Genomic DNA, 68,765 nt, shown 5'->3' with positions numbered 1-68,765 from the left:
GTTACGTCGACTGAAGAGTGGTGGCATGGTAAACCCAACCTAATGAATACCTTAAACACTACATGTAGTCATTCATTTTTCATGGCTATTATCATTAATAATATTTTGAACCCCAGTAGATTGTGATTCTTGAAAAGTGTTATTATTTGCTAAACACCCATGACTGTAGAAGTTATGAATTGTTTGACATTAAGCGGTCAAAGATGTTACACAAATCTTAAAACAGATTTCACTGTAATGAGGCAGTTAGAAATTATGTGCAAAATGATCCCCCCTCTTTTTTTGTAATTTCTAGGATGGTGGAGTTCAAGATAGCCGTCATGTCGCACAGCACCTAAAATGCTCCAAACCAGACGCCGTCAAAATTTTTTTACATTGTTTGACATGTATAATTCCGGACTTTATAATCCAGCCTTTTGCTTCACCGTGGAGAAATTTTTCAAGTTCGCAATTTGTTATTTATAGCTTTCCATACACTTTAAAATGTCTATTGTATTCCACAAGTAAGTTATTTTCGCACTACAATTTTTAGTAACACGAAAATCCACCATCTCCTTGGTATCTTTTCCTTTGACAGGTCATCAATCTTAAGATACGAGAATTTTCCAGAATATGGTAGAAGCACCCTTAGGAAATTATAAAATTGGGAACTCCAATCTATCCCTAGCAAGATTTCTAAAATGACAGAGGTAGTTAAAAAATATACTGGGAGATATCGTTCAGTGGCAAACCTATTATGACCTGAATTCTACCTGCAAAGTGCATTAGTTTGATTTTAATAACTAGTTTTTCTTTCATTAAATACATGTTTTAGTATTGTGCATGGGGTTAACACCACATCATGGTGATTAATGACTTATGCATTTCACAACGTTTTAGTATGATTTTTTTTATTTTAACCTAAATTGTAGTTATATGTTAGGTTGGTCATCCAGCTGAAGAAGAGATCAGATTATAGATCGTGAAACGCAGTGTTACTGGATTTTTATCACTAAACTATAGTAAATGTCCTGAAAATTATGGGTCAAATATTAAATAAATAAGTCAATAAAACATAGATACAATTTATTAATACAATTTACAAATTTTACAAGTAAATGTACAAATTAAAACTCTAATGTTACATTGGCTTGAATATTACGTATAAGCATTACACTAACGATTTATAAACATATTTACAAACGTATGTACAGCACCGTGTTCAATTACATAAACTACGATTTTCGCAATATTCTCAATCGACTTTTAGATCGATTAGAATATTGCTTCATCAGAATATTTGTCTTAGAACTGCTAATGTACTTCAAGTGCACAGTTGAGAAGGCCTGATCAGGAGTAGATAGGCTATATCCATTTCCGAGAATGCGAGAATTTCCCATTTTATACATTTAAACGTAATAAATGAAGAGTCTTTGTCGCGAAACCTCAAAATTAAACGTTAATTATGTTCAATTATAAGCTTCCACTCATAATTGGGTAGTGTAATTATCGAATTTGAAAACTGCATTGAAATAGGATCAAGTGGCGAATTTAGTACATTTTTTCGGAGGGAGCTGAGATACTGGGGGGTTTACTACGTTTAACTTATACTCTAAAAGCACGGGCTGGGGAATCTTTCCCCGGTAAATTATTAAGCTTACGACCTTATAAATGTGTTTTAGCTTAAAACAAACTACTGGCTGCAATATTAATGTTTATCTTTCAAAATTTCGGAGGCCTAAGCCCGCTGCACCCCTCCCTTCACCCATGTATCTTTTACACCCAGGATATTTTAAGGATCGAAATACTCGTGGGTGACCTATCTTGTGCACGAATAAATGATAAGTCACATTTCTAGGAATCTTCATTTTTCAATCAACTCCCTATTAGTGTTGTATCTAAAGTTCAGACTTGAGATATTGGTCGTGTATATGGCAACATTAATGTGCTTGTTAATTTGGTGATGAGGAATCATGAGGGTCAGGATAATCTGATGAAAAAGTCTCGAATATTTACCTTAATACAGTTACAAAATAAGTACTTCAATCCCGATTGTTATATGAAAAGAAACTGTTATTCCTTCTAAAATCTTCTTTAGGTTTGTTTTACTTATTGATCATACAAACTTCAATGCAGCTTCATACATACCGTTAGTAATCACGAGCAGCACCAGCAAGTTGCCATCGTTCAGTGATACAAAAAAAATCAGTAACTCTACGTTACGAGATCTGCAATCTAATCTCTTCTTCAGGTAAATGACTAACCTAACACATAACATCTGCAGTCTGATTTCGAAACGTAGTATTAGTGATTTTTTGTATCACTGAACGATGGCAAATGTCCAGATAATCATGTTTCTTTCACAATCCTTCCATCGTCAAAAAAAAACTTTAAACAAAGACCATCAATATCTTTTTGCTTTCATCTTTTTCATTACTGTCGCGGGGACCTCTACCAATAGAATTGCGTGAAATGTACGAATCCAACGAACCAGAACTGGAGTCTCCAGAACTATGTTACTGTACTATGTTATTGTACACTGTTCCCTACTATCTCGAAACCATTGTTCCTATGAGGACGGTTAATATTAGAGACGCGAAAGACTTCTGGTGGCAACTGGTCTGTCCCGAGATGGCTGAAGATCCTAGGAAGTGGCTGAAGAGTGGAAGCTCGCCCGAGCACTGGACCAAGGGCGGCTGGAAGGCAGTAGGGCGCTCGCGAGGTCCCCATGGGGCGCTGCTGGCGTCCGATTGTCCCAGGAATAGCAGAGGTGTTCCCCGTGGGGATATCTCCACTCGGGCCAGCTCGTACTGTACGGATGGCACAAGGAGACCCAAGGGGGAACAGCCATGCCAGGGGGTCACGTCTCTTGGCACACCAACCTACGGCAGAGGAACTTGGTGTATTTTGAGAGAAAAACACAAAGAGAAAGATAACACGTAATGATAGTAACTAAAAAAGTAAATTAATTAAATAATATAACAGTCAGTAACAATAACTATTTTATCAGATATTTATTAAAGAAGCCCTCTCTAACACTTAACCTGGGGACCAACGGCTTAAAGGTGACTTCCGAACCACCACCATTGGTCGGGCAGGCGGGCTGCTTGCAAGGACAGGTTCGCTCAGCGGTCACCCATCCAAGCAGCAGCCACGCTCGACGTTTCTTGATCCGGTTATCTTCCCATTACCGTTGTACCCACTACACTGCGCCATAATATTAAAAATACTATTTTAATACTGAGTACCTTAATTCATTTTTACTTTCGATTTCATTGATTAAAATGTATTTTTAGACACATTGAATTATATGTTTCAATATATATATATATATATATATATACATATAATTTATTTCAATAAACATTGAATCGCAAAAAAGTACTTGCTCCGCGTATATATATATATATATATATATATATATATATATATATATATATATATATATGTTTTTCTTTGCTGTATTTAACTAGTTTAATATTTGTATTAATACGCTCCAAAGTAATATACGAAATTCGAATTTCGAACTTATCAATAACAATCAATTTATTTTAGAACACTTCTTAATTTTTCTTACAAGTTAAATTTAGAAACAGTGTTAAGAAATCATCTTATCCATATTCATTACAGCTTTGAAATAAATTGTATGTTGCCTGGACACTGAATTGTAAATATGCAATGGAAGTGGTTTAAAATTTCACTTTACGATGGGAATTTACCTGTCCTTTTTAAATTACTCTCATAACTTAATGGTATTATTATTAGACATGAAAAGTTGCAAATAAATTTCCTAATTTTTAAAATTTGTTCTCTCTTTTCTCTGGTCCTACAATTCATTTTAAACTTGGTATGTATGTGTGTTACAATTGAATTGTGTATACGATAGTTTAGCGTACACGCTAGTTCTGAGCTTGTTTACATTACACAATTCTGATTCTAACAAACCTTCCACTCCTCCTCCGTTCCACAACCTCCACTCCGCTGGAGGCTGTCCCTTAGCCCTTGATCCAGCAGGATAACCGAGGCTCCTTCCACGTGGAAGTCGAAGTCGGCGGCCCCATGGACCCTGGAGGGGCCCGGTGTCTGGGAAAAGTGACCCCTTACAGAAGCGGTGAGAGTAGCCTGCGTGCATTTGGGGTCACTGAAAAACCTGCAGACAAGACCTGGAGTCAAGAATCTGAAAGTTTCGCTAAGACCCATAGCTTAAGTTGAAAAAGATGCTTTAAAGCAGGAAAGATTGTTAATTTGGACTTAGGAAGGAAAATTACTTCAACTAGGAATGATTTACATTGAAGTTGTGCTTTAATATTAAAACATATAAATACCAATCTTATATTTTTACAAAATGTCGTAGGGAAAAAGAATTGAAACTAAATTAAGGCCTGACAGTAAAATATATAATATTTGCAATTACGGAATAGTTTGCAGAAAATATGGACTAAGGCAAAAGTTTCTTGAAATTTCGATGTAATTTTGAACGAGGTCAAGGCTACAGCTGATACAGGGATCTAATATACTCTTTGATCCATGAACCACGATTGGGAGTTTAAATGTCAAATAAAACTTGAAAATCCTTTATGTTTCCATCTTACCTCTTTCGATACTTTTATGTATTTGTTGCTATTGCTTATTTTTCTCAGGCTCGTAGTGTACTAGGGCTTTAGTATTTTGGCAAGTACCACTATACCAATTCTTTTAAAAATCATTAGATGTAGGCTTATAGTAAAGTATTGTAAGTGTGACTTAAGAAACGTCATTTAAGAATTAAACTTTTATCAAATTTGCCATTGAATAAATTTTAAGCCACGTCAGCCGAGATACAGTTTTAACAAATATTATGAGTCTTTAAGGATCACGGGTTTTTTTAAACATTTATTGCGAAAGCTTCAAGAATTAAGTCAATGGGTTTATTTTGCAGTACGAGTTTTTAATTCAATATCGGTGTGTTTACTCGGTTATCCTATAACAAACCTGTAGGTGGCACTCCACTGATGGCCGATCACCAGAAGTCTGCGGCTGAGGAAGATGCCCAAAGGTCGGCTCTCACAGCGTGCGGAAGTCCATTCCCCAGCGAGCAGAGGGGGCAATCGGGGTTGCGACAGAAGCTGGGGTGGCGCCCTCTCCCACCCCTTGGACACGGCATGGCATACGTCACATCCACCTATCTGGAGAAGGTCAACATCGTCAGTTTTTGGAAGAAACTTTATCAAAATTCTGGCTAATAACGATTAAAATTTTACAAGTCCAACAAGGACGTTGCTCTTTCCCACAAATTTCCAAAAGTCCACGTCTATGATGTTAGTGAAATCAAGGGGATGCTAATTTAGTTTAGGAAGGCAAACGAAAAATTAGTTTATGTGGATGCAAGTATGTTTCCAGACAGTAGCGTAAGTTGGGTGGATGAAGGGGATAGATCCACCCTCTCCAAAACCCCCAATTTAAGAATTATACACATAACAACAATCCAACTTATTTTAAATACAGTAATTAATGATTTAACTTCAAAGTCGACCTTCCTAAAAGATAAAAATTTCGATTTAATCCATAACCCCCTCCAGTGTGATGCGCTCTTCAATCAGATTTATGCTCCCCCAAATCCAAGTCTTTCTTACGCCACTGGATCTATAACATTGCTTTAAATAACAACCTTATCTAAATGTTTTCGTTATTTGAAGACCATAAAATAATAATGATGTAAATCAGAACGATAGTGTAGACATTTTAACTTCGTAGCAAAATTTGAGAGTCAAGTCGCGTTTGAGAAGAAAATCTTTAATAAGTGGGTAACTAAGTGAAGATTATAAAAGAAGGCCCTCACACGCAATATTTAGATGTAATTCCTGAAACATTTTTTAAATTTTAATGCTCCAAGAATGTTTAATTTTATTTCCATTAAAATATATCATCTAGCACCATTAAATTGTTTAGAAAGTTGTTATTTTATTGTATAATTGAAATGAAATGAAATGAAATGAAATGAAAAATGCCTTTATTTACAGAGGCGAAGTTAGGACTTAAAAGTCCTCTCTACCACTTAACCTCCAAATTGCGAGTGCGTTCGAAAACTTTTTGAAATTAATAACATCGTATGGTGAACCTTTTAGTTCGTTTTTATACCTTTTAAAGTTATTTCAAATTAGTCTCTTTTATTCTATATTCATGAATTGTTTTATACTATTTGTATGGACTATTAATATAGCGGTTCAATCCTTCTTCGGGTTTTCTTGTACTGTGTTAGTTTGATGTAATGTGCATCCTTCATCTGGCTTTTGCCTATTGAATGTTCCAATTTACTGACAATTTTATTGTGTTTTATTGTGGTCTTAAGTTCTTTTCTATTATTAAGTTTTCATTTGGTTGTTTGAAGATTATATTATTATTTATTTATTTTTAAGCAAATATTGTATGGTTGATGGTTTTGTACTTATGTTTGATTTTTTGTATCAATTTCCTGTAAACGTTGTTAATATTGAGAAATAAAATCTTTTTAAAATTAAATGAAAATGATTAAATGCTCTACCCTGCATGGTATTTCTCAAAAGCTTCATTTTAACAAAACCCATAATTTTAATAGCAATGATGAAGCGAGGTGTCAGGAAGATGTAACTCCGATTTCTGAGGATTCATAATTAAATGAGTTTCATCGATAGAATAGTGCGAAATAGTAAGTTGATTTCCAGGTTCATCCAGTAAAGACAATCAGAATTTATAGATAAGTTGTTGATGATGTAATGCTGTGATTATATTAGTTACAAAAGTCCCAACATACAGTAGTCCAGCCGTTGTCAACATTAGCAGAATTAAACTTGAAAATGAACTTTTTATTGCATGTATTAAAAGTGTGACCTCCCATCGATGTTCTAGATCCTCTCTGCTCTGTGACATTGTAGTCTTCTCTCTGCACAGGGGTATGCTCGAGTCCAGACGAGAAAAAGGAAGGTCTCCCAGACAGACAAGACGAACACGGCTCCTGATCCGCCGTACCTCATTACCTCCGACAAGACGAGGTACAGCTGAAGGATGGACAAACGGAACGGCGGACTAGCCGAAATTGATGGGCGCGGCATCTGCTCTGGAGTTCCAAATTCGGAATCGAGGACCTTCTGACTATTTATAAGACATGTCAGACATTCACTACCCGCTTTTCGGAAACTGTTCCCTTATTGAATGGCCTTTTAGAGATTCAACAAGCATCCTCCGACTCGTTATCTATCAGTTGGTCACTACTTCTGCGATCCACCTAATGATTTAAATTGGAAAACAATAATGCTTCCGTACATTGTTCCATTTTAGATGAAATATATTTCGGTTTATAACAAGTGAAATGGTAATAGTTCCGAATAACTAAACCATTGATTATGTAAATCAGTATTTTAGATTATCTACCTCAAGTGGGTTACTCAGGACATTGAATATTGAATCGGATAGTTTTTAAATTGAAATTCTAGGTAGTAAACAAATTTACTTAAGTACAGAATATTGAAACAAATATAATTCATTCAGTAAAAAAGAAAGTGTTTTAAACAGAACATAGTATTTATTTTTTATTATTTCCCTCAATTCAGGAAAAATAAATAAAGTAATAAATTCACATAAAAGCATCTTCATTAATAATTTCAAAATTACTTTAAAGAGTTTATGAAGTACACGTTCTAAATTTTAGTTAAAAAAAAACTAAATTGTCACTAGTTTACCAACTCTATCTAACAAAAATAAGTTATTTCAGTATTGTTGTTATATCGCATGTATTTTAATATTGATATCTTTGCTAACAGTAACTGAAACGTTAAGTCTAAACTGCTTTGGTTATCAAAAGTAACTTCCGTAAAGAATGACTCCAGTGAGAAACAAAGATTCCAACTGACGACATGAAAAGCTAAAATAATCTATAGTTTAACGACAGCATTTAGGGAATCATAAAGACTGCATATGGATACATTAATAGCGCTGTTTTTCTAGTTTACTACTATATAAAATACAAAATAATCAATTATAGATGTTATATAATTTACTGTGAACGTCAGCCCAACCTCGCGTACCGCGATTTTAACACTTGGAAGTTACATGGTAAAACTAATGAGGAGTTAAATCCAAACGAAGTGCACATCATCCCAGACCGATCAGAGGTAAAGTAAAGTAAAAGTAAAGATGTATTATTTTACCAGGTGAAGTTAGGGCTGTCTCTAACACTTAACCTGGGGACCAACGGCATAAAGGTGACTTCCGAACCACCACCAATGGCCGGGCAGGCGGGCTGCTGGCAAGGACAGGATCTCTCAGCGGTCACCCATCCAAGCAGCAGCCACGCTCGACGTTGTTTGATCCGGTTATCCTGCGATAACCGTTGTACCCGCTACACTGCGCCATTGGCAAGAGATAATGGTCATAGCTGATTACTAAGATTTCAAAGATAAATAAAGATGCTAAATAATAAAAATACTTATTAGATTATAAAAAATATGTCCTTTTTTTATTCATAATTATTGTTATTCAGTTACAAAACAAGTTTTATATTTACGCTGTTTTTATATTTCATGAGTACAATACAAATATTTAGAGTTAGATTTAAAAATTATTTTAAAGTGTCTGGTACATGTAATAGATACACAACTCCGGATTTTCCATATGACAACTAGACACTATCATTAACAAGATCTTTTATGTTCACACAATTAATTAATCCAGGATTAAGCCTTAGACGGATTATTTAAACAGGTGTGGACGCTTTAGGCAGATGGAAATAGATGAGCATTCCGCAAGGTCAGAAAGAACAGTTAGTAGGGAGTTGGCAGCAAGGAGAATTCCAGAGGTGGCTTCGGAGTCAGCATATCTTGGATAGTATCCAAATAGTTCGTAACCACTTAGACGAAACGAAATCCAAAGGAAAATTTATGAGATAAACGGAGAACTTTGCAACTATCGGTTGGTCTGTTAATTGAATGTATAAAGCCTCCATTAATGTCTTTTTAAAGAAAACGATTTTCCTGACTTATTCATTCCAATTGATACCATGATCTTTTAAAAACTAGTATTTTGTTTTCATTAAGTGAATGTTTTAGTGTGCATGAAGGTTATACACGACATGGTTGTTGTGATACCTGACTTATGCGTGTCACAACGCTCTGGTGTGATTTTTCACTTAAACCTAGATCGTAGTTATGTGTTAGGTTAGTTATCAACATGAGGAAGAGATCAGATTGCAGGTCTCGAAACGTAGTGTTACTGATTTTTAGTATCACTGAACGATGGTAAATGTCCGGAACAAGAACGTAGCCAAGAAACAATTTGAGGGGGGTGGGGTCCAGACAACTGATATTTTCCTATAGTGGACAGAGAGTAAGGCCCAATTTTGTTCCTTAAAAGGTTCTTAACCCGTTTCTTTGTTGAGAACGATCTTTCATAAGTACATTTCAGTAATACTGAATTAATTAAATAATAATAATAATATTCGTTTACTATAAAGTAATTGAAAAAATGTAAAATTTGAAGGGGGTCTGGACCCCTTGGATCCCCTTGCTGCCTACGTCCTTGGTACGGAATGATTCCTTCACTAAATGTTTCCTCAATCACACCAAGTGATGATATTGACATTTTGTAGCACCTTAATGAAAGTACTTTTGGAATTCCAAATGAAATAATTATTTGTACAATAATAACAAGACGGGATCCTCCATACCTGGTCTGTACGCAAGAGAGGAGTCTGGAAGGAGGTGGGTCGATAGTTGGAGCTTTGGCCAGAGCTAGATTGAACATCCCCTAAGAGTAGCTCCAGCCAGGGGCGGCGCGAGAGAGGGCGGGGATCCGGAGGTCCATGGGGTCGCCGCTGAACCCTCACCAACTGAACTTCATAGAAAGTTGCGTGCAGAGCAGATAAACACTGCATTATCTCAGGCGGTATCAAATTCGCCTTGTGTTTCCCTAAACAGTGATCGTCAAATAAGAAAAGCTGTTGTGAAAATGTTAAATGTATTGTCAAATATAAACTGACGTTCGACAGCTTACCAAGAGAATTGATAGCCAAAGGGTTCCTTTTCCTGAAGGAGTTGAAGGCGACCAGAGGCGACAAATTGTCAGGACCCCAGTGCTCTGGTTGAGTGAGGATGACGTGCTCTCGGTAAGGACGCCATCTTCTCCGTACTTGGCCGGGACAAGTGGCGTTGATCCTGGATGCCAGGTTTTCTGCCATCTAACATATTATACGCTTTGAGATATTAGGTAGCCTACAATATTATTAGTATAACTTAAGCCATACAAGTGGATATTTGAAACCAACTTTTCAATACTACATTTTGAGGGTGATGATTATTTAATTCACAGTCGGGATTGATGATAACTTTTGTTTGAATAGTGATGCTTCTTTTTTTGTTCTCTTAGGACAAGAAGCGAATAAATTGCACTTAGTCCTGTAAGAACCTTAGCACTGCTTCCGGAGTGATAGGATATTGAGGATGAGTAAGGTTAGGGGGTAGAGGTCGCCTCTTATATAGGAAGAATTGGAGCACTAATCTTAAAGTCATGTTCCCCGTAAGAAGGGTTGGCCAGCTCTGAACCAGCCTTTCCAGTCAAAGCAGGCAGGAGGTGGCACACAATTGTTTAGGCTAGTAAGAACCTCTGATACTTGGAACAAACCCCTCCTAGGGAATTATGCTTGCACCCCCAAATCTCAACATTTGCGGTTAGTGATGTGGCGCTTCTGGGCATCCATAAAGTTACCCAGATTTAAGTGATACATCGGTTTTTGTTGTGCCCAGTGGTAGGTTCAACTGGAGGGTATAAACCAGCCAGAAGTGAACCTTGCGAGTTAAGTGATGCTTATTACTGTATTTTGAATAGTTAGTGGCTCTTGTTAATTGAATCATCACTCTAATATATATTCCTATATAGGTCTTCTAGAATTGTTGGATTTGAAAAGTGGCATTTGAACCACTGTAATAAACTCAAGGTGCAAGGAATTTATTCTCAAAACCTTATGACTCAGTGAATTCTTCAGTAGACGCTGAAATCATTCAAATATGTGTCCTTCACGGACTTACCTCGGTATTGTGGGCCGTGACGGTGACCCGGGCAAGGGCGTAGTCGACGTCGGTACCACCAGGCGCGAGCCAGGATCGTCCTCGCGGCCAGAACTGACCGTATCCTGACAACGAGTACAGTGGTTGGGAGCAGGACTCGTCGCCATAGTGGAACTCTATCAGATGGAAAGTTCCGTTGGGTAGGAACGTGTGACTACGCAGCAAGAACTCTGGTCCAGGTCTCACCTCACATCTGTTGGGGAAGAGTTGTTGGGTCTTCAATTCTTAGTTAGCTTAGAGTTAAAATCCCTCAAATTCAATTTCAACATAACCTACTCTACATCCTTGCCAGTTCCAGAGAGATTTAGAACACAATGTGGCAGCAGCATGAATGCAATATAGCGAGGTAGTAAGATGGAAATTATGTTAAAACTGGCTGTAGGGCACTGCTATCCACAATGCAAATCTTAATCAATGCTTCTCGTTATCTAAGGGGGATAAATCAACGTCACATTTCTCACGAATAGGTGAAGGTTACGTTTCTTATATTCGTTTAAGTACAATATAAAAAACTAATAAATCCATGTCACTACCACATCTAAAGGCAATAATTCAAACCAAGGCGAGATTAATAACTAGGAGCTGTCAACAGAGTTCGCTAGTGTCTCAACACTAGTTCCAACATTTGACCATAGGATGTGCTATGAATAGCAGTGATCCAGTGTGACTTCTGGTTCTATCCTTTCTGTTATGACATCTGTACATAATAATAATAGTGCAAAGGGAAAACGAGATATTTTTTATAATAAAAATGATACTATCAGATTGTATTGTCTTTGTTACTAATTTATCTCTTTTTTTATCCACTAAAATAATTTAAGTAGTTTCTATAACTTATGAACTCTTTTTAGTTTTCAGATGCATTACTTGATCGCTCCTCCCCCCACCACCCGTTAATCGGTATTTTACAAATAAAATCCCATTGTAATTATAAGCAATAAAATGTAAAGGAGGCATATTTTTACAAATCTACATATTATACATTTGTCAATTAAAAATATATATTCGGTACTTTTTTACGTTCATATTCTCAAAATCGTCACACCTCAGATTAAGTTATTCCTTGTGCCCCAATTACTGTATACTTTCTGGAGAGCAATTAAATCAATTTACATAATATCATTATAATCCTTCATTTATCTAACACTAGCTGACCCGGTGAACTTCGTTTCACTTACCTCTTAACCATATTAATTTAAACCTTAATTATGTATTGCAGAACCGGTAACTTTATAAAGGCATCATCATCATAGTATAGGCCATGCTATGGCATCTTAGAACTGTTCAAAATTCAATGAATACAGCGCCTTCTACACCGCAGCTGTTGAACAATGCCACAATAATTAATAAAAAAAAACATTGCAGTTGGGGCAATTGTTATATTTTTGTATGTTGGCCAAGAAGTGTTTAGAGTCATTTTCCATCCCATAAATTAATGAGTATAACGGATCAGGTGGTGGGACCAATTGTGGCAATTTTACTTTACCGCCAGCACAACATAAACCTGCAGATTCACCGCTGTATTTTTAATGCTTTACAATGTTGACAAATGATTGACATTTCCCCAATTGTTACAGATTTGTCGGCACTATAATCGATTTCTGGATCGTAGGAGAATGCTGCTCGTTCCAGGTTCACAGGAGCATTGCGTTTGCGGAATCGGTCAATTTCCTTTTCCCGGGCTCGCTGCTGTTGTGATCCATGTCCCCGAACTCGTTGCGTTCTTTGTTTATCCACTTCATTCTGATTTACTGTAGAACGCAAATGTGCCATACCAATACGGCTGTTATCATTATCAGTCTCTTGCTGGTCATCAGTGCGATTAGCGCGTGAGGTAGCTCGCCGCACATTCGATCTACTTCGACGGACGACCTATGTTAGTCGTTTTCTTCTCGGCATTGTAAGCAGTATCTGATATTAATGTTTTCTTGCACTAATAATGTTAACCTATAATGGCGACAGCTTTTTTACCCAAAATTGCATGCAGTAGTAAGTAAACATATGATACTGAGACACTTCGTCATTTGTATTTGTTACAGCTGTTAAATTAAATTAAGTTAAACTTGTATTATTTAAATTATTTATTTTTTACTTTAATGATCAAAAGGAATATTTTATAGATGATCTAGCTATAAAGTAGTTAATTTGGCAACACCGGGTCTGCAAATTTCAATGTATATTTCTGAACTCACCCAACACAGACTAATTATGGATACATGAACATTAATCAAACGTTTGACAGGTAAGAACACTTTGTATGGGAAAATCTAATTGTCGTTTTTAGTATTTTCCTTGGAATTCTGTTATATTTTCTCATCGTTTAAACCTTCCCTGGACTTCCACGAACATTTCAAGACCAAAATTAGCCAAATCGGTTCAGCCGTTCTCGAGTTTTAGCGAGACTAACGAACGGAAATTCATTTTTATTTATAAAGATTTGTCCTTAAGTATTAGATAAGGAACTTCAAACATACGCTCAGCTGTGCAATAACGATCAGCTGTTTATATTTCACATTAAAACTCTAAGTTTTATATATTTTGTTAAAAATCCTAATAATAATGTATTGTGTACCAATAACTTGTCCTCTTATGTGTAAACAAGACTACAGTACTGATATTTCCCACTTGTGTTATGTTTTATAAGCAAAGAAAAGTAACCTTTAGAGAACTGACACCTGCTCTCTTCTTCAAGTGAAAAATCCTAGATTAAGCATTAGGTTAAGCATGCAAAGATTAAACATTCAAACACATGTTGATTTTCAAAACAAAATCAAAGTTACCCTACAAACAAAGTTACCTAAGACACAACACCGCGTTAGTCGAGAAATAACAAGATGATTGATTAGCTGAAACACATGTTTAGTTGTTGGCACTTGAAGAAGTGGCAGATGCAAATCCTCGAAACGCCGTGTTTCAATTTTTGAAGAATCGTCACCAACATGTTACAAATTGGAAATGAATGAACCATAGCTACGTTAAAACCGATTGCTCCGCCTTGCTTGGAATTGTGTTTAAAACATCGCAGAGCTTATTGGGCACTTGATGAGACAATGAGAACATCTCTTCACCTAGATTACACTTGGTTTTATACTCTATGATTGTGATGACGAAACTTTTAGAGCTTCTTCTTCGCCGACCTTTTTATATCTGTACAGACAGCTGTGGAGTCTATGTCAGCGTCAGATTTCAGACGGTGTACTAATTGAAGGGTGAGCTGGAGCTGATCTCAACATTCTCATTGAATCACCCCTTTCCACCATAGCTGCATTAACTTATTTGTTACAGTACTTGGCTAACTACATTGAGATGCCCATACAATAAAACGACAATTTTTATTATTACAATATATAAATAAAGATGTGTGAAAACTTGATCCATAAAAAATATATTTTGTTCCAACAAGTCATAATCGCTGTCTAGGACATCCTCTCTCCTGATGAGAATGGTGTACATAGTGATGTCCCACAGATCTCATTTACACCAAGACTCTATTAATTGTCTATCAATCTCCATTAACTCTCTAAATAATCTCCACAGCGCACAGCCACATTAATACTGTCAGCAGCTGGTGTTTTAGCGCAGCAGGAGACAATGCTTGCAGGGCATCGCGATAGGCTACAATTTATTCCTAACAGACCCAGTTTCGAGGAAGCCATGAGAATGGACAATACACCAATGAAAAGTATTTATACCCACTGCATTATTTATACAAGGCACCTCACTGCCGGAATGTCGTCAGAGTGCAAGGTCCTATCCAAGGTCTAATCTTGCTGCTGAAGAGATACGAGACCTCTCCCTCTCGCACTCTTGATCTCTTTTTCTCTTTCAATCAGTATTTGGGCAAGTCTTCAGAGCAGGAAAGCATTTCATCATTTTTCAACTAACCCTACTACATGCTAATAATTTTCTTTACAAATCTTTAAACTAGATATCTCTTTCAATTTTCTGATAATGACCTCTCCTTTAATCTTATGATTTTCAATTTTTACGCTGGCAAGACCTACGGTGTTTGAGTATCGGTTATAAGGGACTAGGATTCTCTTTCCCCTGTAAAATAAAACGGTCAAAACTCGTGTTTCTTCATTTTTACTTTCTAAACTCAAATGAAACTCATCACTCACATCGCTCATCTTATAAAACTCTAAAACCAGTTTTGAATTTGGCTGAGATAGTTACAAAGGTTTCATTAGAATTTGTTTATTGAATATTCATGATCTTATGATATCAATTTGTAGAAATAAACTTTAAATTTATTTATACACATTATCTCCTTGGATAAAGTGCCTGCACGTCTAGGAAATTATATTATAACTATATAAATCAGATTTTGGAAGATGACCACGGTGTTTCTTATGCATATGAGCAGAGATATTAAATCAGGAATTGTTAAAATAAAAAAAATTCCAACATAGTACTCGTATATAGAAGTTTATGGTGGAAAACATTGATAAAGTAGGAAGTGAAGCGAGACATATTAACAAGAAGAATGCATTATTGAATTTAACCTACGAAACTATTTCTAGACGCTTTGATCCACATTTCCCGTCTTCTTTTACACCATATAGCTTTTACTCGAGGTTTTCTGTAGGAAAATCGAGAAGAACTTGTTCCACTATTCATCAACGATTAAGTATAATATTGTAGGATTGGGTGGCTCTGTATAAAATCCAGGATACAGTTGGCACGATCCAGTATCTTCCGCCCCATTTCTAACTATCCTCTAAATATACCCTGATTTTAAATATGTTTGCAAAGCTTAAACAGCAAAAGATACTACTGCAGAGTAGTCCTAGTGAGTAGCCTACGTTACTTTCTGCTGATGAAGATCTCGTTACTACAAATCGATTCAATTAGCATATGGAGTAAATGCTGAGATATGCTGGTTGAGGAACCTATGTACCAATTCCTTTTTCCAGAGTTTTCGCAAAGACGGACAGACGGACGGACCTCTCTTTGAATTCGACCTCAATATCAATGGGATTCTTCGTTGAACCAAGAGGAACCTATGTACCAATTCCTTTTTTCCAGGGTTTTCGCAAAGACGGACAGACAGGACGGACCTCTCTTTCAATTCGACCCCAATATCAATGGGATTCTTCGTTGAACCAAGAGGAACCTATTCACCAAGTCCTGTTCATCAAGAGTTATCGAACAGACGGTCGAACTTTCAGCTACATTGAATAACTTTCATCTCATATTCTTTTACCTTGTAAGACTTTAAACGGTTTGTTGAGAGATGTACGAGAGAGCTAATGTTTGGCCTTGGGACGGAATAATAAACAATGGCAACCCACTAGCATCACCACTGTTGAGTATAATTAGAGCAGACACAACAATTTACCGTAGCTGAAAATAACATTCGCAACGACTTCACGGATGTTTTAGGCTCAATAGATCTATTTGTTGTCAATATTTTTTCTTTCTTTTGAAGTTTAACTTAGGATATTTTTATCATTCTCTGTACGTCACAATATATATTTTCAATATGTAAGTACAGTTCGCTTATATTATTAATACGTGTATTATGGAAGATGTGTGTTAATTGGGCGAGCATCAGCCAGTCGAGGGATGGAAAAATATAATTTATGTCTGTCTGTCTGTCTGTCGCACGACATCTTGAGAACGATCTGCCCCATTGACTTCAAATTTTGCACAATGCTTTATTTCCATAAAGGCAACATTAAGTTCGATGATGGTGCATTTCACTGCTTGGAATTTGGCTGAGTATTAGTAAAAATGTTTACATTGTTCTTACCGGCAAAAATTATTGCAATGGGAAATCATAGAATAGCTACATTTGTAAACAAACTGTGTACGATCATACGACAATTTAACTTGTGACATAATTATGCATATAGACTAATGAAATTAGCAATAGACTTGAAATTCTGCATGCAACTTCAGCGAAGACTGTTACGCAACATGTAGTGTGGTGAATCTTGTATTTATAACGTTAGAACAGATCCATTCTTTTACCTACTTCCCAGAGAATAAAAGGACCTTCGAATATTTTTGATAAGGAATACGTAGCTTCTTACAAAGTAGGGAGGAAAGATTACTTGTATTGTCTACTAAATTTGCCAAACGGCTCATTGACGTAGCCAAGGAAAGAATAGTGAGCGGTCAAAAATTAGGGCCTCCCCCGGCAAAGTTCAAAATTTTTAAACTTTCAAATTTAAGAAGTACAATTTTGCACTAAGTTTTTACTTTTTTGAATAGGTTGTTTTTACGATTGATGTTCATAATTGTGGAGGCTCTGATTAGTAGGCTGTGTAGGATTAATAATTGAAATTTTATTGCCTTATGTAGTAAAGTAATTACAAACAAGATGCTTTTATTGTCTGCAAACACAGTACGTAGTATACAAATGTATATTGATAAATTATATTTTGTAAAAGAGTTTTTACAAAATTAAAATTTGTCTTGACTTCTGAGCCATGGTATCTAGTACTTGCTCTGGAGAAACTAATATTTTCCCGTAGTGGACAGAGAGTAAGATAAGTGCAGTCAACCGCTCATTCCAAATGTTGTTTCAATTTTGAGAAGGATCTTTTTCAGCAGTACATGTCGACACAGGAACTGTCTCTAACACTTTCAAAACCGAAATATATATAGAGAGAGACAAAACCGAGACACTTACTAATAGAGCTCGTAAAGACAGTCATATAAACATAAGTCGGGCTTTAAGAGGCTGCGAAGTAAAATGATTTTAAACTAATTTGGTAATAAAGTAAGAGCCATTATGGTTAATACTGAATTATTTAAATAATAATAATCGTTTTATAAAAAAATTTACAACATTTTAAATTTGGGGGGTTCGGACCCCCTTGGACACCCTCGCTAGCTACGTCCTTAACGGTGACGGTGAAGCTGTCTGCCGATCACAACGACATAAATCCGGGCAGGTAGGTTCTCCGCGGGGGAGCTCCCCACAAACCAAATTTGGACAGTAACGGGCCGGGGTCATGTTTATGGGACCAAGATGAGTCGCGATATGACCCCGCTGAGAAAGAATCTGTATTAATGAGTCCATAAACCTTGTATTCGACCTGGTTGGTGGACATCAGGGTCAGATTCCGTTATATGCCCCCAACGCTTAAACTTTTTTCAATGCACTTAGAATGTTATAAAACGATGTAGTTGAGTAACAGAACTAACATTATGCTCCCAACGCTAATTTTTCATTTATGGATGATTATAATGAATTACAATTCGTTACTAGCTAAGAAAAAAGGGTACTTACGTATTATATCGACCACACCCCTACATTTCTCCAAGCACAAAAACTTCAACAAAAACAAACATTACCTAACAAAAACTAAACTATTTATTGAAAAAAAACACACAAAACTTGTTTTTATTCTTGATCACACACCGCCACCCAAAATGCGACAAAGATACAGGTATATGCAAGGCTCCCCATTATTTTCACTTCAGCCTACTCATTCACTTTGCCTCTATGTTGTTTTTAGGAACATACCTCTGAGACACCCATTTTCCTGTGAGAGGTGGAGGATGAAGTATCTCAGTATTGAGATCTGCCAAGGACACTTCTCTCTCCAGGACACCGCAGGAATCACTAGCCACTGGTTCTTCTGCAACACCCATAGTGGTATGCCATATAAAGAAATTTTAGAATGAATAAAACAGTAGCTATGAGTAAGTATGTACAGTTATTTTGTTTGTAGTGTGTCAATTTTAATAACTAACAAAAGCTTGTCATCCATAATGTTCTAATTACTTTTTTATGAAAGGAATAATTGAAACACAATATTTAAATTCATGAAAAAGTCACCCAACAAAATAATTCTTCGAGTTTCTGCCAACGATTGAAGTTTTAACGAGAGTAAGTTTCAACAATTCAACCGTTTTTAACTTTGGCGTACTTGAATGCTAAGAATTCATTATATCACTTATTTTTTTATAATTACAAAGACGTGTTAAAAATGTCATTTTTTATTTTATAAATACACGAAATGTTCTGGTAGTCTACAGCAAATAATTAAAGGGCTTGTATTCCAAAGAATTTCAGAGTCGATCGTAATGGCTGCCATATTGATTTTCATCGCGTAAGAACTTACAATAAAAAAATGTAATCCTTATTTTTGGTCATACAGTTTTTCAATGATCTAAGTGGCTGAGCGTTAGTGAACCTTTATCACTCGAGGGGCTGGAAAAATTCTATGCATATACGTTTGCACGATATCTCGAAAACGAACTGACATGTTGGCTAAAAATGTTATATGAAGACTAAAAACAATGTACTACATAGACAGCAATGAGTTAGATGATGGTACATGTTATTCCATGAGATTTGGCTGAGCATTAGCGAATATTTTTATGTTGGCCTTATGAGTAACCATGACGGCAAAGAGAATAGCAGAATGAATAAATTTTAAACAAACTTATTACAATCATATGAGATTTAAAGTGAAAAATTTGTATTTATAGAGTAAAAATTATAATAATACTAAAGTGAAAATTCTATGTTATAAGTTGATGACAAGCTTTGATTTCAGCGCACTTATGTGTAGTACCCTCCCTACATCACCGAAACTGGTATTATTTGAGCCTGCTATGAAACCTAACTTGATAAAAGTTGTGAACGCATCACAAGATATCTCGAAAAAAGATTCATCAGTCGAATTGAATTTTGTTTTAAAACTTCATTTTTACATAGACAAGAATGAGTTCTATGATGGTGCATGTCGAACCATGGAATTTGGCTGAGTCCCGGCGTTGAAGCCGTGATACAATTTCTTTTTTTCTGCGGGGAGGATGACAAAATTTCTTTTCTGTGTACGATTTTCTGTCTATCTGTCCACAGGACATCTCGAGAATGGAATGAGCATACATTTTAAAATTGATTTTAAACTTTCCAAACGAAGTCTGTTACGTGTCACGTGGTATGGTGTACTCATACCTTGTTTAAAAGATACGCATCAAAATGTCTTTTATTTTTACAACATTACTACTAATTATTCAAGGGAAAAAGTCTCAACGCTTAATATATTTAATTATAAATACCAAATATAGTTTACATTAAAGTCCCAAATGCCTTAGGGTGTATATAAATAGTATCTTTAAAATGATATATCTCGTATAGCAAAAAGTGAACCAGAAAATAGTTAAGATTAACATTTTCTCATTTTATTTAAAGCTCATTAGAGTAAGAACCTTGATGTAATTGCACTGATATGAATTTATACGAACAACGAGATAAATTCATTTACATTTATTCATTCATAATACAAGAATTCATTGAATATATTCTACTGTACTGATTAAAGGGTGTTTTGTCTAGGCCTATATAACCATCAAATTAAGTAGTTACACATATAAATTGAGTAATGAAGACTAAATTAAGCTGTGAAGACTTCAAATTAAGTAGTCTAGACTAAACTCAGTAGTGAAGACTCTAAATTAGGTAGTGAAGATTCTAAATTAAGTAGTGAAGATTGTAAATTAGGTAGTGAAGATTCTAAATTAAGAAGTGAAGGCTTTAAATTAATTAGTAAAGACCAAATTAAGTAATGAAAACTTCAAAATGTTAAGGAATTTAAATCGTGGAGTTAAGACTGTAAATTAAGTATAGGTAGTGGTGACATTACAACGTTTGAAAAGTTTACCTAAATATTACGTGGAATCAACAAATTTTAACTAAATATTAATTAATTTTTTTAGGTAAAGTGGTGGCCACGCAGGTTTTGGAGTACGATATGTACAGTTCAAAATCTTATCTGCACCGAAGCTTTTTTCCCAGCGCTATCCTACTCGTTCATCACCGAATCCTCTAGTAGCACTGGGTGAAAAGATGCGAATTGACTGGTGAAGATACATTTTTCTTCTTAAAGTTTGTATGGCTAAAACACTTCAGATAGATCTACAAGAAGGTGTAGGGGAATTTTCAACCTTACTTGTTCCCAAAACTTGGAGAATTTTGTTTTTAAAAGTGGCTCAGTTTATTATAACGTTAAAGTTCCAAAACCTTTTCTGTTACAGTCTTACCCATTGTTACAGTGAGCTACACAGATTTATTTTAAAACATTCAAATAAATTCAAATTAGAACGCCTCCTTGTCTGATATAATTGAGCAAATGAGGCTTCGGTAACCGAAAACATGCTCTTGGCAGCGAGGGAGGTAAGGGAGGCTTCTGTTTTTAATTGGGAGGAAGGGAGTGTGATCGATGGGAGGGTCCAGACAGATAGACAGACGGACAGACAGACATTTGTCACTCAAGTAACCAACTCCCGTAGAACAGCTGGGGACAATGTCTGAACTATATGAAGAGTGTTAAATACTTCTAGCTGGTTTCTCCCTCTTACATGTACATGGCGACCATAGGCATAATACCCCAAACAACACCATGCCCAGTATTCAACTGTGGGTGTCGGAAACCCATAATTTCAAATTTTAAGGGAAATGGAATAGATTGAACTCTTCTTTTTAATTATTTAAACACAAAATTATGTAGTGACTTTACAGGTTGTTTAGAATTTGGATTAACAATTTGAGGAATTTTAACAAAAAAGCTAATGATTAAATACTCTTAAAAGCCGTTCATAAAATGTATAAGTTAAGTTAAACTCAGTAATGCTCTATTGATTTTTTTTAATAATACGGCTTTTAAATGTCAGAATTATAGTCTACACTGTTTCAGAATGTTATTGTTTTCTCAGATATATTGGATGACGGTTTTTGAATTCTAAGCATGAATTCTTTTCCTAATCAATCCTAAAAGGCGATGATTAAAAAAAAAATTAAAAAATTGACCATTTGCTTTGATTAAATTTGGTTGAATACAAATATACCTTTGTTGAAGCGATGTTATTTGCAACTGAGATACTGCAAAATTGCTTACAGGCGAATGAATTTATTAGTTCAATTTCATATGTTCATGGAACATGACAACACAAGCAGTCAATGAGTGTACGTTATACAGTGCTAGTATTAGGAGAGTTAACCTAACATAAATGCATAAAAGTTACAAGCTTTACAAAAATATGATATTTGAACTGTTAATATTTTACTTTCTTGATCTGATTTAATACACTCTTTGATTAAAGTTTGTTTTGCGGATGGAAGATTTATGAAGGTACCAACATTTTTGGGGCATTTTCAATCATTAAGTAAAACAAAAAAAACAGTAAAACAACGTTTCGAGATCTGCAATCTGATTTCTTCATCAGGTGGATAAATAACCTAACATTTAGATTACGAGATTTAACCTATATTAAACGTTGTGTTGTGGGTTTTCACCTAATAATAGCTCATACATTTATAAATAAAGGACCAGATTTCATTAAATTATTAAAGTTATATTTATGTTTAACAAAGTTGTAACAGTACATTTACAAAATATATATTTGTTCATACTACTTTTATGTAATAAACAAATTAATGATTATGTTGACAATTTTTTGTGATTTCTCAATTCTACAATATCTACGACTGTCAGTTTTATTTATTTACCTAAATAATTATACTCGTACTAATTTTAATATAATGTGGACGTAAGCATTACAATTCCGATGCATAAATGTACTTTAGGATTATAATTTTGTTTGCAATTGACTTTAAGTGCGTAGAAAAATACAAAGACCAAAAGTACCCATTCGTTTGAATATTTAGTACTGTCAGTATGAACTTGTGCATTAAAATGTTTATGTTTTATAATGGTCATAAAATTACTGAAAAAACTAATATGTTTTATATCTAAAGTACGCTTACTCATACATTAAATTTATTGAGTTAAACAGCCGAATTTGTATTCATAATTTATTTTGTACCGTAATTATTATACGTTGAATTATTACGTAATTATTACGTTAAATATACAAATTTTAGTTACGACTTCACAAAGTTATATTTGTATTACAAGTCATAAAGAGCACCAATCAATTTTAAGGGAACTAATAAACATCCGCTACTTCATATTTTATTGAATTCATACTTGCTCAAAGTAAATTCAAATGACTTGACACAAGCCATTGGTACATTGTTATATTGCTGTTACGTTTATGTTTTTTGGATATTTATTTTGAGATTATTTATAGAATATTATTGATTTCGGATTAATGCATTGTGCCATTATTGAAGATTCGAGTTGTAATTTCCTAGTAAATTAATATGTATGAAAAACAATTTCTATTTCACTTTGTAAATTGCCATTTGCCAATGGCTTTAATGAGGAAACTTGGTTTAAGAATGAGTAATATACACTTACCCCTAGATTGCGAACACGATACGAGCACCGATAAAAGGAGGGTCGCGAACTTACACATTGTAACAGAGTTGGCGCGTTTGTATAACATATAACAGGCCGATCCAGACTTGGTCAGCGACCGCACCAGTCTGCTCTTGCCGCGACCAGACACTGGTCCACAGTTCCTTTTCGGTCTTCATTTCCCCTCCCCCTCTCCCCGCGGCCCCTTCGGAAAAAACAACCATGACCATCTCAAGCTGAAATGTCCGTGGAAAGATTCCTGAGGTTTTTGCATCATTTGACACCAGTCCTTTCAATTTCATCTATCGCTCAATCAGAGACTTGTGGCTCGATCGGTTTGCTAAACGAATCTATCGTTAAAATGAAACTGGAGGAATATTTTTTCGTCTCTTATTGTACACATTGGTTCAGTGAACTTAATTTTTCCGATAGGGAGCTTTTTGCGTCAGGTTCACTTCAGGTAAAACAGCTTTTGAATTTTCATTAGACTTACACATAATTTGTTTTGTCATGCTATTTGTTCAATAGGTCAACAAAACACGTAAGGCAATGTTTGCTCATATTTTTATAAATATGTTGATCGGCTGGTATGATTACCTTTTATACATGGAAAGTTCAAAAGTCGTAAACCTCGTTTATTGTTTGAGGTCATTAAAAGCATGCTATATTTCGTTTCGTTTAGCGTATAAGAAAAAATGGACAATTTAATAAAGGTTTAAAATGTAAAAAGATGCGTTTCCACAGAAAATTGTTTTATTAGGGACAAGACATGTCCTATTTGAAGTCTTGCCATTTTTTGTCCTGCCGTCTCGTCTGTGCGATAATGACATGAAGGTCCACCATACTTGAACGTTGGCACATAAGTTCCACGTGGTCTAAGGTGACTTCTCTTGATTTTGGGACTAAAAGGACACATCTGTTCCGAAGTATAGCACAGCATTGTAATGATGGACTAAACAATTTTATAGATACATATGTTGTGCCTGCATATAACATTAACGATGGTAGTAAAACAGTATCACTATTGAATTTAGCTGGCGACGAGTGCCATATATATTTGATAGTTTTTTTTCTTTCGAGATGGGGGAAAAACCTTACATAGGCACCACCTAGCCCGTAGTAGGTGGTAGTGTGAGATTCTTACTCACTAAAAAAACCCCTTTCTCCGCTTCACTTTGGGATCACCTTGTTGGTATTGCTTCAAAATGAAGGGACTGTTTCTTCTACTCCTCTGTATCAATCGGGCATCTCATCATACTATATTTCTCTTTTTCCTTACATTATTTTTCTTGTGTAGTTGTTAATCTCCTCCCATTTTTCTTTAGAGTCTAAAATTATAGGCACTAATGTATCCACGGTCAGCACACCATGTATCACTCCCTCTACCTCCCTTTTTTCTGCAGTCCATCTCTGGCAAGCAAAAAGTGTATGCTCCGGTGTGTCAATCTCAGTGCAGTAATCACACAACTCATCATCTGCCAAGTGAAACCTCTTTAGGTACGACTTAAAGCAACCGTGTCCGCTCAAAGCTTGCGTGAGGTAATAGTTGCATTCTCCATGTTCTCTATCGACCCATGCTCTAAGGTCGGGAATTAGGCGTTTGGTCCATCCAGCTTTCCCTGTGTCCTGGCTCCATTCCATTTGCCATTTGGCCATGTATTCTTCTGTCCTACAACTTCCTTCCCGGTATGTTTCGGTTCTTGCCTCAGCCTGCAGATCTATTGGAAGTGTCCCCGCCAGAACCAAAACTGCTTCCGTAGAAACTGTACGATAGGCGCTGCAGACGCGCAAAGCCATTCTCCTTTGAGCTCTTTTCAGTTCTTCTTTGTATTTCTTGTACTGAAGCGCTCTTTGTCATATAGATGCTGCGTACAGCAGTACTGAACTCACTACTGAACTAAGCACCTTGCGCTTGCTCGCCCTTGCTCCTCCATCATTTGGCATAATCCTTAAAAGTGCTCCAGCCATTTTTTGCGCTTTTTCTGAGACTTCTTTTATGTGCTCTGTCATCCTACAATTCCTCTCGAAAGTAACACCCAGATATTTGACCCTGTCTTTAGTTTGCAGCTTTACACCGTCCAACTCAATTGTAACATTCCTGATTTTCCTTCCTGCATATATCAGCACGGCTTCCGTCTGTTCCGAGGCCAGCACAAGTCCCTTACTTGCTATTGCTCTTGAAATCATAAAAAGGACATAGTTTGCATTTCATACTAACTGCTCCTCATCCCTTCATCTCACAATTAAAGCCGTATCATCAGCATATCCTACGACTGTTACTTTCTCTGGAATCCCAATCCTCAGGACACCATCATAGAAAATATTCCACAGATGTGGCCCAAGAACAGACCCTTGTGGAACGCCGCAGGTTATCTCCAAGCAATCAATTTCACCTACCAAGATCTTTCTCTTTGACAAATAGTCTGCGATGATTCTTTGGAGATATCTTGGTAGTCTTCTCCTCATCAATTCTTCTTTGATTCCCTTTCATGAAGCGCTATTGAAAGCGTTATTTATGTCTAGCAAAATCAACAAGCACAAGTCACGATACTTGTACGCCTTTCGTTTAATATTATCAACAGTATTGATAACCTGCTGCAGAGCATCAATTGTTCATCTACCTTTTCGGAAGCCATATTAGTTATCTCCTAATCCATCTTCACCTATTTCAGATAGCAATCGTCTAGTCTAGCTATAAGGTGCTCAAAGAGCTTACCAAAAACATCTATCATTCATAATGGTCTGTACTTCTTTTCCCCATCTAAACCTCATTTTTTCTTAATAAGGACTAGTCTAGCAACTATCTGAAAATTTCCCGGCCATAAGTTGACTATTGATTGCCTGGAGTAGTACTTCCTTCGGGTAGCGTTGTGCAATAATCTTAACCAGGTCTGGAGGTATCATGTCTGGTCCAGGAGCTTTCCCTGTCTTAATACTTTTTACAATAGTTTGGAGATCCTCTTCACTAAATGGTATGCAATCATTTCGTTCCTGTTCTCCGTATTCTTCGATTTGTAAGTCATATCCTGGATCTCCCATTGGGAATAACTCTTTGGCAATCTTTATCTACTCTTCATCACTAGGTTTACTCGTCACGGGTCTAATTTTACCCATTACAATCCGATACCCTAGGCCCCATATGTCTCTATCTACTTCCTCACACACTTCTTTCCATGCCCTGTTCTTAGCTTCAAAAATTGCCTTTTTTAAATTATTCCTCTTCTCTCTATAAACAACCAGCCGTGTCTCTCTATCATGGAGATCAAGATTCAAGCGGTTTCCTCGGGTAACTTGTCGTTGATAGTTAGCCGTTATAAATTATAGTAGGCTATACTGTGCAGGAAACAATAAATTGTTAACTGATTATCCTTCAATCCTTCAAAGAATTTACTTTCTGAAATGATTAATTTCAGGAAATGTAAACCGACAGAAGTAGAGTCCTTGAACTCGTTCTATTCCCGACCTAGCACATATCCAGCGAGGGGTCAAGCGAATCCCCTCCAAAAAAAGAAACGGGCCAAGAACTTTTTAAGAAACAAAATGGGGCCTTACTCTCTGTCCACTACGGAAAAATATCAATTGTCTGGACCTCCCCCTGGCATTAAATTTTTTCCTGCTACGTTCTTGTTCCCGACTAAATACGTTAGCCACAGAATTTTGAATAGTGAATTCAAAAATTTTGATAATAAGTCTTAATGCAAATTTTGGTTATCAGTAACAGTGACAAATTTCACAAGACACGAATATTAAACTTCAATTCGTTCTATTCCCACCTAAGTAAGTTAGCCACAAATAGTGAATTGTAGGATTTGGAAAGGGAAGTCTTAATGCAAATTCTCATTGGCACCAACAGTGACAAATTTCACAAGACCCTTACATTAAACTACAACTCGTTCTATTGCCGGCTAAGTAAGTTTAGTCTCTAGTAATGAATTCAAAGATTTTCTACGTGGATCTCTTAATGCAAATTCTGATAGGCACTAACAGTGACAAATTTCACAAGACCCTAACATTAAACTTCAACTCGTTCTATTGCCGGCTAAATAAGTTTAGTTTCTAGTAATGAATTCAAAGATTTCTACGTGGATCTCTTAATGCAAAATTCTGATAGGCACTAACAGTGACAAATTTCACAAGACCCTAACATTAAACTTCAACTCTTTCTATTGCCGGCTAAGTAGGTTAGTCTCTAGTAGCGAATTCAAAGATTTTCTACAGGGATCTCTTAATGCAAATTCTGATTGGTACTAAAAGTTTAAAACGTCAAAAGGCCCTAACATTAAACTTCAAGGTTGTCAAACAACTGTTCAGCTGGTGTTGTTTAGATGTTGTCATGAAGCTTATGGAAAGTCAAATGTGCTTTTTCTAGAACAAAGGAGCTTTCGTATGAGAGTTCAAGTTTCTTAGTTACAACTTCAAATCGTAAGTTTGTTAGTACGAACGTGTATACCTAACGGGTGTATTCGTTGTGGGTTAAGACATTACCGAAGGAGCTGTCCCCATCTTCAAAATTGTAACCTTTATAAGAAAATCAGAACCCTCAACTAGCGTGAGTCTGTAATGAAAGAAAATTGTGTCATAGAGAATATTAGTATATTCATAGACATAAGTTTGGCAATATATCTGCACTTGAAGTTTCTTCATATGAAGCTCGCTCAGAATTTCAGGATCTATTCAGGAGTAAGTAGACTACTCTAAACGAGTAACGCTTCAGTAGGATAAATGGTTTTAAAATTCCCGAGGGACATACAAAGGTGAGTATTAACGATCATACAGTTTTTATGGAAGTTGCACCATACTGGTGCATATTTTTCTATTATAGGTGAGGAACTTTGGAGTGAGTTGCTCAGATAAACTCAAAATTACAATATGGTCCGTGGAAACTGAAAGATTACAATAGTAAACATAGCTATGTATTAGATTTAGTTAAAATTCATGTAATATACAGAAAGTTCATGTAATATATATGGGTTCCTTCTTCTTGTTGTATTTGAAGTAAATAGGAATATTTTATTAGGGTGAAACTGATTCAAAAGGCTTAATATAGAGGTTAACTTTATAGAGGTTAAAAATAGCTGAGCTAAAGTTAGACATAACTGTAGTTGTCAACTTTACGTAGACAACCAATTTAGACCAAAAAATACTCTCCAACTCATACAGCATAAAGGGGTTTAAAAAAAATGTAATAAAAGGAAAAGGTACAGGAAATCGTTATTTTAAAGCCTTTGAAGGTCCTTCAAATATCCTTCAAATCCGTGATATAAAAAAGTTTAACTATTGAATTAGATTTATTGATTTATTTTAAATATAATTCCTGAGTTTCATAAAATTGCAGTAACCTTTTTGAATAGAATACAACAAATAATAAGGATTTCCCACGTTACTTTTATCTTTTATACGTTATCCTACTATTAATAAAATAATAGCTGTGTATATTCATAAAAAGTGCCATTTTTTTTGATCAAGACGAATTAAGAAACAGGCTGGTTCATATTGATGCTAATATTTCCTAATGATGTCACTCTGTTTTAATGTGTACCGTTTTGTGTAACAGTGACAACAGAGCGACGCAATGTCTAACGGTACTCACATCACAGAGTACTTCTAAAACCATTGGTAACAAAAGTGTTAATTTCAAATTCTAAAGTTGGGTGAGCACAAAAAGGTTTATTTTGCATTTCGTGAAAAATCTACAATTTATTTTGAGTTACAACCATATTCTTCTGGGCGTACGATACATACATTTTTGAACAAGGGTGGTTTATGATCTAGGAGCATTGCTGACGAAAAGCAAGAACATTTTAGAACATTCTATTGTGAGGATAATTTGAAAACAGTTATACTTATTTCTTATATACAAACATCTGCAGTAGAGACAAAATGTGCAAATTCAAATCTGTCGGAAGTCAAGTTTGCAAGTTATATGTCTGTCATAAAAGAGCATAAGTATAATGAGAGCGAAGTCGTGTGCTTGACAAATACAACTTTGTTGTGTAGCTATATGTTGGTGTGCTCAGTGCCTCGTGCTTTGGTATGTTAATCTTCCTTATGTTTAACATGTATAATATTCATAAAATGATGAATAGAGTGGGTACTAATTACACAAATTCACGCTTTGATTGTATTAGTTACACAAAAGATAAATCATTCATGCTGAGGTCTTTGGATTATTTCAGGTAGTTTTGAGGCCCGACTCTAGGGTTGCAGCATATAACATTGATTGTTACAATATGTACTATCTGAGATACTTGAGCCTCTCACTTTGCAGATTGCTTTTACATTTTCTTTTAATTTATAACATTGATTGATTCATCTCTTGTGTAACTAAACTAATTAAAGCTTTACGTATTTAATTTATTATTTTCATAGTAACGTCCAATGAACTTAAAATTTCACACATAATATTCTCGAAACCTGTAAACAGACTGAATCACACAAAGACAAGATGGGCAGAACTCCAGTCTTCCCACAGATAAAAATATAAACAGATTCTTAATCTAAATTTAGATGATAAGTCACACCTAATTGGAGCTGATGCTCACAGTATTATAATCCAGCTATTTCGAGGTCAGATTTTTGAGGATGGTTCAAGGTTATTTTGGTCTCGAATTTGTATTCTCTACTGACGAACGTGTTAAGCCCTTCAATGATGGTTTTTTATAAATATGCCCAAGTCACAGGAGCAATGGTGAAGTGATGGGATGTTGTATGAACGCTGTATTTCAGCGGTTAACCAACAAAAGTCGCAATCCCCATGGTTTGGACTTGATGTACAACTAAACCTACAAGTTGCTATTGATCATTTATCTATTAATTAATTACACTGGCCAAAAAGGCAATGTTTGGTAACAACACGATTAATTTTCGTTTAGATTCTGTATCTTTATCTTATAATTCCTTTATCTAGATTAAACTAAGCAGCTTGAACTCATTCAGAATTGTATTATAAAGGTGTAGGTTCCTTAATCTAGTATTTTAAAGTAACACCAAATATAACAAACTGTTTACTCATAAAATTATAATGGGTTCGACAACCAAAAATGCATGGAGGTTAATTTGAGCACCATTATAGTGGTTCTGTAAAACACTATTTTTACTTGTGTTAAAAAAAAAATTACCAAATAGCAGTACTTTCCAGAAGCGAGGTTCTTGAATTGCCTATTTATAAATCGTGATTTCTCAATATTACAAAACATTTTCTACATATTAAAAAAACTTGATTGTATTAGATTTATTATTTTTATGGCATATAAATAAATTTTAATAAACAGTTTTATCATAATTAAATGCTTTAATACAGCTAAAAGGTCCTTTGTTTATTAATACCATAATTAATTCCTGTAGTATTGACATTGAGGTTTGATGCAACTTTTAAGTACCAGGTAAAAACACTGAGATTATGCCATAAAGAACTAATGGTACCTACCACAAAAAGTAATAAAATGGATTTTTAATATCGATTTATGCCTGTTCTTCAAAGGGTTGGAAGATAGGGTAATAGGTACCATTTCTTAATATAAGGTAACAACTGGGCGGCTGAAAGGCAAAGTGGTCTAAGTAACTTGATTTGTCATTTTGAGTTATGGTCATATTTGGATTGCCAGCAGCTGATTTCATTTTATGGCAGAGAGACCCAAGTCGTAGTTCGCCTAAAAATCCGCTAGAGCGCAGAAGCATACTGTGGCCTGACTGATGTCAGCTGTATATTCGGCCGGCAGAGTGGTCTAAGTCAGACTTAGACCAGTTTGCCTGAAATCGATTTGTTCATTCACTTGTCATACCAGCTGAGGCTTGAAACATTTGCTTTCTTTTGCCAATTATATTGTTGTGTTTTATAAAGTTCACGGTGATGGAAGACGATGATACACCTAGTGAGCCTAGCGTTCTTCAGTACTCAGGATCAGATGACTTCCAACCTTCTGATGAATTTAGTTCAGGTAAGAAAATAAATAATTATGAACCTAACCTCAAAACTTGTACCGGGCTGGGCCTAGATCTACACATTACTAGGTACTTTTTTTAGAGCGTACAGCTATAGTTCAATCTGTATAAACGAATATGTGTTTTTTGTTACAGATGACTCTCGGCACTCTGGAAACCCTGAAAATTCTGCTGGTGATGGTGATGGCGAAGGACATGATGAAATGATTCCAGTTGCTGTTCAAGAAGAGCCACCCAAAAGGACACGAAAAACGTCAAAGAAGAGAAAGCAAGCGACAAATTAGAAAGAAGCAAAGGAATTTCTGGTTCGTCCTATAAAAACAGAGAAAGGTAAAACAGTTGTAGCAAAATTATTTAGAAATACTCCGTGCTTGTGCAAAAAGAAATGTGACAATAACATTGATGAAGAAACAAGGAAACATGCTTTTTCAGTTTTTTGGAAGTTGGGATCTTTCAAATTGCAAAATGCCTATTTGTGTGGCTTGGTTAAGCAAGAAATCCCAAAATGTCGTCGGCCAAGGGATGGTTCCCGCCCAAACAAGAGCTCGTCCAACCATTTTTTACATTCATAATGTGGATGGCAACAACATCAATGTTTGTAGACAGTATTTTGTTGACACCTTTCAGATTAGCCACGGTCGATTGACGCGATCCTTGAAGAAAGCTAAAAGATGGAAAAGCACCTGGATTGGACGAACGTGGCTGTCATGTTCCAGCCAACAAAATTGCTGTTGATCGTATGAATGTTGTTAGGGTAACATATATTCTCTTTTCCTGCGTACCAATCGCATTATACTAGGACTCAAAACCCTAACAGAAAGTATTTACCATCACACTTGACCATCACTGCTATGTACAAGTCGTATTTAGAATACTGTAATGGGAAAGGCGATCCTGTCAGTGAGGCGGTGTATCGTCGCACATTTAACACTGAGTTCAACTTACATTTTCATTCCCCTCTAAAAGATACTTGCGGAAAAATGCGATGTGTTTAAAAATAAATTGAACGTATTACAAAATGAGCAGGAAAAACAACATTTGAAAGCAATGCATGAACTGCATTTAAGAAAAGCAGAAGCTGCTAGGTCAGCAAAGGACGAAGACGCAAAGCAATCAAAAGATGATCCAAACTATTATGCGTTCACATTTGACCTAGAAAAAGCTTTACCATTTCCTAGACTTACTACTGGTATAGCTTATTATAAGCGAAACATGTATTTGTACAATTTAGGGTGTCACGAACTAAAAAAATGGGTTAGGGTTTATGTACACATGGGACGAAACCCAAGCTTCCCGTGGTTCCCAAGAGATTAGTTCCTGCGTAACCAAGCACTTGCTATCAAGGGCTAAAGAATTGCAAACATATTGTTATGTACAGCGATACATGTACTGGACAAAACAGAAATTGGAACTTTGCTCTTGCTATGCAAAAGTTGACACAGATGGAAACGTCTATCGATGTAATTGATTTGAAATACATGGTAAGTGGCCATTCATTTTTACAAATGACACGGACTTTGCTTCAATCGAGTCCTATGCGCAGAAAAAGCTACAGGTAATTTATTCCCCAAATGAGTGGAATGAGGCCAACCTGAAATGCCGAAGTAAGAATCCGTTTTCACTTAACAAAAATGGACAGAGAGGACTTCTATTCCCACCACGGAGTTAGTTGATGCTGTAACTAAAACGGTCAGTGAACGTTGATAAAGGAAAATTCAACTGGCTGAGAACCCAGTGGATCAGATTTATCAGAGAAGAACCTTTTGTCCTTTTCTACAAGGAAACTCTTCAGAAAGATGTACAGTTTGAATCAGTGTCTCTCGCTTGGGTCGAAACAAAAGACAAAGAAAAATCGAAAATTGGTATTAAAACTTACTTAAGGTAAAGTGGTCTAAGTCAGTTTTTTGGCTATAGCGTTAAGGAAAAAACACGCTAAAAAACGTTATATGCTTTAAAAAATAATATTATTGTACAAAAGTAACTAAAAAATAATTGTTTAACTAAAGTCAGTCATTACAAAATTATTGCAAAAAAATATAAAACATCAATTATCTCAGAAACAGGTTTTGTATGACTTAGACCACTTTGCATTTCAGCCGCCCAACTTATTAAGAGCCACAACTTTATGTCTTCAAACATTGAATAAATATTGTACCGTGGATATCGTACTTAAAGTAAGCACAGATGGAGATGAATGTGGTGTTAGCAGCAGATAGCAAAAATTCCACTCAACTTTGTAGGATATAAAACTGAACATTTCTCTGATTACAGTATTCTGCAGAATTTGATAGAGCAAACACTACCTGCAATAAGTGGCAGTGACTATACGTGTTTATTTACGTGGCAGTGAATATAAAATACAAAGGGTTTGTTTTCATGAAATGTTATTGTATAATGGGCTCATTTAAGAAATTACAAAGCGAAGTTTTACGAAATAAAAAGTAAAATATATCTTTCACATTAGTTATTCTTAGTTATTCGACATATTTTGGTCATGGAGAACCCAGGTAATGATTGAGAAGCAACAGTTCCTTTTAGGTTAGACCAATCATCTGTGAGCTTTGTCATCTTGGAAGCTATAAATACGAATAATAATTATAATTTTTGTTGTGTAACGATTCTACTTAATTTTATAATTAACTGAAAGTATGAGGCACTAACAATAAATATTATTGTAGTCTTTAATTTTGAGCTTATCAAATTAAAAATTATATAGCCTAAAGTATGAACGAAATATGTTTGAAAATAGGCCTTTATTGTCCTAATATAATTTGGTGTTCTCTGTTCATTAATTAATAAGCCCAGAGATACCTTTATTTATCATCCATTTTATTAATATTTAGCATTAAAACTATAAGTTTAAATTGTACTAACACTTGACCCGGCAGTTCATGTTGTTTCTCAGAGGCAGTTTTTGAATGATTTGCAGCCTTTAATATCATCCACAATACCTGTGTCAAGTTACATTAAATTTATAAAAAAAGGGTTAAAGGTATACTTAGGAAGGATAATTATGGGCTGCAGTATTATTAGAGTCCAACATTCAAATGATCATTAATATCAAATTATCTATATTCATGAATAAAGAATCCTCACTACAACTTAAACCGAATTACGTTTATTTAAAATTAGAGTATATAAAGTAATGATGTTATGATGAATAAAAAACAATCTAGGACATGTGTATTTATAAATTATTATAACAAAACAAAACAGTATAAGTTAACATTTACTAACTTTTTACTATATCGAAAGAAAAACGTTTATGACACAAATAAAACGTGTGCATAACCACTGCACTTGCTGCGGGTAGGGTACGATAAGCGGACCCGGTTTTTTTATATCAAAGAATATAATCATCGATGCCTAATATTCGCATCTCGAATCCTAGACTATAAATTCATACAAAAGTATCTATAGCCCTAAATAACAATCATGTTTTAAATTAAAATATGAGTATACAGGAAAACTCATAAATAAATAAGAAATGGCATAAATAATAAACGAACCAGAACGAAATCGATCAAACAGGGAAACTCATAAATAATTATGACCCACAATTCATATGGTTTATGTCATAATTATTGATTATATATTATTAGGTGTATGTATATTAATAATTATTATTGTTATATATACACGTAATCGTATGTATAATAATAATAATACTCCTGCGTGTATTATTTGAAAGTGTTTACAGCTGTTGTGATAGATTAAGTTAATTGTTCAAAAAAATTAACCGGTATCGATTGGTTATATCGATGGTTATGATTAAGTAATATCGTTTACCAATTTCGATATAAAACATCGGCTCCGCTTATCGTACCCTACCCCTTGCTGCCATTACAGATCTGCAGAATTAGTGTCGGTAATAGGTAATTCAGTGGTAACTTATTACCAGCATATTGTTGTTTCAGTAAACAGATAGGCTGTATGAATATCAATTTTTGGTTATGGATTACTTGATAACCAGTAACAGCCGACGTCATTTCGTGCAAGCAAATGTTTAGATTAGGTTATCATTAATATGTTATTAGGCCTAGTAGCAAAGTTAAACATAAACGTTACCAGCACTTATGTGATCTGAGCTTAAATTTGGGTACTATCTTGAGGGATGTTTTTATTTTTTTGCTAGCAGTGCGCAGGGTAGCGCCAGGTGCCACCGAAAAGCACTGATTGTCAGAAGCATTTCCGATCAGTACTTTTCCCATCTTAGATCACATCCTAAATCTTACAACATATCTGACGTCGGAGAAGTTGGACGATCTGGGACTTGATCTCAGGTCAGGAAAATATTGATCAGAAATGCCCCTGGCCATCATTGCGGGCTTCCGTGGCACCTTTCCACCCTCACTTCTCAAATTCAAGCTGAGATCATGTGAGCATTTTTTAATGTTATCTTTAACTTGTTATATTTATAATACGTATGTATGTGTAGCCTAATAACAAATAATAGACAAAGACTTTGTAGTACCCAATAATTGTGTTCTATAGTTAAACTTGAATTAACCCGTTCATACATGTTTTAGAATATTGGTCTATGTTACGTTGTGTTGTGTTAATTAAAATTTTGTCTATGAACACGCTGTCACAGTAACAGGTTACAAACGTAATAACATATTACGTAATAATTCTGACTTACTGTGAAAATTACTTGTCATTATGACGATCTGTTCTTGTTTTGTACTTTCCAAAAGCAAGCGATGTCATCGAGAAGTAGGCCTCTCTGTTCATATCTACTATTTGTTATTGGGCTGTATAATTTAGAAAGTACATATGTACGTATTGTAAATATTAAAGGTTAATATTAGCGCATACGCAATCAGAGCTTAAATTTATTTCAGGAATTATCCCTTTATTTCAAAGGATTTTTTCCTTTTTCTACCAGAAGTGCAGGGAGGAACCAAAGGCTCCACCAAACACCGCCGCACTGATCGCCAGGGGCATTTTGATTGGTACTTTCCCGACCTCAGATCACGTAACAGATTGTCCAATGTGATCTGAGATCGGAAAAGTTGGACAATCTGGGAATAAAGAAAAACATCTTTCAAGATAATACCTAAATTCAAGCCTATGTCACGTGAGGGCTTGTAAAGGTTATTTTTAGTTTTGATACTACTAGAAACGTATATTGGATAACTTAATCTAAACCTACTTACATTGCATAATAACAAGTAGTAGATAGGGATAGAGTGGCCTCATTTTTACTAATATCACTTCCTTTTGGGGTTGAAAGCAAGGTCCGAGCGTCATAATGACATGTAATTTTCAAACTAAGTCGAATAAAGTCTTTTTTTAATAATGTAGCTTGTGTAGATCCCCAGTAAGAAAAAACTGGTGCTACACTCATATAGATGTAAAAAAATAAGTAAGTTAAAGTATAATTATTTTCTATAATCTTAAATACCCGTATTTCTTTAACATATAAAATATAGCTTCACTATAGTACAACAATCTTAAAAACTTTTAACGTAAGTCGGTTCAACATTATTGTTCCAAATGAATTCAAACAAAGTAAAAAATGTATGGTATTTGAGTAATGGCCGCAAATACAAAGACGATGTAGATGTTATTTGTGTTACAAGTTGTCAGACACATTTATTCTTTAAAATAGTGAAACGTAACTAAAATGTTACTCGGTTTTGTTTGTTACATTGTATAAATATACTTATACTAGATAGTTTTTTTTTCATCATTAAATAAATACTTTTTAAGATACTGTATATAAATAGCCGAACGATGCTGTAATTTGAAATACCTATAACGTAATTTGGTTAGACATTTTGGTTTTAGTAGTTTTAGGTAATCAAGAATATCGATGATTCGATTTTCTTGATGGTTACTTAATATACTGCAGCCTGGCAAAATATGAGTTCACGGTGTTAACCAAGCCTATCCTACCTATTGCAAACATCCTCCTCGTCAAAACAATAAAAGATTTAAAGGGGTAAAAATCACAAACAACAAAGTTATAGAACATTGAACTAAATTATTGTGGAGCAGTATTTCTTCATTCTACATCTGTGCTGTGTGTTATGTTATCATGCCATGAATCGTCGTATTAGTCAGCTAATTGTTTGTATTGGTAACTGACGTCACCTATTGTGCAATTTTTCAGGGAGGTTTTGGCTCAAATAAATGACGGGTTTTTTATTGCAACATACTACTGGAAATAGGCTACATGTTTATATTGAGTTGACATGTGTGTCTCTAGCCATCAGTGCAGAAAGATGATGACAATCAAAAACATCCCTCGAGATAGTATCAGCCTCTCTAAAGATTAACTTTTACAGGTCTGAACACGAGTATCTCCAACCAATAAATAAACTGTGAGGTGGGAATCACAGCATGGCAGGACAAACAAATATTGTAAATTCAACTAACCGTGGCATCCTGTTGTTTTGCCCAAAAAAGGAGTTCTATATCTAATGTTTTACAACTTTGTTATTTATCAATTTAAGCTTTAAACCCTATAGACCATATAGTTTAGTCTTATTGAAATTTAATGGTTAGTAGTGTAATCTCGTGTCTTATTGCAGTTGGGTAGGGTACGATAAGCAGACCCGGTTTTTTATATCGAAATTGGCAAACCATCATAACCATCGATATAATCAATTGATACTGATTAATTATTTTGAACTATTAACTTAAATAATGTATATCAACAGCTGTACACACTCTGAAATAATACACGTAGGATAATATTTCAATTTTACATAAGTAATTCTGATTATTAAAAATGGCAGTCAATTTGATAAAACTACATGACGTTGCTTTTTCCTGGCTTCAACATGTTGGAATCGTACCAAAAAACCCATTATGTGAAATTTGTGGGAAAAAAAACAACTGTAACTGTGAAAAGAGTAAATATGGTCGTCTTCAGTTTTCCTAATTTTGGTTATAATAATTTGTTTGATCACTGTAAATATTAAATTCATATTTTAATTTAAAACATATGATTGTTATTGAGGACTATAGGTACTTTTATATCGATTGATAGTCTAGGATTTGAGATGCGAATATTAGGTACCGATGACTATATTCTTCAATATAAAAAACCGGGCCCCTTATCGTACTCTACCCGTAATTGCAATTTATTGGTTAGTAGTGTAATCTCGTGTCTTAATGCAATTTATTGGTTGGTTGTGTAATCTCGCGTCTTATTGCAATTTATTGGTTAGTAGTGTAATCTCGCGTCTTATTGCAATTTATTGGTTGGTTGTGTAATTTCGCGTCTTATTGCAATTTATTGGTTGGTTGTGTAATATCGCGTCTTATTGCAATTTATTGGTTGGTTGTGTAATCTCGTGTCTTATTGCAATTTATTGGTTACTAATGCGAATCTCATGTCTTATTGGTATGTACAAAAGTAAATTTGAAAGTAATGCAAAAAAATGGTAATTGTATCTTTCTTTGTATGTAAAGAATAATAAAAAACACCACATCTTTCATTAATTTAAATGATAAAAACTAACCTAACTATAACTTTCGTAAGTAGCCTTCATTGGGAAAATTAGTCCAAGAAAATTAACATGAAAAGATTGGGACCAGAGAGTTAAATGATTGGCTTAGAATTTTATATAATTTTATCTTCTTTAATGATTCAAAGATCTCTTTTCTAATTCTCATCCTTCGTGGTAGTAAACTATGGTATCTTTGAGAATAACTGGGGATGGCTAGTTTGATGAGGAATAGAGAAATTAGATTGCTGAAGGTTCACAGTACAGTTAATTTATAATTTTGTAGGGAAATAAGAGGTTGAGTACTGTCGAAAGTGCAGCTTCGGGTGAAAGGTGTAAACTTTGTTCTGTTTCATATAAATTTACTTCCAAGTAAATCAGTAAAAATACACCTTTGCATCAAGATGAGAACAGTGACAAACATCATAGATAAAATAAGGACATCTCATTCAGCTGCTCATCACGTTGCTGATGATATAAACTATGTGGTTGTTCACCCACAGTATGTGTATTACAATAAGTTATAATAGTGAATAATGCAAATCGGTCTATTCATAGACACTATTAAAATGATGTAATCGACGTAATATCTGCTATTAGTGGTTAGAGGGTTAGCAAGTAATGAGAGTAAACAAAGTATAAGAAAATCTTACAATGCATGGGCTTGCTGTATTTTAGTACATTGAATATAAAATTTATGCTCATTATTTTAGTATAAAATCATATAAGATTTTGGGCATTTGCCATACGTGATAAAGACTAAAATAGTTTGTTTTAATTATTGACATCTGCACTCATTTGCAGACACATTGAAACTTGAGTCATATTGTACCAAAAAAAATCAACAAATCGAATTATACCTTTAGCATCACCGTATTATGTTGACTGTTAAATTTTGTGAATGCATAACATTATATCTTTGGTTATGCATAGAAGAAGAGGAAAGATAAAAACACTTAATAGATAGTGATTGTGTAATCGCTTTTTTAACGTATACAATGACAGATGCTACAATGTCGTAAATTTTCTATTATCCGTCATCAGTAATTTATAGAATTTTATTACATAAAGTTCAATTTTAGGTGGCTTAAACATTTGAATAGTTGAAATTTCACTCAATTGGCCCCAAGTTGAACAAAATGCTGATAGCCTACTTTTAGTTGTAAAAATAATACCTTATTCTGTTGTTACGATATTAGAGCATTACAGTATAGAAGCTGAGAGCCAATATGCATTGTATAAACCACACGGTTGATTTTATTGAAATCTTTCTTGAGTAAAAATATATTCTCAGTCTCGTTAATTTTGATGGCGGTTGAAATAGAAAGGTGTCAAAAGGGTTAAAAATATTAATTTTATCTCAAGACACACTTAAAACCAACTGTCAGACATGTAAATCTGTTAAATCGCATCAGCTAACGGTATACAGACCCAAAGAGTAGTAACAGTCTCTTTATCGAGTTGTCTGACAATGATTTAACGCTGAATAGTGTAGTCATTCCTCTAGTTCTTCTTCTCCTCCTTCTATGGGGCGGCCTATTGCCATGCACTTAAGCCTCAAGGGTCTTTTGCGCACACCATGAGGCCTACCAGTCTATGATTTCAGCAGTTCCACAAACCGCTGAAAACAACCTATCAGGTCCTACTGGGGAAATTCACCACACTTGTCCAAACTACCAAAGATGGCATACCGCTCCCTTGCTATTGAAGGACAATCAAAGAGCAAGTGTTCGGCTGTTTGTCAAGTGGATTGTAGCCTTCTTATGGATCATCAAGTTAGAATGAACCTCAGAGAAGACTGTCACCATTATGTCCTTGGTAGTGGGTGGTCTCGTAACAACCTCTGTCTACATTCATGTTATGCTTGCCTAGTTTGAAGTGTTTTCCTAAGTAGGAAAAAAACAATTATTTGCGAGAATTTTAAAAACTGTATATTACGTTTAGGCTACTTCTATTATTTTCAATTTCTTTAAATGCTAAAGCTAAAATAAACATTTTGTTTTTTTCTTGTGGTATTCAGATGATCAACTCATTCAGTCTATGCTTTCCTTCATCTTTACCATAAAAAGTTACATTAAAAATAAATGTATTTTTTTTCTATACCATCTACCAGAGCTGGGCCTGCAGCATACTACTTTGACTTGCTAGTTACATGGCCCCCATCCTGTGGCATGTTAACCCTAGATCTGTGGCATTGACACTTGTGTGTTAATGGTTACGGTACTAGGATACCACATCAACATGTGACGTATTGACATTTTTCTCAAAATATTATAAATTTTCTGAATGGAAAGTCTGTTTATTTTGGTACTAATTGAAAAAGGAGGTTTCATAACTACAAATACTGAGATTTCACTCACCTAGATGCAATATTATGTTCGTAGTTATTAAAATAAAACGGAAAAAGGGTTCTAATTTTACCGTTACACATATTTCATAAATAATTCTTAGGGAAAGTTTCTTCCACATATTTACAACATTATTTATATCACTGTATTCATTAAGAAGTTAGGCAACTCTGACATATTTTGAATTTTCTTCAAAATATATCTTCAATTTTAAAATAATGGTAGAAAAAGAATTTTTACTTCAAATTTCCAAACAAACTTCATTTATGTTACATAAAAAAATGTTAAAGTTCATATTAATTATATTATTCAACATAATCCTAATCTATATCTCCTGAGCAAGAACAATGAAAAATTAGAACAAATCTTGTATGTGTGAGGATTTTAAAATTTGAGCTTGCAAAGTGTGAAAATCTGGTTACAATTTTGAAAATGTAACATTTCAAGGATGTAGAGTTATGTGGTTTATTTTATACTTTAAAAAAGAGTGATAAATACATGTCTCTAATTATAATAAATTTAGCAGTGATATGACAACAGTTTGTTTTGATACAAATATCAGTATCTATTACAATATTTTTTTTATAACATTTAACATTCTAAATACAAATAACAGTAGTAAAATAATTTTCTGTATAATATAGCATTTAAGATTCCATTATTCCTTTTTTAGTTCAAAAAATACATTAGACTAGTAGACTATGCATTACTAATATGGGCATAATAGTTGAAGTAGGAATAATAATATCAGATCTCAGTGAGATTGATTGAGTTGATAACAGCTGAGTGACCTTGACTAATGCCAGCTGTGCCAAACTTGAACAGTAATTGTCTGAGAATTTCAAGTTTACTGCAAGCTAATGCTCTCAATGTGGCTCTCCTTGTTTAGCTGAATCATTTATAAATTTATAGCTTAGTTGTGTTAAAATGTTTTACAGATTTTTACATTCCGGTTCAGAATCAATTAGTTTTAAACTTTTTAGCACTTAAAAAAGTGGAAATTTTTATTTTAAATTGCTTCTCTCAAAATGGATATTTCCACAAACTCTTAAGTTGAAAATAAAGATCGAAAAAATCAAAGCCTAACTATTGCCACTTAAAATACTTATTACAACTTTGAAACAATATAATGCATTCAAATTTAGTAACAATGAAATTAAAATAATATTATGATACTTAGAAGAGCCTGTGGCAATAGTTCCACATGGTTCGGTGTCCAGCAATTATGGTTGTTATTAGTAAGACAATTTGTTTGTTTATTTTGTAATATTTTGAACAGTCAATAAATTGTACGCAATAAACACACATCTCGTTAACCTGTATATTCAAGTTTTATTGTTTAATAGGAATCAACCCAACATTTTGCTATATTGGTTACCCTGTCTAGAAGTGCACTGTTATAATTTGTGTACCTGGGAATTGTATTTCTACCCATGTTGATCAATGTTAACCTCCGATCAATATGCCTAAATCACCTCATCATTTAAGGGTTGATATAATTTAACTCTGATAGTTAGGAGGTTTTACTGTTTCCATAGTGGCATCGCCTATTTTCAGTAGATTCGACGTATGCCTGGTTTGATACTTATTATTAATACTACACAATCACAATTATTCACAAAGAGTCGCTCTTATTCCAGAGAGTTCTCTTAATCATCTTTGTTTTTCCTGTAGCTGAGTATCACGTGATCGGAAATCATTTGTTATCAAAAGTGGACGTTTTGCTATCTTGTTCGTTTACGTCATTCTTCCAATGTGGTGTAGTAATGTTTATCGAGGTTGTTGTGGTTCCAAAATAAGACACTAATATTATAATACATATTATATAAATATAAAATATAAAAAATAATATATGGTATTAAATATAATTGTTGCTATTATTATACCCTTGTACAGTAAGTATTATAGAGAGTGTTTTAGAAATTATTTTGGAATTTTATAGCAAATATTCATAAAATATCCATAGGCCGCTGTAAACAAAGACTAAGCTAATGTACATTTTCCATATTTTAGTCACACGCAATATTATAGTTTGTGGTATAATAATTTGTAATAATAGCGTTCCTTTATAGCGTATTAGTTATAAAATGTTTATTTATAATGTTTTTGGAGAATTACGGTAACTAAATTAGTTGTTCACGTATTTTTTTTGCATTTTCAAACCATTTATAAGAAATAGTAAAAATCACCCAAAAATGACCTGGCACCACAGCAGTTTTGAATTGCCACTTTGAATGTTAATTACGTTTTAAGACTGTATGGTAATTAATTATTGAGCTAGTTGAATCTTTAGAATAATTGTCATAGAGTGCAAAGATAATTGTCTTTTAGCCTTGTCTGTAGTTGGTATGTGATTTATAATCGTAGATTGTTGAGTACCTTTAATCCATACATGTTTTTCTTAATATACTTAAGCTGTTCTGTGGACTGGCATTTCACAGTTTTCTGTATTTTGGGTGGGATTGGTGACATGAGATGCAGCTATTTACAAGTCATATTTTGAGATTGTTCAACGTTAAGGATGTATTGGAATTTCTGTGTGACGTGACATCCTTACTGTCCCGTTTGATTATGGGGGAACTCGTAAAGTTACAAATTACATTTGTATGGTAAAATGGAGATTAAATTTTATAGCAAATAAAATTAATGTAATGGATCCTGAGTGCCTAAAAATTAGTTGAAGTGATATGTGTTTTACAGCTGGCGACACTGGAGAAACAAAAGACGATGTGAGTGAGAAACAGAAGAATGCGTCTGGAGGTGAATATGTGATAAAAACTGGTGCTCAAGAGGTTGCGATCGAACCCCTGAAACTGGAAACTAACCTGCCAACGTCGGAAACTATTGACTTTACTGTGATCTATAATAAGAATAAGTATGATGTACAGTTTCCACTCGATGACAATGTAGGGCAGTTAAAGAAACATCTGGAAGATGTTATAGGTGAGTCTAGCTCTTGGCTTTCAAAGGGGACTGAAATATATTGTATATTCCAGTAAAAATGTTTTTTAAATCAGTGGCTATTTCATGTATCTGACAAATAGTTCCTTTCTGGGTGGTGGAGTAGTTTAACTTTGTGCACTGTACCTGGAAACTCGTTTTTGTTTTGTTTCGAATGTGTAGTAGTGCATCAAACTTCGTCCATAGTGACAAACAGCTGCAAATTTTCTTTTGAATGTGTGACATTTTCGTTTTGAGCAATTCTTGTGAGCATCCATCTTTCAGAGAGCTTTGTCATGTTTAAATAATTAAAACACGCTTGCTCACGATGTTCACAGCACATGCAATCTCACTTTCTAATATGTATCAACACATTATGGATTTGTTCAATTATTTTTAAAGTGGTAACTTCAAGAGACGTCAAGAAGTTTTGGCTTCACTTTTAAGTTTTAACTTAACTGAAAAAAATAAAGGAATACAAGTTTTTGCACTGTCTTAGACACAATGGAAACTGTGTAAAAGTGTTTCTACAACTCTTCACTAAATTTAGAAAAAAAATCTTGTTTAGTCATGTAGCAGATTTCACTCTCGCGTGACTGTCCAAGTTACCAGTCAAAGAGTTAACAAGCATCTTACTAGTCTCCTGAAATGATTTGCTCCTCGATATGGCTTTTAGACAATTAAGTTTCATCAAAATGTTATTTTTCGTTGTCTTAGGACAAGAAGCTTACAAAATTTCACCTAGTTCTATAAAACTACAAGCAACATTTGTGCTGCCTCCGGAATGACGGGATATTATGGATGGGTAAGGTTGGGGTTAGGGGCCGCCTCCTGTCGAGATTCATGAGGAAAAATTTTGGGCACTAATCTCAAGTCATGTCCCCTCGGGCCAAGGGAAAGCCAGCTCTGAACCAGCATCTTCAGTCAAAGCAGGCAGAGTGTGGCACACCCTTATGTCTAGGCTGACAAGAACCTTTGGCTCTTACGGAACGAACCCTAGCAACTCAGTCATCTCTCACAGTAGAAAAAATGAAATCGAATTACCCTTGTGCCCCAGAATCTTGACATTTGCAGTTAGTGATGTGCTGCTCCTGGACATCTATAAGGTTGCCCAGATTTAAGTGACATCAGTTCTTGAAAAAACTGAAAGGTATAAACCAGCCAAAAGTGAACCCTCTGGGGATTTATAAACATACTAAGTTCTCGTTCATTGAATTGATCTTATATGATTCAAAAACCATTGTTCAAAATTAATAGGTGTTCACTAAAGAGATAATACTGACCAAATATAAGCAATGTAATCACCACCGATGCCACTCCTTTGTTTGGACTTTTCATGCACTTATAAACCACTCTCCTAAGAAAATGTAAATGTAGACTCTAAACTAAATAATATTTTTGTATTTTCAATTTCCAGTTTTCAGGTTTGTTTTCAAACATTTTATGTGCAGGAATCCCCTACTCTCTCCAGAAGGTTATGATCAAAGGTCTGGCCAAAGACGAGAGGACTTTACGGGAGCTTGGAGTCATGAAAGGTGCGAAGGTCATGGTAGTAGGATCTAAACTGAACGACGTTCTTGCCGTCTCAACACCCAGCACACAGGTTTGTAGCCAAGCATGTTATATTTCTCGATATAAAACTAAATCTTTATGTAGAAATACATTAATAAAAGTTTATATTCAGAGAAATTGTATTTCTTGGATTTTGGTGCTTACCAAATATTATCCAAACCATCTGTCTTCATAGTTGTCTAGCATTCCCAATGGAATGATTGGAAAGTGGGTTTACTAGGAAACCAGAGTGCTTGGTCTTGGAAAACCCAAATGTACACTATAGAGGATTGGCAGGAAGAAACGAAAGGTCATTAGATCTCAAGGTTGATAATAAACATGTGAGAATGGATGTAGCTGGAACATTTGAGATTATCTTTTATCTTAACTAGATTTTCAAATGCTTCAGAATTTATGATTGATCTTATGTGGATCTTATGTGAGCACAATAAACTCCAACCACGTTGTCTATTTGCAGAAGGTGTGAGGGAAAACAGATACAAAGTAGCTACTCACCATTTCTTGCTGGGTCCAATTATGCACCAAATGGATTATAATCTGACTTGGGTCCGTGTTTTCCCATGATTTATGAGAAGCTGACAACAAGAAATTAATTGAAATGTAATGTGGCATTATTGAAGTTCAGTCTGATGGGGGAAAATTACAACAGGAAGCCTACGAGGACTGTAATAGTCAAATATTGAAGAAAGTATTAAGGGGGGATGGATGTTTGAGATTATGGATAGGTTTCACGGGTGACAGTTCCATTTACTTACTAGTACTCCTCTCAAGGCAATGAGAGTACATTAATTTTTCACCATAGGTAATAAAAATAAACTGGACTTCTCATCACATTTAGCCAATGAAGAGTTTCCGGACTGTGGTGTATTAACCCTTTTACTGCCGACGTCCGATATGTCGGACGTCTGTTTTTTTTATCGTTACTGGCTACTGTTATGTTCAAATGCCAAAATATTCGGTATTTTGGTTGTTTAGGAGCAAAGGATAATGAAAGAAGCCATTTGAAGAATTTTGGATTTCTATTTTCGTCGTCTTTGACTAGAATTGACGAACTACCTAGACAGCTGTCAAAACCAGTTGATCGGGTTATGTTACTGAAATCTTCGTTCATTGTTGTTGTTTACAATGTTATCGAAAGTTTTTTGAAGTGTTACTTTTGTTGATCAAGGATAAAATGAGTAAAAGAGTTACATCTAACTCACCTGTGAGTGAGGGAGGGAACAATAATTAAGTGCAAGACGAACTGAGTGACGATTTCCTTCAGAATTTGTCAGATTCAGATGCCGAGAACGAATATGATATTATTGTTAGGGCTATTGATGACAATCAAAGTGATGTGGATGACACTGATGACGATCCTGACTGTATCTTACCATCAGATAATGGGGAGTTATTAGAAAGTGAGGGGGATGTGGCACAGATAAGTTTACCTTCAATTTCCACTGGTAGGCCTATAGGAGGCCCTACCAGTTTTGGGAAAATCCTCATAGTGCAGCTATGTTTCAAGGTAGCACCTTCAAATTTGGTATAAGTTCTAAGCAATTGCTCTAGTTTATAATGATATCATGCTCATAATTTTAGCATAATTTTAAAAATAAATTACAGATGCCAAACACAATTTTTATTTTTTTATTTATTTTTTATTTACATCATTTTTAAAATTAAATAATGCGTTTGTTTCAAATTAAAATGTCTTTTTATTATTTAAAAAACAGCATTTAAATACGAGTAAATAAAATAAAAATTCATGCAAATCTAATGAAAAATAAAAAAAGATACAACATTTTTTGTAAATGAATGCACAGCAGCGATTTTCCTCCTTGGCAATTTTGACTGGTACAATAAAAAAATGGCCGGCAGTAAAAGGGTTAAATTAACCCATTGCCTATCAATGAAATATATAGCCCGTCATCAATGATGACGAACGCTGTCTATCACGCTAAGTTCGTAATAGGAGTCAAAAAATATTTCCGATATCGATTATTTTGGCATTTGTTTATACAGTTATATCAATGGTCTGTTAAAATGTTCGAATTTGAAGTTGATCGACTCTCAAATTGATTGTTGTTTACCGTTTTATCAGTTGATTGTTTGTTTTCATTAGTTGCCGCCTCAAATTACGTCACGGTAAAATGTCATCGTTCTTTTTTGAGATTTGTAGTAACTTTGTGGAGAACATATGCTATGAAAGACAAAATGAAGTGAGTGATGGTAACTTTGATGAGGAAATTTTGAGTGAAAGTTGTGATAAAGAAAATTATGTGACAAGGCCTAACCTTCAAACTTGGGAGTGGCCAAGGCAAGCTAATAATCCACATAATTTTATTTTCAGTAGTAGATCTGGTATAAATGCAGTTGTTGCTAGACAACTAAATACATAAAAATATAAGATAGTAAAATACAATTTTAACATGTTATGTAGTCGTTAATTATTTTTAATTAACCCTAAGCACCCACAAAATGATTATATGAGAGTAAATATACTTGAATTTTAATGGGTAGTTAATGCGTTAATTGCACAGAGAAGTTTCCACAGTTACAGTCCTGAACTGTAACTTATTGTACTTTTTATGGGTATTAGTGGTAGAAAATCTCTGGATTAATGGTGAAAAAAACATATAAAATTTATTTTGTAATGATGATAATGCTGGCACTTATAGTCAAGGGCAAACTTTAACACAGGTCCTTTAACACAATCTCAACGACATGTATCCCATAAGGTACATGCAATCTTTCACAAATGCTGTTGTGGACCCGATTGGGTACACACCGGGCTTTTGTAAAGCGTGTCATGCGCCTGATGGGGTGCACATTGCTATACATTTCATTGTTGGGTTTTTATTGTTTGCCTGTCTTGGTGATTTGTTAAGTGTGATCCCGCGCTCAAATACCTTAGGCTATCATGTATCCCATCGGGTGCATGATTGCTTAATTTTTAAGGTAAATTAATTTTGAAAAAACATATTGAAATCAATTTTTGTGCAAAATTGCAAAAACCTACATACATTTCTCTTTATACTTAGACATTTAACATAAAAAAACATCCTGGTTTTTTGTCATTATTGAAAAATTTAAGGACAAATAAAAAAGTCTTCAGAATCAGAATCAGAATCAGAATCAACTTTATTTACAATCATTGAGATTACAAATAGTGTCTTTTACAATAATGTGAGTTTTGAGTCTTCAAGCAGTTTTAGATAAGAGTTTCACTGTAGAATTCTTCGAGTTTGTAAAAATGGTCGGTCCAAGAGCCATGCTTTTAGTGCCGACCTCAGCGAGGTTCCCTCTCTTGGTGTGCATTTCTTGAGGCAGTGAATTGTGAAGTTTTCTGCCGATGTAGGATGGTTTAGTTTCAAATAGCTTTAGGTGGTGTGCTGGCAGGATGTAAAGCTCACCGTTTCTGGTGTTGTGATGGTGAGTGTCCTTGTTCCTCGGCAGATCTTTTCCATCTACATACATTCACTACCTCTTGGATGTAGAGTGAGACAACAGTCATGATTTTCTGTGCTCTGAATGCATCTCTGCAGCTATCCAGGTGGTGTAGGCCGCAAGGGCCCTAATACATTTCTTTTGGAGTGTCAGGATTCTTTTTAGGTTGAGTTTTGATGTACCACCCCATACAGAAAGACCATATCTTACGTGTGATTCAAATAGAGAAAAATAAGCTGTTTTAGCTGTTTCTAAGTTTGCTCAGAGATATTATTTGTTTTATCATGTATAGGCTAAGTATTTAGTCTTTACTCAGATTGTCTATGTGTGGGGTCCAAGAGATGTTTTCATCTATAGTCAAGCCTAAGAACTTAACATGTGTCTCCAAGCGTACATCTGGGATGGTTTTGAACTTCGGTCGCTTCTTTCTCCAAATGCTATCTGGCTGGTTTTAGTCGGGTTTGCTACCAGATCATTCCCATTGCAATATTGGTATGCCATGTTGAGGGCAACGTAGGATGATACTGCCAGGTCGTCTGCGGTTTGTCCTTTAAGTAGCAGGGTTGTATCATCCGCGTACATGAGAGTAGGCAAAATTCTCCCACATAGTGAGGCAAGTCATTTACAAACAAGATGAAGAGTGCTGTCCTAGAACCGATCCTTGAGGCACGCCTCTTTGAACTGGAAGAGGCGTTGATCTTATTTCTTCTGTGATTCCTCTGTGTGTATGTTTCAGTTCAACGAGTTGTTGTCGTCCCTCTAAGTAGCTTTTAAAAAAACCATTTTTTTGCAGTGTACACTCACTCCCAGGATGTCCTAATTTATTCATGATAAGACTGTGACTGAGGCAGTCGAAGGCCTTACTCAAGTCAAGTAGTATAGCGGTTGTTATGCTTCTGTTTTTCCTGCTTCTAAGTTGTCTACTACTGTTTCAATTAGCTTTATTATTGCTGTGGTGGTTGATTTTCCTGTAGAGAAGCCATGCTGGTTTGTCGGTAAGCAAGTTGTTTCTAGCACAGTGGTCTAGAAGTCTCTTTAGGACAATTTTTTCACACACTTTTGAAAATGTTGAGATAAGGGAAATGGGCCTGTAATTGCTAATTTGTGTTTTTTCACCATTTTTTGAATTTTGGGTAGATTTTTTGAGACCTTTAGTTCTGAGGGAAACCTCCCTTCTCGGAATGATCTGTTGAAAATAACGGTAAGGGGGAGATGTGAGTTCATCTGCACAGTGCTTCAGTATTTTTGTGGATATCTCATCAATGCCGGCTGAATTCTTAGTTTTCATTTCAGTGATAGTGGCCCTGAACCTCTTTAGTGCTTGTGTCTGTAATGATATTGAGATTTTCAGTTCGGTTCATGGGTTGCGGGATGTATTGGTTTCCTCTCGAAAGCTGGGATTTTTTCCAGAGTTCTCCTCTGCTACATTTACAAAATATGTGTTAAATTGGTTTTGCTATTATTTTTGTACTTGTTATTATTTCACCATTTATGTGGAGTTTGAGCTCTGATGGGCTTTTCTTTTGTTTCGAGCATTGTTTATCACCTCCCATACAGCCTTTGACTTGTTTTCAGCTCTGGTTATATAGTTGGTGGTTGCTTGCTGTCTCAAGAATTTCAATCTTTGATCGTAGCTCTTTTTCTTTAAGTTTGCCTCTGCTTTTATCATTTTGATTTCCTGTCACTTCAAATCGACTTTGAGATGTTAAATAGTCTCTTTTGAGCCTGATTGCTTCTTCATCAATAAAGTGCTTGGCTTGTACTTTTTTTTAGGTCTAATTTTCTTTTTAAGGGCATGCAGTGTTTAGAGCCTGTGTTAAGGTTTTATTGAAAATGTTGTATGCCTCTTCGACCGTTGAGGCTTCAGTCAGGTTCTCCCATGATTCATTTGAAAGAAGGAGTTTCAGTTGGTTTAAATTTCTTCTCTTGAGGGCTCTACACACCATGGTTGGTTTTTTGAGCTGGTGTTTTCTGTGTAGAGTGTGTGGAGTTGTGCGGTGTGATCAGAGATTCTTCCCTCTATTACTATGCTTTTTGTAGTTTCATCATCAGGGATATTGGTGCAAATACAATCGATTGATGTTCTTGAATGTTGAGTTATCCTTGTAGCTGGTAGATTTAATCTGCGGATGTTGTGCAAAGCAAGTGTTTCATTTAGTTTAATGGTTTTCCTGTCTGGGTTGAGATATCTATGTTTATGTCTCCCATAATGATTAAGGGAGAGTTCTCTATTTTGGTTTCTTCAATGGCAATTGAGAGTTTGTTTTAGTGCCTCGGCAACGTCTGCATCAGGTGGCCTGTATATGCCCATGATGTTAAGGCATGTTCTTTTTAGGGTTATTTGTATCATAGCCATTTCACAGAGCAGTTCTTGACAATACAAAACGTTTGTTTCTATCTTTTCTGTATCCTTTACTAGGTGTTCTTCCACCAATATTGCCACGCCTCCCTTTCTGTGATGTTCCCTGCTATAATGTGCTTTGAGGCAGTATCCCGGTATTAATTCAACATTTTCAATTTGATGTGTTTTAAGTCCATGTTCACTGAGGATTACAACATTTGGTTTTGGGTTTGTAGACTCTATAAAAATGAATTAATCTGTTAATTTTATTAGAGACTTCTTGGACGTTTTGGTGAAGTATTGTTAATCTGTGCTTGAGTTTGTTTTGTTTTCTTTGGCCCTTCCCTTTGAGTTCATTTCTAAAAAAATGTCTTGTGTTTGGTGTTCTGCTGTTTTTATGAGTTTGGTTTCCTCTAAAGTTGTAGAGTTTATGCGCCTAGCATTTTTATCAAAGAATTCTTGAATTGTTTCGGATGGTCCGAGTTTTGTGGCAGTGTGCGGGGGGGTTTTCGCAACCTTGAATATTCCGTTGAGCTCTTTTTTATCAAGAATTTATGTTTTTTTCATGGTGTGGTTTTGCTGGGCAGACTGTGGTTCATTGCCTACTGCGCATGTGCAACCTTGTTCTTCTGTTCTTTGCAACTTGGAGAGAGATACTAAAGATGTTTTTTCGCCATCTAACTGGAGGTTTCCTCCCTCTGGACAAGAGGTTTTTTGAAGTTTTGAGGTCTGTGGAATTTCCTGTGAAATAAGTTGCGGTGTTTTGTGAACTTGGGGATTGTTAAGTGGCTGGTTGATTTTTGCTCTCCTGTGTATGGTGTTGCTTAGTTTGTTTCTGTCAGGTTCTCTGAGGTGCATGATGTTGGTGTTGGTCCAGGCAATTGCGGTTTAGGCGATGGTAGGTAGTCAGGAGCTGGATGAGGTTCGAGGTTCACTAGAACTTTTTTTATGTACAGTTTTAATTGTGTCATCATATTCCAACAGCTTATGCTTGAGGTTATTGGTTTTTTCTTGTTTTGCCCTTTCAAGGGTGTGGCTTAAGAGATCAATTTTTTCTTTTTGGGCTGTGTTTTTTTAGCTTCAGGTCGTCTAATTCAGTGTTTATATGCAGTTTTTTACTGCTCTATATTTTTTATTTTGTTTTTTTAAGGCAGTGTTCAGGGATGACATATCTTTTATATATCCGTCTCGTTTGGCTGTTACTTTCGGTCTCTACTTGTTTAATGAATTCTTCCCTCAGTACTCGTTCAATTTCAAGTTTGTTCTGCAGAGATTTTATTTCATGTGTGTAGATTTTGGTTTTTACCTTTGAGGTCATTTATAATCTCTTCTGCCAGGTTAAGTTTGTCTTCTAATGCAAGTTCGTGTTGGGATTTTTCAAGTTTAAATTTCATGAATTTGTTGTTTAAGGTTATTATTTTCTGATAATAACGCATTACCTAATTCCGCAGCTAGAGTCAGAGATTCATCTGGGTCGAAATTCTCCTTGATGACAAATCTTGGATCTTTGATTTTAGGTTTTCAATATTTACAGCATTGTCATTTGGTTTGCAGCTGTCACAAGACCAGGTGTTTATGTCATTGTCTGTGAGGTTTTTGAACTTTTTAGAACTCCATGCAAGACACTTTGCATGAAACCACCTTTCACAGGTTTCTGGTGCATTGAATGCCTTGGTATTTAACACCACCAATATCACAGATTCCGCAAGGATATTTTTGACATTTTGTTGAGTTTGTTCCGGTTTCTGTGTAGTAAATCTGAGGATTTTTTTGTTTTTAAAATTATATGTATGCCCAGGGTAAAGAAACACTTTTTTTTATAGCGAAATTTAGCAGACTTCTCTGTGTTGTTATGGACTGTTTTTTTTATTACGAGGTTTTGGCAGGCTCCTCTGTGTTATGGTATTTTAGTGTCAGAGGTTTGAAATTTACTGTTTTTTTATTACGAGGTTTGGCAGGCTCCTCTGTGTTAAAATTTGTTATTTTTTTAAGTCATAAATTGCAATGGGAACTGTTTTTTATATAGAGGTTTGTCAGTCTCCTCTTGTTAAATTTCAATGAGTGTTTGTGGTTGGCTGTATATTAATGATGATATACAACAATGTCAGATGTATTTAAAAAAATTCTGAGTTTTCAGTAGTCTGTCAGATGCTAGATCAGTGCCTTAACTGAGAGTGTTTACATGAGTGTTTCTGTCAGCATTACCTGAGGTCAGTGTTGTTGACATTGCAGAAGTGCCAGTTGTTGCTGAGTTGGGTGATTGATGTTTGTCTTGCTAAGTAGGTCGCTCAATGATAGAGCTGTTCTTCACTACAATTGTTATCAATTAAATACTTTTTAACATACTTATATTTTTTTTTGCAGAGAGGATTTTTTTATATAAATAGTAAATTAGAGTGATTAATGTAAGTTGTGTGGAGTAAAGTTATTGAATTTTTAAAGACTTGATCTTAATCATTTACTTGCTTTTGTTAGAGTTCAATATTAAACTTTTAGTTTCTTGATAGTGTTTTAAAGCCTTCATGAAGGCATGTTAGCTTATTAACTTACATGTGATCCAAGGTAAGTATTGTGCACAAGTAAATAATATTTTGTTGGATTATTACCACTTAAATACACACTTTTCTTAAGAGTTAATTTCACTGTGACTGTAGATGGTCGGCCATCTTGATATTTTTGTCTTAAATAAGCCGTCGTCATGAACGTGTTAATCCTTTAAGTGCAGAGTTTACAGCGGTGTTGTTATAGGCTACTGCCGGGTACATTTGCCATGTGTAGAGCTGCTCCACAGTAAGCATAAATGGAATGTGTTTTTCGCACACCGTGATCATCTATAGCAATATCTTCATTTACCTGACTGCTGTTAAAATCTCCTGATTCATTCTGTCAGATCATGGTTGATAAATGGAGTCTGCATTCCCCCTAACCTTCATTCTTAGAAACGTTACACTGCTGAATGCCTAACTCACAACAAAACATCCTGACAAATCTAAAATTAATAAAACGTCTTAATCATTATTACAACTAATCCGGCCATACAGACTAAACAACAATCAAAATATAAAATAAAACAATCTTGCAATAGCAACTTCAAAATTCCAATTGAAAAAAGTACTAGAAAACAATAATGTTTTATTTCTAATGTCCAGGTAAAACATAACCATACGACTTTTGTGATAGTTCCTTAGTTCACCGTCAGTATGTAGTAGCAATTAAACAGCACTATTGGATTTGTAGTAATTCAAATGAACATTACAGAGGCTAATATGTATCATCTTATATAGCTATCAGGCGTTGTGTAGCGAAGCAGTTGGTGGAACGTGATAACACGAGCATTGCAGTTGTACGCCAATTTCATAAATCACATGAAATGGTAAAGCGTCTCATCTCTTCCACTTTTCCTAAAAAGGTGTTGCACCAAGTTATCAATAACGGTTGAAGGCTCTTCACTTCATTCCTCGTCATTCACGTTTGTGCGACCATCTTTAAAAGCTCTCACCCGTTTTCGTACCATCCATCACTCATAATTACTTTACAGAACTGATGATGAGTGTCTGCTGCTTTTATACCTTTAGTGTCAAGAAAACGGATCACATCGAATGTATTTCACAGTTTGTAGTATTTTTGATTTGAGGAGGCATTTAAACTCTCGCAAACAACCTTAAACACTATCAAAATGACCCATACTGGTGGCTGTGGTTGCCGACAGATGGCGGTAAACAGCGTGTATGCACCGATTGCCGGCCTCAGCGCTGTAATGGTGGAATTGCAAAACGGTGCTTACCTTAAATTCATGCCTTATATAGTTAAATTGAATACAATGCCATAATGCCCTTTTTAAAAAAATCTCAATTTGATTGCCACCCCACCATCCATGTATGAAATCGCAGACTAGGTAATATGGCAACGCCTCTAACAACCAAAGCAACAATTTTTTCTGTATTTGTTATTAATATCAATTTAATGTGATATTTTTAGAACTAACAGTGATGGTTGAACAATGTTGCAGGATGTAGCAGATGAGAAGACCAACACTAGCTCCACAAAAGAACCGTTCTGCAAACAAAAAATGCACAGGAAAGTTTTAGACAAAGGTGTGCCAGACGATGTGATGCCTGGCATCAAAGATACCAAAGTAAGTTATTAGTATTTTAAAAGATGAACAGTAACGTCAACAACATCGTGCAACAATAGTTTTTTTATAGGTGTGCTTATTCCATTCAATGCTTAGTAGTATCAAGGTATTGTTATTGATAGAAATTGATTTATTGAATGGATCAGCTTTTGGTTTCATCGGATATATATGTCATATCTCAGAGGTATGTGTGGGAAAACAGATAAGAAAATCACAATAGTTGGTTCCTAGGTCTCGGACCAAATGAAAACGACGAAAATTAGACAGGTTAATTAATAGTTTAGGGATTCACTGTACTGTAGTGGGTAGCGATGCGAATCAATGCATCATTTTAATATGGTTCTTTCAGAGATCTAATTATCAACCCAGCTTATGGTAGTCAAATTTTCATTAATTCTGATTAGTTAAGATGAAATGGTAAATTATGGATTTCCTTAAAATTGCCACTGACATTAGTCCATAGTTTGACAATATATTTTAGCGTTTGGTACAATGCATTTTTGTTGATTTATGTAACAGTATGGGCTAATTTTTATATTTAAGATTATCATTTTTAGTTTTCTTGGTTCACCTAGTTCTCTCTCACTATTTTTTTAACCAGACCTCGTACTGCTCAGTGTTCTGAAACAAGCATTGGAAAATGTGATATATGGCTTTACCATAATATACAGGAGTTGTAAGATTAAACCCTATTTTTTCCTGCAGGAAGCTTTGCCACCATTTCCGCTGGTCGGAATGTTGAACAAGAGTGGAGGCAAAGTTCGGCTGACGTTCAAGCTGGAATTGGACCAGGTCTGGATCGGAACCAAGGAACGGACAGATAAGATCCCAATGAACTCTATCAAGAGTATTGTCAGTGAACCCATAGAGGGCCATGAACAGTATCACGTCATGGTGAGTTGTTATAGAGTTATTAACTTTATTGCTCTACTTTATAGAAATTGTTAATGCTTTTTTCTGTACATTAAAACTCAAACTTACAGGATTCATTTTATAGTTGGAGTTATACTGATCCCAAAAAGCCAGTTGATTAGAAAAGCCATTTGGCTCACAATGTTGTATATAAAACTGTAGTATATTACTAAATGAGGACTGCAGTGGGTACACAAGTGTCGTTCGGAAATAAGATGCTTTACAGAATAAAACATCACTTTACTTTTATAGCTTTTTTATTATATATATATATATATATATATATATATATATATATATATATATATATATATATATATATATATATTTGAAAGAATTACTCTTTAAAGTATTTTTTATTATGTAAAAAAAAAACAGTTAAATAAGTAACACACATTTATGTAAGTATAAGATTTTCAATACCAATTGAATAAAATTGTGTCACCTGTGAACTTAACTGATGGCAGTTCTTTTCATGCCGACGGGAAGTGACTCCACTCTATTGATTGTCATATTTGTTAAACAGTGACAACTTAATGTTTCATCACCAGTGACTGCGTCGTTCAAAGAATTTTGTCTTCTTCATGGTACCAGATAAGAAGCTCTAGAGCTGGCCGTATTCTCTTTACTTTGATTTCATCAAACAACAGTTTGGATACCCATCAAGCATCAAATTTATGATTTGCGAGTTTCTTAGTCACAGGTCTGTACTCGTGAACCTTCGATTTTCCTGAACGTTATGATTGATTTGTTCAGTGAGGTCATCACCACATGCATCGTGAACATCAATTTGCTTGTTACGAAACAATTGGCACCATTTTTTAACTGTATTATAGAACAATGCTATATCCATACACAAAACACAATTCACGATACAGTCAGTGAAAATTTGTTTGCGGCAACCATTTTAAACACCAGTTTATTACGAGATAGCGACATTCACTGTGCGCACTGATTGGAGCTACACAGTGCCACTCTGATCGTGCTGCCACCCCCACTCGTTTGCTGTCAGAGGCCTCGGCAACTTACTTTCCAAAAGACCCTTGTATAAACTTACATTTCCACACAGTCAAGTCACAACATTGGTTTTACAGCGAGCAGCTGCAGATGGTCGCATTCCAGTCACTGTTTCATCAATGTCTATACCTCGTCAAGACATTGTATTGGCCCTTCTACTGATTCAGGAGTAACATTATGGTTTCATCTGATAAAGGTGGGTCTAAGCTAGACTGATGAATGCAGACTCTGCAGAGAGGCATAAGAATCAGTGGAACACATTTATGGCTAAACTGTCCTGCCAATTGCAAAACCAGAAAAAAATCATAGTAGCTTATCTTCTAAGCCCAAAGGACATCAGAGAACAGGAGCCCTCAAATCTCATAGACTTCTATAAAAGCCTAGAGGTTTAAAACTTAAGTAAGAGAGGCACAAATGTCGTTTCAGGACTACGCACAGAGACTCAAGCTCTTTCCCTCCATAAAACACACTTTATAGTTTTCTGTTTCATCCATTTCTGTTGACACACTTTAAAGCCACTTGTTTACTTTCTCCGCACTGCAAATTATCATCTTAAAGTGGTTTGACATTATGTGGATATGCATATTTACAACCACATTATGTGTTACTACAGTAGCTACACTAGCTAGGATGGTACGTGGAACAAAGATTTCATAGAATAACATTATGTGGTTTGAGTTTCATACACATCATCATGTCATTCTATCTTGCAGCAGCCGATTATTGAACTATTTTTACTAAGTTACCAATAAAGAATGTTAGAATCCTCATCTTGAGCCACCAGTTTTTGTATCAGCTGTCTTCTGTATTAGCATTTCATTGGTTCAATCAGAGATTGGTGCCTTGGTTTTTATATAAGTTTATAGAATGTTTGGAGGTAGAAACATTAAAACACCCATCTTCCTCTGAAAGATCTTCTGTTGGGTGGGTCGAAATGTTGTCAAAAATTACTGCCTTATTTTGATACAGATTGCTGGTATTTTTCTTTTTGGTATGAATAATCCATTGTACCATTTGATTGACAGAGCAGCAGTCATCCAACATCCAAATCCATGGTTGGTTCTTATACATTTTTAAATACCATAGGGTTTCTAGATTTATCTATAAGAAGAATTCAATGGTTTCCTGTAGAGTTAGCATGATTTAGGGTTGTAACATGATATCTACTAACATTAATGACTGAGTAAAGCATTTATGTCAAGACAATATTGTCAATTTAATAAAAATGCAAATACACATAAGTGTATATATTCAGTTCTGGACAAATTGTGGGAGTTCTCCGTTATCCTTGAGGAATTCATCCACACTATAGTATGGTCTTCTCACCAGCTATGTGTACAGCTCCTGCCTTAATTAATCTCCTGTTAAGTTTTTTTATAAATGCAGATAGACGGTTTCGAAGCTTACAGCCAGTGTAAGATGGGTTTTTTTTCTATAATAGAGTGGTGCGATGAACTGGCAAGTTAAACCTAGAGCCATGATGAGTGTTTTATTGTGGTTTAAGTTTGTCTCTTGGTCTTGCAATGCTTGACGACAGGTTTGACGTGATTCAAAGTTCGCCAGCATTCAACCTTCTTTTCAAGGAGAAGAATCTGGTTGACATTGTATGCCGAGGTTCCTCCCCAGATGAGGTGATCATAATGGATCTGAGAATCTACTAATGAAAAATAAACTCATTTGCTGTTGATACTTCCACAATCTCGAACAACATTTATACTTGTACTGCTTATTTGCACCAATAATCAATATGTTCTGTCCAATTAAACTTGCTGTCAAGCATTATACTAAGGAATTTTGTTTGATTTGCTTCTGCAGTGCCAGCTGTACTGGAAACTTGGCATTTTCATGTGGAGAAGTGCATTTGAATTGTCTTGGTGGGGTTTATTGCTGTCATTCATTTTGCAGTATTGTATTCCTGTATCCATGGCTGTTTTTATATGGTAGAATTGTTTGGTAGCTGCTTTGTTACTGATAAAAATTGTAGAGTGATCAGCATACATAACTGTATTTTTTATTTTGGCTTTGCATCACTTGGGGAAGTAATTTATTATTAAAATAAAGAGAATTGGTTCTAAGATAGAACCCTGGGGTACTCCTTTTGTCATCTGTTGTGGAGTAGACTGGTAGACACAGACTTCAGACCTTTCAGTGAGTGTTGAATTTACACTATTTGTGAATGGTTCTGAAGGTAGTTTCTGAACCATTTATTGGCCAAACCTCTCACTCCTAGTTCTTTCACAGCAACTTATGCCCTAAACAATCAAATGCTTTACTGTAATCTCAAAATACAGCTGAATCATATTGTTCACTATCAATTTGGCTGATGATGAAATCAGTCAACTCAATCAAGGCTCTAGTTGTATACTTAATTTCCAGAAAGCTATGTGTTGTTTGTCGGCTAATAAAAGGTTTTTTGACTTATAAAGCATCAATCTAAGGCAATTTGTCTATGATCTTGGAGAAAAGTAGATACAAGAGAGATAGTTCAGTAGTTCTGGAGATATGTAATTTGACCCTCTTTGTGTTTGGCGTACCAATTCTTATTGCTGGGGAAAACTGTCCACATTCAAGTGATTTATTAGTTATGCTCACTAGAGGAGCGGAGAGTTCTTTCTTGTAGTGTTTGACAATGGTCAAAATTTTGGAAAAGAACTCTATGATGCCAGCAGATGCCTTTGGTCTTAAACTGTTCATGATGTTTTCAACTTCTGCAGTTTTTTGGGGTTAGAGTTCAAGTTGCTGGATAAATAGTTCCCAACGGATTGATGGGTACTCTGTTTTCTTGTGTTACTGTTTTGCTTTGCAATAGGGTGTTGTCGGCTATTTCAGAAAAAAATTGTTAAAGCTCTGCTATTTCAGATGAGTCTCTGATTGTTACGTCTTCAACTTTAATTTTTATTTCAAAGTATTTCTCAATTTAGCTCTCCGTTCATTGTTGATAACTTGCCATAATGCTTCATGTTTATTGTCTGATTCTTCACTGAAGATGTGAAGATGATTTACATGTGGATATTTGCTTCTAAATCGTTCTTTTTTTAAATCATGTCTCTTTTAGTTGTCAATATTTCCTGTTGCTTCGTATTTTTGGAGAGCTTTAAGATATATGCTTTTAAATGTACTGGCTTCTTCAACATAAAACTTTAGCTGTTTATTTTTAAATTCTTTTTAGAGAGCATGTAGTGTCAAGGGCTTGTCATAGAATATGTGTAAAGTTACAGAAAGTTTCTTCAGCTGATAGTAATAAACACAGTGGAAATTATTCAGTGTTTTATCATAGGTGCAATGCATTAATTTTAATTTTTTTTCATATTGATTTCAAGAATGTCTAAAATATTTCATGAAATGTCTAAAATTAGATATGAAAGTTCTTTAAATCAATGTGAAAAAAAACTAACATCTAGTAGACAATACCAGAACTACTTGCGCAATGCGTGGTTGTCATAGGAATGCTTTTCCACAGTATTACGCAGATAACAGAATAAAACAGGAGCAATATAACGATGCGTAATATTGCGTCAGTAGCACACTTAGTCAATCACTATAAATGTAATATTGCATCACCAAAAACTGTGAAGGGGTCAACTTTAAAATCTTGAATTGTTTACAAGTTACTTGTTATGTTACAGGGCCTGCAGATGGGAACAACTGAAGCGTCTCGTTACTGGGTGTACTGGGTGCCTGCTCAGTACGTTGACTCCATCAAGGACGCTATCCTGGGAACCTGGCTGCTCTGATCAGGTGAGGAGATAAGACGCTTAACTCCTGAGTGCTTAACGAACCATTAATCTGAATATTAATACAGCAGGATCACACTAATGTGACCTTCTATCAGGAGTGCTAGATTATAATAAGCAACAGAATTCAAAATAATGCTTTTTACTGATGCAGACCTATGCATATGTGCAGCAACAGCTGCAGAGTCCACCTCATTTTCATTGCCACTGTCGAGTATTTCTTCTGTGATCTGGCATTTTTCTTCTTGTTCTTCGACTAACCAAGTGTCTACATCAGCAGTTGTTAGGTCATCACGATCATCCACGAGGTGTTCAAACAAATCAGCTGCTTTCATCAACATTATAAACCTGATCCGGGCAAAGCTCCATTTCATTAATGTGTTTTTTTTATTTAACAATAAAGATCTCAACATTTTATATCATATGAGGGTTTTCACCCCTTTAACCCTTAGTGCGCCGCCGCTCCCACGCGCCGTCGTTCGCTAGACCGCCAGACGTTTGAGCACCGCACGGATCCAATACCGCCACGGCAAAATCACCCGTTTCTGCATGGTCACATATTAAATTACATAACTTTCGTAAATTTTGAGCTAGCCTTTTAGTTTTCGTTTTGTTTTTTAAGGTGAAGAGATGTACTTTCAGTTGATGTAATAAATTAGTTTTATTTTTTGTTACATTTGTTTAGTAGTATGTACGCCTGTCGTAATTAAAAAAAATCTTAAGTTTGAGGTCCAAAAACACACTGAATAAGTAACTTGGGCTTAAATAACGTTTTTTAACCTAAAAGTACGTATTGTTTTGAGCATATACTAAAAGTTACAAATATATTCCACAGAAATTGCATAAAATAATGTAATTTAAGTAAAATTCCAAAAATTCCGCTGTAGAATGAAGATACACTTGTTACTATAGAAAGAAGTAAATATCAATATTTTATAGTTGAAATGAAGCAGAGCAATATAATTCAAAGTTGATATAAATAATATTTTACATATATTATGTTTAAACTATAAGGACAAAGGCGTAAATTTCACAGAGCCACTATAGTGGCCTGCGGCGCTCAAGGTACCGCATACAGCGAGCCACTATAGTGGCCCATGGCGGTCAAGGTACCGTACATCTCGAGCCACTATAGTGGCTCACGGCGGTCAAAAGGGTTAAACTTAACAATCAGGCTCCAAAATGCCTCATCAGTTTATGAAACCATCCAACACTACAGTCTTTTACAAGATTTTATATAAAAGAATTTGGCTTTACCATGAGACAGTTACCTGAAATAGGCGTATGCCTGCTTGTTTCTTGCATAAACCAAGTATAAAGTGGATCTTCTTGTGGAAACTCACTAGTCAAAGTTTTCCTTACACGCAGAGACGTGGAAACAAAAACAGCTGACGAACCGACGCAACTTAGTTGATAGTTTGATTACTTTATGTACAAAATGATCAGTTCTTTCTGAATACAACAGTTTTTACCAGTCTAGAAATTTATTTTACAGATATAATAAATTGATTGCTTAGCAACTGCACTTAAGTTTTTTCATAAAACCCACTGACTCAGAGTGTCGGTTTGTTTTTGGCGAACACAAATGGTTTTGCTTAATTATTTTATTTATGAAACTAATATATTTTGAAAGTATAAGATATTAGTATTAGTAGATTATGCATAGCATGTTGTGCAGTTTGTCTAGCAGCAGATTTATTACATAAAACTTAAAATTAGACAAAAAGCCTTAATTAATACATGAAATTAAAGAGCAACTCAAATAGTTATAGCTACAAACTTACAAGTGTTGAATGTGAGCTCCAATCATCACACAGCTCACGTCAAGTCGATAACCCAGTTTCTTACCAGGCTTTGATCAATGTGTCTGGAGTGATTGTTGCAACATCTGCTTCAATCCTGTTTCCGTAGGTCAGCTGGTAGCGGAAAGCACATATACAATCCTTTATGAATCCCAAAGGTAGAAATCACATGGCGTCAGGTCAGATGAACGTGGAGGCCATGTGAAACAAACTCTGCCATTAAGCTCCTTGCAGCCAAACCAGCGGTCAGGTTCAGTGACATTCAACCAATCATGTATTGAGTTATGCCAGTGAGATGGTGCATCATCTTGCTGCCGAATGAAATTCTTTAGTTATCTCCTTCCAATTGAGGAAATAGCTATAGTTTTAGAGCATCAAGATAAGAAATACCTGTTACAGTTCTTTCTTAAAAAAAAAAGGCCCAGAATCTTTCCGCTTTTATGTGGTACACAAGACATTCAATTTAGGAGAGACTCGCTGCAGTTGTACCATCTCGTGAGGGTTTTCTGAGCCCCAGATAAGCACATTGTGAGTGTTCACATGTCTACTGTGGTGAAATGTTGATTCATCACTGAAAACTACATGATCCAGTAAATCTTCATTGTCATGCAGCAACATTTCGTGCAGCAACAAAATTGGCACATTAACCATAGTCTGCAGGCTTTAGAGCCTGTAATAACTGCAAACGATAAGGACATAGTTGTAAGCGTATTTCCGTAAAACTTTACAAACAGTCATCGCTGGACTTGCTAATTCACGACTAGCCTTCCAAACTGATTTCTGTGGGCTATGCGTGAAAGTCTCTCTCACTCGCTCAACACTTTCTCCACTAACTGTTGATCGTCCCATACTCTTCCCTTTGCAAAGGCAGCCAGTATCTTCAAACTGATGATACCATCTACGGATGTTATTATCACTCGGAGGATCACAACCTAACTTTATACAGAATGCTTGTTGCACAGTTACTACAGATTCTGTCTTTGCAAACTGCAGAACACAAAAAGCCTCTATTCACAAGTCACCATTTTTGCTACTAGCACTTTCTTACAGATGATGGAGGAAACTTTGCGACAACAGGTGACAATACAAAAAACTGAGTTACTCTTTAGTTTGATGTATGAGTTATAATTTTAAGTTATATGTAAAAAAAAAATACAAAGTGATAAGACCCCGACATTCATTTATAAACACCCGGTATTTTAATTCTCTTTTGCAGTTAATTATTTTTTCTTCCGCTATTTAGTTAGGATAAGATTAATAAGGTTTTATTGTTTATTTAATACATCTGAATTTCTAGATTACTACGACATGCAATTTTTACCAAAATTTTTTGTGGTAAAATGTCCAAAACTGAAATGGCACAAGACACTTTAAAAAATTGGATAGTCCTTCTTTTAAACTTTTTTCAATAAAAGTTCTATTGTTGTGGGGATGGTTTGATTCTGAATTCCATTTTATAAATAATTCATTAAAGTGTATATTCCAGCATAAATATTAATACAATTACTTTTGCCCCTGTGTTTCATGTAGCCTAAGTTAGTAAAATAAAATAAACAAATCCTCTTAACTCATCTAGGCTTGGTGGCAATAACTCTAGGCAATGGAGTGAATGCAAGTTCTGTTACTCTCTTTGGTTCAGTTTTATTTGCCCATAACTATTAACCCTTGGCCTGCATGTTCTCCCACCCAGTCATAATTCTCTTCCTACCACTTAATGCTGACAGATTGGATTCATTTTTCTTGGTAGTTCCAAATCGGCTTCACCTGCATCAATTTCAAATTACCGTAATATTTTTGTACATGGTAAGATTGAAAATACTTATGCTGATGTAAACGACAGACCATAATGTAAATTATATGTATGCTTTTTTATCAGATATTAGGAACGGAAATTGGCAGGTATGGAGCCACAATCCTCTGCCGTTGTGAGCCTAATTATTTTAAATGCCCAAAATAACTCTGAGGTCTAAGAAAAATAATAGACCTGTTGTTCTACAGTAAACACCAGTTTTTATCGAATCTGTAAAATTACTAACAATCAGAGCAAATGTGATTTTTTTTTATTCAGTAATAAACAATGTTTTATTCTGATTTCAGGCAGCGTGAAGAGATAGAGCAACATTGTGAGCAAATGTGTCCAGATTACATCGTGGTGATTCAAAGAGCATCGTACTATTTCGTGTACCTACTTTCAATCAGTTGTTGGTTTATTATTTCAAGTTTATCTCTGTAAATGAATAAGTTAGATTTTGTATTTATTACTTTATAAATAAAATACCCAGAGAGAGGCCATGTAAATCAGCATGGTGGGGAAGACGTGTATTTTATTTAACCTTTGACCTTTCAGGTAGTGATTTGAGTAACAGTTTTAGATGGCAACAATGAATTTGGAATGATTTGGATTGCTTTTAATCTTGGAACTAGTTTTAAAAATGAGATTTTTTATGTACTATACATTTCTTTACTATTACAGATGTCCTATCCAAGAGAAAATCCGTTTTTTAGAATTGTTATTTTTTTGCAACTGGAGTTTTTCCAACTTCAACTAATTAATTTATTGTTTGCCAACGTATTATATAATCATTTACCACTTGAAAAAATAATAGGATTTTGGGTATTTGTCATAACAATGGCAAATATCCGAAAACGTATTATTCTTCCAAACATTAAATCATCAATAACAATCTTTAAACAAAGAATTTACCTCTTGTGCTTTATGAGTATTTTGTACTGATCTGGGGTTGAAAAACTGAAACTCCTCCACTTGAAAAATCCATTAGAACTATCCGTTGTCTATTCAATTAGCAATATTGCATAGAGATTTCCTGTTCCAGAAGAATATAGACTTTCCTTGATTATACAGGATGTTTCAAAAAGGAATCTACCAGTTTTTGGTGAACATTTATGTAAATCTATCAGTATAACTTACATATACAATTATTCTCAACTAGTAAGCATGTTGATATCATTACAGTTTGTACAGAACAACCTGAAGTTATTTTACTTTTTAGCTAAATCATTCAATATTAAATTTCTTTGGTGGCACATCCCATGTTCTTCTATTACCTTCGTATCCTTGCTATATTGATGTATCACTTCTTCCACGAAAGACCTTACAAACATCTTTTATCAGTTTCTTGATTCTTGTACCATTGTTAATTTCTTTGTGGTTAAGTGGAAACATTTTCTTAATACAGTACTATAAAGTACATCCAGCTTTTGAGATGTACGCTCAATTGATTTTGTAGGACCAATAAGGAAAGCCTTGCTTCATTCGTCTTAAATTATTGACCTACACCGACTGAAGAATTTTGTATGGTATGCAGAACCATGTTTTAACAAACCACTTATACATGGTAAAAAGGGTTGATTCAGTGTGAACTTTGAGTTTAGCTCCAGTTCACCTTCCTCTTAGTGCAGCGTCTGCAAGCTGGCGCTGTCACAGGTTTTTACTCCTGGAATCTGGAGTCAAGATTCATGTGAAGAGATCAAAGCAAATTTGGATGACAAAGAAACTAAAACGAACTCTTTGCATCGTTTCAACATCTAACCCTTTTAAGAGAACTGACTTGTCGAACTGAACCTGATGAACTAGTGCAGTCAACATGTACACGGGACTAGTTATTCATAATCACAAAGCGACTATTTGTCATTCCAGGAGTTGTAGTCATTTAAAATAATTTAAAGGTATCTTTAAAATACTTTTTCTTTAAGAGGAAAGTTAGGAAAAGAATTTCATCATTGTAGAAGAAGTTATACCTTGTTTGAAGCAGAATTTAATACTTCAGTCCCTCGTGAAGATTCATGATTATAATAACATCACTGACTGTAAAATTAGGCATCTGGGGCTGAAAGTGTTGAGGGGTATTTTATTATCAGCCCAAAGAAAACCAATTGAAGATATGGAATGATATGGATTGCTTTACAATATGTACATAAAAGATGTATAGAGCGATATTATGTACAGTATAAGTAATTTCCTATAAGTTGTTTTTTTTATTTAAAAAAACTCGTTTTCTATTCTTAAATAAACATGTCACTCCCAGAATCTGTTAAATTCAATACATCCTGTAAAAATTTCACATTTTTATCTTCAACAATTTTTATGTATGGATTTCCTATTTCAGTATGCCTGCTATTCCTCTTGGAGTTTATGTAAATTTTTATGTTATTTTAGGACTAATAACTATTAAATTTGAACAACTATCCCGACCGAAAACCGATAGTACAATTAAAAAAAGAATGATGTGATTCCTGATCAAAGACAACACTTAATATATTGGAGGGTTCTCTAAAGAAATCCCACCTTAGGGACGTCTTTAAGAAGGAAGAGTGTTTGTGTTGGCACCCAGAGAAGGAAAGTGACCTGCACAAATGATACTGAGGGTGGTGTTTTTAAGAACAAAACAAACAGGTTTTTCTTCTGCAAATACACCATTTTTTTCATTTACAAAATAATTATGAGATCTGCATACTTTATTTTGTCTATTATTCTCAATCATTATCCAACATACTGTAGATAACCTCAATAATGTGTGTTGGTTTTTATATCAGCAGCATTCCAGTATTTAACACTAAACAAAGATGTTTTATTGTATTTCTTGTAACACTTCGCTGATGGTCTATACTGGGTTTAATTTAGAAGAAGTTGCAACACTTAGTTCATACTAACATTGTCTTTGCATCATGGAAAAAAATAGTTACGAGGGATAGGAATGCTTACATTGTTAGGAACCAAAACAAAGGTGAGCAACAGTTGTTTTTTCTCAAAGATTTTATAAAAAAAAACTAGGGGCCCGGCGCGCTTTGGGGGCCCCAATTTTTAAAAATTTTTTTTTAAAAAATTTTCCCCCGGCTCGCACGCCCCAATTTTCCCCTTTAAAACAGTACACTATAAAATTACTTATTCTTTTTTAAAAAAACATTCTAAAAAAATTTCTGAGATAATTTTTAGTCGTTCCAAAAGTGAGCCTCTTGGGGTATTTTTAAGGTTTGTAACCCCCTTTCCCCCCTCTAAAATAGTGTTACCCACGGTTCGCACGCAAAAATTAAGAACCCCCAATTCCCCTTAAAAATTTTTAGAAATTTTTTTTTTACTATAATAAATTTTTTATTAAAATTTTTTATTTTTCCGGGGGCCACGATTGAGCTTGCTTTGTTTTTTTTCCCCTCGAGAGAAATGTTAAAAACGGAGTTTTGAGAACCTACTTCGCAAAAAAAACAAAAAAGGTTGATTTTATAAAAATTTTTTTATTTTGTCCCCCAAGTAAGAAGTAATTATGGGGATCTGGGAAAATTCTCTTTGATCAAGCTGGCCGGTTTTATTAAAAAAAATATTGCAGTTTTTAAAGGGGAAATTTTTTTGTCAATTTGAAATTGTATTATCTGGATAATTTTAAATCTAATTTTTTTAAAAGTGATTGCAAAAACAGTTTTAAACAAAATTTTGGGGGTTTTCTTAACTTTTTTCTATGCTTTTAAAACCCCTAAGGGGAATATATGTTTAACCCCAAAAACAGCTGGGGTTTAAAAAATTTAAAAGACGTTAACATTTGTTTGCTGCAATGCATTTCTTATGGGTATTTTTTTAACCAGTTTTGGGGGGAATCCTGAAAAGGGAAAGGGGGGGGCCCCAGCTTTTAAAAAAACCTTTCCCCCCTGGAAAAATACATATACGTACCCCAAATTTTTTTTTATGAACGGTCCAATAGTTCACGATTCCATAAAAAGGGGAAAAAAATACAAACATTTTTTTTTTTTATATATAGATTTCTTACTTTTTTAAAAAAAATTTAATGCATAAAAAAAAGGGGGGTGAAAAACCCCCCCCCGAAATTTTGAAAGGGGGAAAATTTT

At 35.0% G+C, this 68,765-nt stretch overlaps 2 protein-coding genes across 2 annotated transcripts; one reads left to right on the top strand and one right to left on the bottom strand.

Annotated features, from left to right (window-relative positions):
* Positions 1-1,050: 1,050 nt before the first annotated feature.
* LOC124371448 (protein APCDD1-like) lies at positions 1,051-23,425 on the bottom strand. Its single transcript, XM_046829777.1, has 8 exons — positions 23,279-23,425; positions 18,532-18,646; positions 11,013-11,244; positions 9,982-10,165; positions 9,656-9,897; positions 4,951-5,144; positions 3,925-4,129; positions 1,051-2,861 (listed from the first exon to the last, which is right to left on the bottom strand). Exons 1-8 carry the CDS (start codon positions 23,364-23,366, stop codon positions 2,529-2,531), a joined length of 1,593 nt encoding a protein of 530 aa, XP_046685733.1. The 5' UTR covers positions 23,367-23,425; the 3' UTR covers positions 1,051-2,528.
* A 10,112-nt stretch (positions 23,426-33,537) lies between these two features.
* Positions 33,538-65,067, top strand: LOC124371447 (ubiquitin domain-containing protein UBFD1-like). The gene is made up of 7 exons (XM_046829776.1): positions 33,538-33,726; positions 43,728-43,970; positions 45,419-45,570; positions 55,319-55,444; positions 56,150-56,338; positions 61,000-61,111; positions 65,007-65,067. Exons 1-6 carry the CDS (start codon positions 33,714-33,716, stop codon positions 61,105-61,107), a joined length of 831 nt encoding a protein of 276 aa, XP_046685732.1. The 5' UTR covers positions 33,538-33,713; the 3' UTR covers positions 61,108-61,111; positions 65,007-65,067.
* Positions 65,068-68,765: the final 3,698 nt, after the last annotated feature.

This window comes from Homalodisca vitripennis, unplaced genomic scaffold (assembly GCF_021130785.1).
Source record: "Homalodisca vitripennis isolate AUS2020 unplaced genomic scaffold, UT_GWSS_2.1 ScUCBcl_1447;HRSCAF=5089, whole genome shotgun sequence".
NCBI lineage: Eukaryota > Metazoa > Arthropoda > Insecta > Hemiptera > Cicadellidae > Homalodisca > Homalodisca vitripennis.
This window is presented reverse-complemented; position numbering and strand designations above follow the sequence as displayed.

Coding starts and splice junctions, on each gene's coding strand:
- LOC124371448 (XM_046829777.1), bottom strand. CDS start 23,366: ATGTTATACAAACGCGCCAACTCTGTTACAATGTGTAAGTTCGCGACC. Junction 11,245..18,531: donor GGAAAATGGGTGTCTCAGAG/GTATGTTCCTAA, acceptor CTTCCCCAACAG/ATGTGAGGTGAGACCTGGAC. Junction 5,145..9,655: donor CTCTCTTGCGTACAGACCAG/GTATGGAGGATC, acceptor GACCTTCTCCAG/ATAGGTGGATGTGACGTATG.
- LOC124371447 (XM_046829776.1), top strand. Junction 55,445..56,149: donor CTGGCATCAAAGATACCAAA/GTAAGTTATTAG, acceptor TTTTTCCTGCAG/GAAGCTTTGCCACCATTTCC. Junction 56,339..60,999: donor ATGAACAGTATCACGTCATG/GTGAGTTGTTAT, acceptor GTTATGTTACAG/GGCCTGCAGATGGGAACAAC.